Here is a 56,812-nt window from a genome sequence, read left to right on the forward strand (position 1 = left end):
CCGAAGATGGATTTTGAATGACACATCCCGAGTGTTCTACAAAAAGGTTGTTTTAAAAGTTTTTCAAAAGGGTTTTCCTTCATCCAAGAGGGTTTCTCACCATTTGGGAAGGCTTTTCTTGAAATTCAATTCTGCTCATAGAAAACCTAACCTTGAGGTTTCGGGATCATTCGAGATGCATACAATCTGACTAATCAGAAAAGGCATTTTAACGGGGACCGTAATTCGGGCCAGGTCAAAGGCTTATCAAAGGATATTCGTTTTGAGGTTTAGAAATGAACCTTGATCAGAAATAGCTTCTTCGGGTTTACAAGTCAAGAACCCTAAAGACATGATAAGACAGAATTGTACTTACCTCTTTAAGTGGTAGTTTCCTGTATAATTTCTTGCATCAACCTGAAACACCTCTTAGATCGGAAGAGTTTTGGTGACAGGTTGTATCTTGGCTTAAGGTGGGCTCTTTAAGAAAAGGCCATATTTTCAAAAGAGGGGTGAACTTTGGTGATCACCTTGACATTTTTCCAGCATTCGTTTGCTTCTGCAATAGATTCATAATCATTCTTTCTTCAATTGATTTTGAGGATTTTCCTCTTTTCATCTTGATGATTTTTCTTTAGGATTTGCCCCTTTTCGGGGTGCTCTTTTCATGGGCCTTGGCCTTGCTTTTACCAGGCACTTTGCTTTTTCTAGCCCTTTCATTCTTCATCATTTTTTGCATTGAGTGGCTCTTTTGAGACCAGTATCAAGAATTCTTCCAAATTATGCATTTTGACTTATTGCTGGTAATTCCTTTTGCTTTGCCCCAATGTAGGGAGGTGATCACCAACAAGGGTTTAGAAATGAATATTTAAAGGCTCAAATCAGCTCTTCAAAAGATAAGTGTTTAGGGATATAGAAATGAAGTGCTTTTCTTCACTTTGAGGTGTTCCAAGCCTCTGCCGTAAATCACCCGAAACTATCACAAAAAGATTGATGCAGGTTAGTACAATAAAGTCTTACACGATCCTTTCTCCAAGGAATCATCCAATGAACCTCCAAATATGCCCCGGTGTGGGGTGATTCTTGACAGGGTTATATTCATAAAATTCTCCCTTTTGGCTTAGAATGGTTGTCAAGGGATATAAATGTGTATGGATAATTTGAAATGGAAATGCCTTTCATCATTTCAATCCATGTAATTACCGCGAATGATCCCTACATCCCAAAATTAAGCTTTTTCACTCTGCCACTCTCACTCATCACTCGAGTGTATCGGGGACGTGTTTAAGGACAAGGCTTGCCTCTTTTCATCTGAAGGATCATTCTTTTGAAAAACTTTCAAAACATGCCCTTTTATAGAAAGCCAGGGCGTTTTCATCAAAATTCATCATTCGCAAAAAGTTCTCATCAAAAGATGTATTCAAACGATGTTTTTGAAATTTGTAATGAATGTTCCTTTGAAAGGGTCTTATGGCTTTACAAATCCAAGTTTTTCGACTTTTAAGCACAACAGGGTATAAAAATACTTTGTAAAATAGGAGAACCTCAAACCTGTCTTCTTCAAATATTGACTTCTGTCCCCTGTAAAAAAACAAAAGGAATCAATCAGTTCAAGATATTCAAAATTTCAAATTCCAAAGCGATTTCTTCTTGTCTCCTTCGGATGTTGACTCCCGTCTCCTGTAAAAACAAAAGGAATCAATCAGTTAAAGATGTTCAAAATTTCAAATCCCGATGCAATTTCTTCTCATCTCCTTCGGATGTTGACTCCCGTTTCCTGTAAAAACAAAAGGAAACGATTAGTTAAAGATATTCAAAATCAGTAATCCAAAATAACAGATAACTTCCCTGTTTTGATCAATTGCTCTGCAAAGTTCTTCATGATTCCCAGTCCACCTACAAAATACGGACATATGCAAATGTATGTATGCAAATGTCATGCGAATGCAAAACTTTATGTGACTCAGATCTGCTCATCAATCGCTCCGAAGCTCAATTTTATTTCAAGGATAATATCTCTTCACGGCGTCTGCATTTCTTGGACTTGCCAATTCTTCTCCATCCATGTTTACAAGTATAAGAGCTCCCCCGGATAAGACTTTCTGAACCACGTAGGGGCCTTCATAATTTGGCATAAATTTGCCTCCTGGGTGTTGGGCATTTGAGAGCATTTTCTTCACAATCAGCATCCCCGCTTCAAAATTTCTAGGCTTAACCTTCTTGTTAAAAGCTCTGGCCACTTTCTTCCGGTAACTTTGACCATGGCAGATAGCCTTCAATCGTTTTTCATCAATCAAATTTAATTGTTCATGTCTCTGCCGGTTCCACTCATCTTCCGTGAGCTCAACTTGAGACAGAATCCTTAAAGAGGAGATTTCCACCTCTATTGGTAGGACTGCTTCCATACCGTATACTAAAGAGTAGGGAGTTGCCCCGGTGGAAGTACGAATCGAAGTTCGATAGGCCATGAGGGCGTATGGCAATCTCTCATGCCAGTCTCAATATTTCTCAGCAGTTTTGGCCAATATCTTCTTGATGTTCTTGTTTGCCGCCTCCACAGCTCCATTCATTTGTGGGCGGTAAGGTGAAGAATTAAGGTGTCGTATCTTAAATTGTTCCAATAAGTGATCGACTACCTTGTTGTTCAGATTGGAGCCATTGTCTGTAATGATGGCTCTGGGCACTCCGTATCTTGAGATGATATCCCTCTTGATGAATTTAGCCACGCTGTTCGCAGTGACATTGGCATATGAGCTGGCCTCAATCCATTTGGTGAAGTAGTCAATAGCCACCAAAATAAAACGATGTCCGTTTGAGGCCTTTGGGTTGATAGGGCCAATCATATCAATTCCCCACATGCAGAATGGCCAGGGTTCTGACATTTGATGTAGCTCGGTTGGTGGTGCATTTATCGTGTCGCCGTATACCCGACATTGATGACAGGATCTAACATGCTGGTTGCAATCCGACTCGATAGTCATCCAAGAATACCCGAATCTCATGATCTTCTTGGCGAAGAGATGACCATTCATATACGGCCCGCATTCTCCTTCATGAATTTCTTTCATAATGAGATTTGCTTCTTTGGAATTCACACACCTCAGTAGGACCGAGTCAAAGGACCTCTTGTATAAAATCTGTCCGCCGAGGAAAAATTTAGAAGCCATCTTGCTTATCTACTTCTTATCTTCTGGTTGACCGTCCCGTGGGAATTCGTCCTTCAGCAGATAATTCTTGATGTCATGATACCATGGTTCTTCATCGGGTTCTTCTTCAACGACCATGCAATACGCAGGTTGCTCAAGGATGTCAATCCTTAACGGCTCTATCTCGAGACCATCTTGCACTTGTAACATGGCCGATAATGTGGCTAGAGCATCAGCAAAATGATTTTGAGTCCTTGGTAGATACTCGAAGGCGATCTCTTCGAAATGGCCAGGGTTCTGACATTTGATGTAGCTCAGTTGGTGGTGCATTTATCCTGTTGCCGTATACCCGACATTGATGACAGGATCTAACATGCTGGTTGCAATCCGACTCGATAGTCATCCAAGAATACCCGAATCTCATGATCTTCTTGGCGAAGATGTGACCATTCATATACGGCCCGCATTCTCCTTCATGAATTTCTTTCATAATGAGATTTGCTTCTTTGGAATTCACACACCTCGGTAGGGATCGAGTCAAAGGACCTCTTGTATAAAATCTGTCCGCCGAGGAAAAATTTAGAAGCCATCTTGCTTATGTACTTCTTATCTTCCGGTTGGTATCCTGTGGGAATTCGTCCTTCAGCAGATAATTCTTGATGTCATGATACCATGGTTCTTCATCGGGTTCTTCTTCAACGACCATGCAATACGCAGGTTGCTCAAGGATGTCAATCCTTAACGGCTCTATCTCGAGGCCATCTTGCACTTGTAACATGGCCGATAATGTGGCTAGAGCATCGGCAAAATGATTTTGAGTCCTTGGTAGATACTCGAAGGCGATCTCTTCGAAATGGCTAGGGTTCTGACATTTGATGTAGCTCGGTTGGTGGTGCATTTATCCTGTCGCCGTATACCCGACATTGATGACAGGATCTAACATGTTGGTTGCAATCCGACTCGATAGTCATCCAGTAATACCCGAATCTCATGATCTTCTTGGCGAAGAGGTGACCATTCATATACGGCCCGCATTCTCCTTCATGAATTTCTTTCATAATGAGATTTGCTTCTTTGGAATTCACACACCTCGGTAGGACTGAGTCAAAGGACCTCTTGTATAAAATCTGTCCGCTGAGGAAAAATTTAGAAGCCATCTTGCTTATCTACTTCTTATCTTCTGGTTGACTGTCCTGTGGGAATTCGTCCTTCAGCAGATAATTCTTGATGTCATGATACCATGGTTCTTCATCGGGTTCTTCTTCAACGACCATGCAATACGCGGGTTGCTCAAGGATGTCAATCCTTAACGGCTCTATCTCGAGGCCATCTTGCACTTGTAACATGGCCGATAATGTGGCTAGAGCATCGGCAAAATGATTTTGAGTCCTTGGTAGATACTCGAAGGCGATCTCTTCGAAATGTTGGACCAGTTCTTCAAGGAATTTATGATAGGGAATAAGCTTGGGATCCTTTGTCTTCCACTCTCCTTGAGTTTGTAAAATGATTAGCATGGAATCTCCATATACCAGTAGCTTCTTCACCTTTAATGATATGGCCAATTGTAATCCCAAGATGCGGGCTTCATATTCAGAAATGTTGTTGGTGCATGGGAATACCAATTTGGCCGAGACTGGATAATGTTGATCTTCGGGGGATATTAAGACCGCCCCGGTACACGATCCAAGAAGGTTCACTGCGCCGTCAAAGTACATTGTCCATTTGTCTTCAAATATGTTCAGGATTTGACCTCCCCTGTTTTGCTCTAAAACGTCCTTAGGAGGATTCTCGGCTAGCATGTCAGCAATTGCTCTTCCCTTGACAGACTTTTGGGGAGAAGTTTTGATATCGAACTCTGAAAGCAATATTTGCCATTTAGCCATCTTTCCTAGCAATGTTGGTTTCTCCAAAAGGTACTTGATAGGGTCATTCTCAGTAACTAGTTCTATATGATAATGCGGCGTATACTGCCTTAATCTGTGGAGGACCCAAACCAATGCTACGCAAGTCCTTTCCACCTTTGGGTACTTGGCTTCGGATGTTGTGAATTTTTTGCTCAAATAATATATGGCCCGCTCTTTACGATCCTTGGGATTGGTTTGGGCAAGTAAAGCTCCCAAGGATTCATCATTAACTGTCATATATAGAGTTAAAGGAACTTTAGGGATAGGAGGTACCAGATCTTGGGGTTGTACCAAATATTCCTTGATCTTCTCAAATGCTTGTTGACATTCTGCATCCCATTTTACTTTTGCGCCTTTCTTCGGGAGCTTGAAAAAGGGTTTCGCCGTTTCTGATAGTTGAGATATAAATCTGGATATATAATTCAATCTTCCAAGTAGGCCCCTTACTTCTTTAACAGTGGAGGGAGTCCCTATTTCCCATATGGCTTTGATCTTGGAGGGGTCGATTTCGATTCCACGATTGCTCACCACAAATCCTAGCAACTTTCCGGATCTTGCGCCAAATACGCATTTCGCAGGATTCAACTTGAGCTTATACTTTCTCAATCGATCAAATAATTTCTTTAGCACTTTAACATGGTCCTCTCCAGGTCTGGACTTGGCAATCATATCGTCCACATAGACCTCAATCTCCTTATGTATCATGTCATGAAAAAGGGTCACCATGGCCTTTCGATATGTTGCCCCTACATTTTTCAATCCAAAGGGCATTACCTTGTAAATGAAGGTTCCCCATTGTGTAGTGAATGAAGTCTTGATCTTATCTTCTTCCTTCAACATGATCTGATTATATCCCGAGAATCCATCCATAAAGGAGAATAATTCAAAGCCCGCGATCTTGTCGACGAGTACATCAATGTGCGGTAGGGGAAAATCATCCTTCAAACTAGCTTTGTTTAAGTCCCGATAATCCACGCATATTCTAATTCTCCCATCCTTCTTCTTAAGCGGTACGATGTTGGCGACCCAATCAGCATATGGGACAGCCTCGATAAATCCAACTTTAAGGAGCTTCATCACCTTTTCCTTTATCTTATCTGCCGATTCGGGATTCATTCTTCTAGGCGATTGATTTACTGGTGTGCAAGAAGGATTTGTGGGCAAAGCATGCTCCACAATTTCACGATCTAAACCTGGCATGTCAGCATATGACCAGGCGAAAATATCTTGATATTCTTTGAGCAATGCAGTCATTCTTAAAACATCTACCTGAGACAAGTGTCCTCCTATTTTCACTTCCTTGACACGATCAGAATCTTCCAAATTAATAGTAATAGGTTCTTCAAAGATAGGGGGCTCAGATTCTTCAAAACAATCCTATTCTTTCTTGATATCGCTCACATCCATCTCGTCTATATCAACCTCGCATGCATAGTCATCGAGCTGATCCGAGTCACATATTAACCTGTTATGTATGGGTGGGATGACATGCCTAAAATGCACCATGAAAGGTTAATATTCAAAGATGATAAAATCGAAGAATGCATGATTTTTATCATGAAAACATTTTTCAAATTCCAATTTTTAGACAAAGAAAGGAGAACTAGTCCCACAATCTTCCGGACATCCCGGTTCTCAAAAGCTATTTAAAACCCAAGATCATATGGCGGATCGGGCCTCAAGTTTCATGGTAGAATCAATTGTCATCATCGGACCAATCCGTTGCTCCATATATCTGTAATCAAATTTGAAATGATTTTCATTAATAGATGCAACTAAGGGCAATACAATACCGCACTTCTTGGATCACAGCGTGCGACCCAAAGGGTGCTAAAACAGCGAAGAGCTTCAAAAACAAATGCAGTAATCAAAATGCATTAAAAGGTAAAGTTCCGAAAGAGCCTTTTACTCGGGGGTGGGGAAATCATCCTCCAGCCACTCAATGATCACATTCACCCGATTATCCAGGAACGGGTTGAATAAGTCCGGCTCTGCATCCTCGGAGATATCCTCATCTTCCAGCCATTTGCCTCTTTTAGAGAATACCTCGAATAAGGGGTTTAGGAACATCTTCCCTCTAGCTTTCCATGCATCGGTGCCTACAAAACGGCCACCTTGGTGTCCACGGCCTCCTTGGTCTCCATAACGATTGTTTCGACCTCGGCCTCGACCTGTATTATTCTTCACTATTCCATTATAACCCAGACCAACCTTGTGGTCATTTGAGCTCAAATTCGGAGGGTTAAGGATTCCCTGACCGTACTTCCCTAATCCGGCACCTGGAATAAATCCATTAAAAGAGTAGCACTCTTCCCGCCATGGTCGCAAGCTTCGAAAGCTCCGGTGCGGCTATTTTTGCATCCGGCGATACATGCATGACGGATACAATGTCGAAGGTATGATAACTCAGCTCCTCCTCCTTTGAGGGTTCAATGTATGGGACCATCCCTTTTAAAGCAGCTCGATGTCCCGTCTCGCCATGGACGGTGATCAACCGACCCTTAACCACGAATTTTAACTTTTGATGCGGGGAGGAAGGTACCGCTCCGGACACATGGATCCATGGTCTTCCAAGAAGCAAGGTGAAGGCGCTAGGGATGTCCAGCACTTGGAAGGGTATAGAGAAAGTTACCGGTCCAATGACAATGTCCAGTTCGATCTCTCCCACCACATTCTTAGAGATTCCATCAAACGACCGGATAGTGGCCTTGGATGTCTTCACGAAATCTTCGTTAATCCCCAAGCTTTTCAAAGTGCTCGGAGGACATAGGTTAAAAGCAGAACCGTTATCAATCGGGACGTGAGGAACCTTTTTTCCATGGCACCTCACGGCGATGTAGAGGGCTCTATTATGCACACGCCCTTCTCTTGGGAAATCTTCATCCGAGAAGGATATCTGGTCCTTCAAGAGGATAGCTCCTACGAAGTCCCCTAGTTGAACTTCGTTAATTGTTTCCGGAACATGCACCTCATCCAGCACTTTCAAGAGGGCATTCTTATGCTTTTCAGAATTTTTGAAGAGATCCAGTAAGGAAATTTGTGCCGGCATTTTCCTCGGTTGATCAACGACCTCATATTCACTGGTCCTCACGACCGATTGCAACTTCTCGACCTCTTCCGTAATCGGGGCTTTCTTTTCAGAATCCGCCTCTCTTGGTGGATAGCATCTTCCCGATCTCATTATGGCGTCAATCTCGCCCGTTCCATAATCCCAATGAACCGCCCTTGAATTATACTCCTCAACAAGCGGCAACTTAATCTTTACTGGTCTGATCTCTTCCCGAAGTGATTCAGAGGTTAATGGTTTTTTTGAAGTGGATGCTTCCCAATTATCCACCTTATTCGGATCGATAATGAAGCGAATCGGAGTATCTACCATTCCGATCATTTCGTCTTCATGGACATCATCGGGGTTATGTCCTGGACCCGACCTTACCATTGTGGCATTTTCTTCATCCAGTTCCCTTTGCCTTTCCCTTCTGACTCTCAAGATAATTCCTTCAATCCTCATGCTGATTTCCACCAGATGTTGGAATGAGGAGTATGTGTACGCATACATGCGGTCAAAGTATTCTGCCGGAAGTGACTTCAGATCGAACTCCAGCATTTCCCTTTCTGACAGTGGCGATTGCACCATCGCAGCATGTTTCTTCCATCTCCTAGCGAAGAGTTCAAAACTCTCATCTTCACTTTTCCCGATGTTTAACAAATTAGCTTTAGTGAAATAACCTCCGATTCCAGCTTCAAAGTGTCATATAAAGTGTTCCGATAACTCCTCCCAGCTTGGGACCCAGTCCAGATCGATCGATTGAAACCACACCGGTGCGGGGCCCGTCGGACTATGTCCGAAATTCCGGATCGGTGTTTCATCATCTTCATGATGGCCAACCATTTGGCGAAGATAATATGAGATATGCGCCAGAGGACACCCAGCGCCATTATATTTTGTGCGGAAAACCACTCTCGGGTTCGCGCCTTGAGGCGGAACATTTCTTGCCCGAGTAAGTGGCGTAATCGGCTCTTTCAACTCATCCATCTTTCTTGACACGTCATCTCCTTGCTCTTGTAGTAGAGCGATCTTTCGATTTTGTGTCTCTATAGCCCGCCGTATCTCCAGAATCTGCATGTTCTCTTCTACCGCAGTGGCGTTCCTTTTGGTCACCAATTGTGATAAATCTGCTACCATGTTTGTCAAATGACGCACGTGAGTTTCTATATTAGAAACCCGCATATTTACTTCCCGATTCTCTTGTTCATTCCGAGGGGCCTCTTGATTCTTAGCTTCATCAACCGTTCTCACAAATTCTTCACTTTCGGGATCATCCATTCCACCCCATCTATCGGGAATAACTTCTCCCGAGTCCACAAAGAAGCTCGGGGGAGCAGAATACAACACTTTAAAGTTGTAACCGCCACTATCTTCTCCGAGGTTATCCACTATCTCGCCCCTCTCTAGGGCTCTTTGCAAAAATCTTCTATCGCCTCGGCGGGCCTTATCTAGACGGATTTCATATTCGTCTATCTCTTCGATTTCCTGGCCATCTTTGATATTCATCAAATATCCAGAGGGTATTTTCCAAGCAGCTCCCCTCGTAGGTTTCACCGCAAATTCTTGAGACAGCATGTCCACAATCACATAAGTACCCTTAAAGGTAACATCTTCCATTCTTCCTATAACGCCCAAGTTAATCAGCTTTTCTAAACACGCCTCCTTTTGCTCCCGGGAAGTACTCTCTCCTTCCGGGTATTGTGTGGCCAATGTCAAGACATCCTGCATTTTACCCATATCCACTATGAACTCCAGAATCTCTTCATCTTCGCCTCCAAAAATTGCGCTCACCTCACGATGCTCGGGTAGAGGGTTCTGTTGCACATTTGGTTCAGCCTTATCAAACTCTAGAACTTTTCCATCGATCAATGCTTGCACCCTGAACTTGAGAGCGAGACAGTTGTCCACGTTATGTCCCCTTTCTCCCATATGGTATATACACGTCTGGGTCTCATCAAACCCAGGAAATCTTGGCGGGTGAGCTCTAGGTGGCTCTTTTGCAACTAGGCGGTTCTCCAGCAGCATGGGTAATAATTTGGATAAGGGCCGGGGTAGAGGGGTGAAAACAATTTGGTTCTTTCTTCTAAATTCTGGTGGTTTGGAAGCGGTCCAGGAGGACGTTCCTTGGGTAGGGATAGAAGGTGAGAAATTTTTAGGCTTTAGTGGGTTAGGGACAAAGGCTACTTCTCCAGTTTGCTCCCTATTATCCCTTCTCAAAGGGTATTGGCGTCCGAAAGGCGTTTCAGGTATCTTCTTTTCTCTCGGTGCCCACTCATGGCGCTCCGCCACCTTGATCGGGTGCGCAAACGTCCGACACCCGGAGGTGTTCAATTTGTCGAAAAACTCAAAGGGAAGGGCCTTGAGAAACAGGTCTATTAGTTCTTCTTCCGGGACATGCGGTTTTATCTGCACAGCCAATGCTCTCCATCTTTGGGCGTAGGCGCGAACGGCCTCATTTTTTCCCTTTGCGGTTCTTAGAAGGTCCTCTCTAGTGAGAGCGGTTAGAGTGTTAAACTTGTATTGCTGAAGGAACTCGTCCGCTAATTTGTCCCAATCGGCGAGCCTCTCTGGCTCCAATTCAATGAACCACGCCAGGGCTGCCCCAGATAGGCTTTCCTAGAAGGTGTTGACCAAGAACGGAATGTTGTCCGAGAATTGCGACATTCGGCGCAAATAAACTTCAAGTGCGCCTTGGGACACCCGGTCCCATTATATTTCCTCACGAAATCCGGTTCCTTATAATCAGCGGGAACCTCTATCTTCTCGAACGGTGCAACCTTGTCGAACATTGAAAGTTCATAGCCCCGACTTGCCGGGCACTCTTCGATCTTAGCAAGCCTTTTGATTTCCTCTTCCATTTTGAGGACTTGCTTCTCCTTTCTCTCCAGGTCAATCACAACAGGAGGATCCTTAGGCGGTCTCTCCGGATTCGGGGTGGGATTAGCGGCGGGCGCCGGATTAGCGTTTGTTCCATCAGACGAACCCGCAGGTGCTTGAGGTCGACAAGGTATCTCCCCCGACTAGCGATCATCGCCTTCATCTCTGCCACCATTGTGGCGATCATATTCATCTGGTTCTCCAGATTACCCACACGAGGTGCGAGCTCTTCTTGTTCCATCCTTAATTTGCGCGTTTTGCTACGAGTCCTCGTATTTATCACTCACCTGTTTTCAGAACATCAAATTAGTATGGAAAATATTAAAGGATTGGAGACATTGATCCGTGGTAATTGACTTTTCTATATGTATGCATGGAGTGCTCATAAAAGAAATAATATGTATTTATTACAAACCAAATTGTTCAAAAGTATCTAAAAGATAACAAATATGCGAAAATCTAAATGGGGGAATGAATCTATCCAAGTCTAGGACGCTTCCACTCTTCTTATTCTTCTGATCCATCGGAATCCCACTGGTATGGGTCTTCTCCCTCTTCTGACATCCACTGCTCCGGGTCTTCGGGAATGTACGGCTCTACTCCCGGTACGTATGGTACTATGTACTCTGGCTCGTAGGACTCCACTTCTTCAATCCGAGGAGATACGTACTCGGGTACATATGGCTCGACCATTGATTGGCGATACTCCTTAAACTTCTGGATATACTCCTTGGAGGCTCTATGAATGTTCATCTCGTCGTCCAAATAATCCGGCCATTCAACTTGTTGCAGTGGGGAGTTCTTCAAAGCATGTAGAATGAGCTTAATCCGAGATCGATATAACTTCTTCGCCTCCTTGGTGAGCTTCCCTCGTGTCATGTCAAACGAGAAAATCCCGGGACAAACATCCGGTGGTATCTCTTGTAGAACTCCAAATTGCATCACCACTCGAATGGGGTAATACGCCACAGCGCCAGTACATCCCAATAAGGGAATAGGGCTATCTTCCACACCCATAATGCCAGCCTCCACAATCTTAGGCCAAGTCAGACGCCATCTAATATACTCGGGTTTCAAATTGTCCAATAGCTCAACCCATTTTTTAAACGAGTGTTTAGGTACAAGGGATTGACACTTGAAGAAGGATCTAAGAGGGTGGATGTGCTCATTGATCTCATAACACCCCACTCGGAGTTGGAAAGTCTTTATATGAGAGGTGAACCACATATGGAGTAGTCCACTAGACGCTTGGAAAACAGTCTTTTTTGAAGCTTTGGAACGGTTTAAGGAGAGAAAGGTCTCAGCTAAGATCATGTACGAATAATCCCAGCGACAACATGCTTGTCCGGCTATATGGGTTATGGAAGGGTCAAAAGTGGTCCTTGAGGTTGGGAATAGGACGAATGCAAAGAAAGCCAAGATGAACACCTTTCCCGATTTATGACCGGTTTCGGTGGGTAAAGAGGAATAATTGTCGAAAAGGAACGAGAAGGTGAACTTGTTAGAATTGGACTTGTAAACTTTTTCAATCTCGGAAGTTTTAAGGCGAAGGAAACTCGATAAAGAACGAGTAGAGTCCATGTCTAGAGGGGGTTGAGCTATATGTTCTTCAAACTTGGCTCCGATAATAGCGGTGTATTCCTCAAGCGTAGGGGTCAATTCTAACCCTCGGAAGTTAAATGTCATTGTGCGCGTGTCCCATGCCTTGGCTAGTGCTTGAATGAGGGCCGGTTGATATTCCACCTTGATCAAATCTACAAGTCGTCCCAAACGTCCTTCTACGTAGGCTTTGTTGATGATGTCGAGGCGATCCCACCATATAGAAAGCTCTTTGCGCAGTACCGGGATGACTTTGATGTCTCCATTCCCCATGATCTAAAAATGCAAAAAATGATGATCCTAAAGTCGATTACCACAGATTTAATATGCATATGCATGAAATGTGATGAGAATGTGCTAACCAAATTCCATGTCATCTTTTGGTAACATGAGGGTCAACTACTCCTACTTGACTCAAATAAGCCAAATAGGGTAGTTATGGACCTAATCTCACCCAAAGATGGCATGTAATTGATTAGGATCGTTTAAGCGTAATCGGGGTAGAAAGTCGCTTTTACAACTCCAAATTTGTCCACTCATAAAATTCACGAGTCTAGTACAATAAAGTCAAAAGAAATAGGAGATGATAGTTCCTAAAGATATTCAGACGACAAATGTAAATGAGAGTACATAACCGACTCAAAATGTGTTGAACCCTAGAAAATGCCCCAAAGTCGTACTAAACTAGATAGTTGAAGTAGTATCTTCATCGGATGAAATCTTCACTATCTCGGGAATCTTGATCTCTTCTTCATCGTCGGAGGATATGATGATGACTTCCTTCTTCTTAATCGGGGAATGTCTTGGAACCGTCTTGGTCGCACGAGGCTTCTTTGCCAATTTCATGTACACTTCCCAAATTCTTTCTTTTTCGCGCTTGAGTTCCAAATGTCGTCCACAACGGGTATAATCCCAACTCTCGCTACGAATGCGGTTCCGTCCATTGAGCTCCCGTCCATGGACAAATCTAAAAACTCGAAATGTAGCGGGTACTCGGTCCTTGCGTCGAACGGTCCTCTGCTCCCATGTGAATACGTCGGGTACATCAACATGACTTTGGGGCGCCATCAATCCTAAAAAGGAAAATTGACTCTCAACCCCGACCACTTAAACGATCTTACAAATTGTGATGATATGTCGTGAAAATGCATGATATGCAAAATTTAAATTTACAAGTTCAAAATAAAGAGGGTAGAAAGCCTTACCAACCGATGTTACTCTTTTTTTTTTATTTTTGGTTTTAGGTATACCAACCGTCCATTTAACATGCGCATGAGACAAGTGAGGTTCAACTCTAAAGAAATCAAAAGGGCTCGGATATGGACCTAAAAAGGATCCCGCTATACAAATCGATGGGCCGCCCACAAGCGCAATCAAACAACAAGTGGGTAGGACCATCAATCTTGCATAGCGAGCGGGATCAAATATGGTCAACCCAAGTGCAATCAAACACAAGAGCTTTGCATACCGATCCCTATCTATGGCGACCTAAAAGGTGATTTCGCGGCTCAGGTTTAGGCGCTTGTGTGTGCAGTGTCGTGATCCTCAAAATATGCAAGACATACACAACAATTTATATTCAAAACACCGCTTCAATATGTGCATAAATAAACACACAACCCGAAACTCCATATCTGCATCAAAAATGGTTAGCACAGACGTCACCCCTTATAACTCCCATCTGCATCAACATTTAACACTTTTGTTAGCGGACGTACCTCATCTTCAAGAGCATTTGCAGAAAAATGGGGTTAAAAAGCACTCAACATTTTTATCGGCTTAAGTCCTCTTATGTTCGTTCCCCAACGGAGTCGCCGGTCTGTCGCGACCCTTCCTCCGTCGTCGGAATGCGCGTGGGAGGTGAGTGAGGGTTAACGAGCCGATCCTTAATTTTTTATTGGTGAGGACCCCGGTTGTCGGCGGGATCTTTTCAGGATCGCGGGTCTCTCCCAAGACCCATTACTCGAATCGCGATGTCGGATAAAATTTATCAAATATCGATATCGACCTTAGTGTGGTCGGGTGGCATGTGCAGTATGTACATGCAATTTGGAGTCGCCACCGATCGGTTTATTGGAAGGTACGATCGGAAAACCTTACCGAGCGGTCGGGAGAAACTGTTCGGTTCTACGAAAACCAGAGATTTTTGTGGGTCCGGGGACTTGGTTACGCCAAATTTCATATTGACGCCCTTTCGGTTACCGACGTCGAGTGTTTTTCTAACCTAGGAATTCATGCAGATAGACTTTTGGGTGAGGTAGGCCCTAACAATCCTAAGTATTCATGCAGATATGAATCTTCTATCCTAACATTCACAATCAGAAAATTCAATGCGCAATCAAAATCATCACAAGCAATCAAATCAATCAATCAAGGTTCGATATGTCTAAAAATGGCCCTATCGGCAAACACAAAAGTCGAATTTGGGTTTCGGGGTGGTTTGACGAAAGTTTGGAGTGGAAGGCCCAAAAGGGTAGAACGGTCATTTTTGGAGTTCGGGACTCGAAAATCACAAAATCGGGATCGAACTAGTTGAATGTGGTCATTTCCCATTTTTTGTGATTTTCTAGAATTTTTCTAATTTTTCTAATTTTTGAATTTTTTATTTATTTTCTAAAAATATTGGAAATTTTCCGGATCAATACAGATCGACCCTCGAAGTCTCGAAAAATTTCGATCCAGACTTTATGAGTCCCGAATCGATCTAGAAATTTTTAGAAATTTTTTGTGAAAATCTGGGAATTTTTATGAATTTTCTAAGTATTTTTGCAATTTTTTTGGATTTTTGGAAATTTCTTTTTTATTTTTTATTATTTTTTATTAATATTTTGGACCGGGTCAAACCGGTCAACGACCGGTCAACCCGGTCCGACCGCCCACTGTCCCGCTCAAAACACCATACGGTGCCGTATTCTAATTTCTAATATATATTTTTTTGATTTTCTAATACTAATTCCTAATATCCGAATATACTAAAAATAAACGGACGGCCAGGATCAAACCTAAGATTGATCTCAGCCGTCGAACCCATACTAAATGAAACGATGACGTATCTAACCATTTAACGGACGGTCACGATTAAAATTGGAACCAATCTGGACCGTCTAATCAACCTATGCCTAAACGACGCCGGATTCATTAAAAGCGTGGACGGTCACGATCTAACCTAGACCTAATCCTAGCCATCTATTCCTTCTATGACTAAAACGACGACACACTCGGCCTTAATGCATGAAACGACGTCGCACCAATTAAGATTTTCAACAGTCACGATCTATTCTAGAGCTAATCTGGGCCGTTCGTCTTGTCTAATACCAAAACGACGCCGCATCATCTACCTTAAACGACGCAGTTTTACATTTTCTATTTTTCTGCCTAATATACTAATAACTAAAAATACAAAAATCAGATCCGACTGTTCTAAATCAAACTCATCTATTTTTCTTAGCCGTCGGATCAGGGCCGACTCAGCCTATTCGCGCCAACGACTAGGCCGAGTCGGCGATGACATGGACCAATCACCGATCGCCACCTAGGATCTTTGACCTGTTGACTATGCCACGTCTGCGTCTTCTTCAACCTCTCGACGACACCTAATGAACGGCTGAGAACGTTCCGGCGAGATCCGATGGTGAGATCTCGCCGGAATGACACCAAACCAACGCCATATTACTCGTCTCACTTTCTAGATTAACATATCTCAAGATCAAACCATTTCATTTGCGGAATCGCGAGAATCGGATCACGCATAGTCGCGATATCCAAAACTTCAATCACGTAATATAGAGCATAACAATCAAATTCTATCACACGGAAGCCGGAAGAGGAGGTAAGGAAACTTACCTCGAGCTCGCATCGAGCTCGCAAGGGCTGGAATAGCTTGGCCGAAGTCCGACCGGACCGGCGTAAGTTGGAGGCTCGACTCGGGTGGTTTAAGCAAAGTCAATGCAGAAACGAGTTGCGATCGTGATTAGCGATGTCCAAGTAGTAAAAGACACATCAATTTAAGAAATCGAACATGAGGTGGTGATATGCCATGATCGAACGGAGAGACAATCGAAGAGATGACTCACCAATCCAGGAGGTTTCTGGCGGCTTGAGCTGATGCGATGGATTCCTCTAAGCTCGGGCGAGCTTCCGGTGAAGATCCGCGGCCTCTGTTTGGTACGAATCGCCTGGGACGAAGTTATGAAGCTTCGGTCCGAAGCTTCGTCTATGGCGTCCCCGAGAGCTTCTCTCTCTATCTCTCTCGCTTTCTCTCTCTATTCGGTTGGTGAGCGAGCCAGAATGAACCTCCCCTTAGTCCGGAATCTTCTCGTTCCTTTTATACTCCCCTTTTGAATTTTGGGCGCGCACGGTGATGGTTCACCGACTCACTTCGCACGTGCCCAAGCGTGCGAAGTGAGTTGGACGGAGACCGGAACGGAATAGAATTCCGTCCGGCTCCGTTTGGCACTCCGGCGATGTCAATTACACGCGAATTGCACTTAACTTGCTGAATGTTGACTTTCTGCGTTGCCGTAGGTTTGATTGCTCCACCGGCGCTCCTCCGGCGACCATTGTCCTCGGAGTCGGGCTCAATCGACGCGTAATCGCCCGAGGAACAAAACACCCAGGTTAATTGACTCGATTATCACCGATTGCCTTGCCAATTTGTTCGTCAAAATTCGTCCAAGAACTGTTCATTCGCGCGAGTCATTCTGTGAGGAAGAAGACACAGTCTTGGACCGGTTCGACCTGCCCGACCGGCGGTCAGACCGGCCTGAACCGATTTAGACAGTGAACTTTCCCAAATTTTCAAAATTAACCAAAATTGACTGGGAATTTTTGAAATTAAACCTCAAAATTGGACTTAAGGGCCTGAATTCTATATAAAAATGTGATTTCGCCCAAAAGTTCTCATCAATTTGCACCAAAACCCCAAATTTTTCTATTTGTCCAAATTGGGGAAAAGTTCAATTGGATGCCAATTCGATTAAATTGGACTATGAGACCTATGCCAATCGGTTTTAAATGCATGAAAACATAGGGTGACAGTCCAATTTTACCACGATAGTCTCTCAATTTAAAGTAATTTCAAAAATTGGCAAATTGAGGGACTAAATTGCAAGGAATTTGGGGATTTTGTCTAATTCGCGCAATTCGTGCAATTGAGGGTGCAATTGATCAAATTGAAGTTCAAAGGGACTGCAATTGAATGTCTAGACCTAAAATGTGCAAAAGTTGCAAATAAAAAGACTCAATTGGCATTTTTTATGCAAATTCAACCTTAGGCGTTGTGAAGGAACACCCAAAATTGAATTCAATTTTCAATTTTTCTTGAACTCAATATTAAAAAGGGAATTAAAAGAAAAATATTGGACATTTTTGTGTATTTTTACGACCTCGAAAAGTATTCTTTATGAATTTTCTAATATTTTCCTATTTTTCGAAAATATAAAAAAATGTGAAAAATATGAAAAATTGTTTTTTGTTCCAAATTGGTTTCTTATGCTTGGCCAAGGCTTCCAATGTTGATTTTTTTAATTTTTTTTGATTTTTTATGAATTTTCAAGAATTTTTTTAGAAAATAAAACTAAAAGAAATTGATTAAAAATCAAGTGTCAACAGGAAATAAGGAAAAAAAAGAAAAAGGGAAGAAAATAATAATAATAATCAATAGAAAATTTAAAAAAAAAAAAGATTGTGAAAATTGTCCAATGTTAGCCGGCCTTGGCATGTAGGTTGGCCGACGTCCACGTCGGTAATTTCTAGTGAAAATTGGCCAAAAATACTATATTAGCAAAATTGTCAAAAGGTTAATACTAAATTAGCCAAATTAAAAAGGTTAGGACCGAATTGATCATCATGCAGTAGTTTTATAACTTTTTGGACAATTTTCCGTTACCCCGCATGCCATGGATATATATATTGCCAACAAATAACTTGCTAAACCTAGAAGCATTAGTCAAAGACCTATACCCAAAGAGTTTAAGTGAGCATGCCCCATGTAAGATGAACTAAGTAGATTTTGACAACGACAACGGGAACCATATTAGCTTCCAACAATAACCATGTGTTGCATGACTGCACTGGGCAATTATTCGGCTAATATGCTTCAATGTTGATTGATTATCCTTGCCCGAGAAGAGGGTAAATTCAGGTGTCTTGAAGCCTCTCTAACGTACTGTATCTAACTAGTCTGGACATTGGCATATACTAAATCACACCCATATTGCCGCATCGCTTGATTGAACATTAACCAGGGATTCTGCTGGTTTTGTCCATGAACTATTGTAAAAGGTACCGCAGCGGGTTGTGCTCCAGGACCCTAAATAGCATCTACACCGTCACGCGACACGGTACGACACGTCGATACACGTGAATGTCGGAATGACGTGTCGGAATGCTCAACTTGAGTGTCGATGGCGTGTCTGGCGTTTTGACTATGTGTCGATCTCATGTCAAAGAGTGTCGGGAGAGTGTTAGAGTATCAGACATGACATGAAAACCCTTGGAGAGTGTCCGTGTTTCCTAACTAGGAACAAGTGATTGTAATATCTGTGAGATTTGTCATGGTAATAGTTGTAGCAAGTACTGGGGTAGTTGTGGCGGAACATCGTGCCTCCTAGGCGAAGTCGGTGGTCCGCCTTGGTTGTAGATGATGGCATTAGGCTATATGGCATAGGTGCTACATTGGGTTGGAGCATTATACAATCGGCTGTACATTCTCCACATACGATAATAGCATGTTTTTTTTTTTTAAGGCAATGACATGTTTTGTTGAGTGTTTTGATTCACCACATTGTTGCTATTGTTGCCCCCTAAATTAACTTGAGTAGGATTAGGCAAATTGTTTCCATTGGTAGATGTTGGCCTCTCTGGGTGTGCCACCATTCTTAACCTTTTGCAAAATTCAGGGAAAGTGTCAAAAAAGTCATAAACCTATTACATTGATGTCAATTCAGTCCTAAACCTTTTACTTTGGTGCAAATTCAGTCCCAATTCTATTACATTTTTTTTATTTTTTTCTTCTTTTTCTTTTGTCTCACTTTTTTTTTATTGTGGGTTGGCAAGGGTTGTTGGCCGACCCCAACCCCTTGCCAGCCCCCAAAAAAAAAAGACGCGCAAGAAAAGTAAAAGAAGGAAAAATTTAAAAAAATCATTAAAATTATTAAAAAAAATATTCACATCAATACCAGCCATGCCACATAGGACAACTAATATTCACTTCAGCGATTTCTAGCCAAAATTGACTGAATTAACTTAATCGGCACAAATACAAAAGTTTTAGGATCAATGCAAAAAGTTGAGAACTGAATTGACACAAAAAAAAAAGGTTTAGAATGGAATTGACATCAATACAATAGATTTATGATACTTTTCGACACTTTTCGAGCAAAATTCTGAGTGGTGGTGGAGGTGGTATGTCTTGTCCTGCTGTACCAAAAGTGATTTGAGCAGCAGTAGACCAAGGAACATACCTAGAAGGTGCAGAGTTGGAATGATTTGCTTGCACTTGAATCGAATTCCTTGACGTTTCCGTGTATAACCTCGTTGAAAAGTGTTAGCTATCATCGGCTTGACTATGACTGATGTCGTTTCATCAAGTGGTTAGCCAACTCATTCTGGTGTTCACCGAGGTGTTTCCTCATAGCAACCATCACTACTGGACTTGGTTTTAACTACCTCCTGTTTTCACCAGCGAATTGTCTTGGGATGTCAACATCTCCACCTTGAGTTTCATCGGCTACCGGAGGTGTCGTGGACGACGCAGAACATCCTGCCTATTTGCTAGTAGATGGTGGTGATGAATTATTACCACCAGCATTGTAAGGATCAGGTTGGGTGCTCGTATGCATGTACCTCCTCAAATCAGCCACACTAGTCCTGTTGGGTGGGCCAAAAAGATATTCTGCAGGAATTTTTCCCATCATGAAATATCTTTCATCGAAAGTTGTTCTTCGAATTTTAATCAAAAGGGAACATGTTCCATGGCGACTCCAGACAGGAAATGTATGGGCAAACAAGGAAATCAACAAGTTGAACTTAGATTAGATTGTACAGACACAAACCGAGCTAGAATTTAATCGACGGCAAGGCCTTGCACATACAAACTTTGCATCACTAACATGAACAAACTATATTGGAATTTAATCGACAACAAAGCCTGAAAATGCTAAAATATTGCGCTGGAATTTAATTGACGACACGAGTCTAGAAAATAAAAGTACAGTGCAGGAAAATAAAGATATTGATAGATAGTAAATTGTTTGATTTGTGTAGGGGAGTTTCTTAGTAGACGACTAGTGATATAATAATGGTTGGGAAGAGTGTCCAAAAAGTTTTAAATCTATTGCATTGATGCCGATTTAGTCATAAACCTTTTTCTGATACCAATTCAGTCTTAAATCTTTTACATTTGTGCCAATTCAGTCCTAATACTTTTTGCATTTGTACAAATTGAGTTAATATGGTCAATTTTGACCCAAAATCACTAACGTTGATGTCATTTGTCCTACGGGGCACAGCCAGTACCGATGTGGACATTTTTTAAATATTATTTAAATTAAGTTTAATAATTTTTAATGATTTTTTTAAAAATTATGTAAAATATTTAAAAATATTAAAATAATATTAAAAATATCCACATTAGCACCGGCTGTTCCACTTAGAACAACCGATGTCCATGTCAACGATTTTCAACCAAAATTGACCGAATTGACTTAATTTGTGCAAATACAAAAAGTCTTAGGACTGAATTGGCACCAACCCAAAAAGTTTAGGACTGAATTGGTACAAATATAAAAATTTTAGGACTGAATTGGCACCAAAAAAAGGTTTATGACTGAATTGGCACCAATGCAATATGTTTAGGACTTTTTTTTGACATTTTTCCCAATAACGGTTGCATGGTAACTTCTTCCTTGGGGTTTCCGGCAGTTGAATTCTTCTTGAATGGTTCCCAGCGATTGTCTCCATGTTCCTCCACTTCCGAAAGTCTCGTACCCACATTCTCACGATCTTTTGATGTTGTCTTCGAACGGTTGCTCCAAACGGTTGTCTATTTGTTCTTCCATTTTGAAAATTTTGTGCTTTACGACCCCATGATCTTGCTTCTGGTGGTGACTGTTCCCTCAAATGCCAGTTGTTTTATTGATTTCAACTGCTTTGGTGGTCTTGAACTTGTAGTAAATACTTGCCAGTTGCTTCATTGTCCCAATTGCTTTGTTCCTTTATAATCATGTGCTTGCGACTATATCTTTATGTTCCTCATGCTTTCAATTGTCCTTATTCATAGGCATTCATCATCATGTATCAACAACTAATTGGTAATTTCTGTCATCATGTGTCATCGATGTCAACATGTGTCAAATATGTGTGCTCAAAAACCACAAAAAAATGGCACATCTATGACAAATTTATCCTCAGTTAGTTTTTGTTAATTTTAGTTAATACCACGAGAAATCCAAACCGGTACGGTTGTGAGACGGGAGGTTAAAAATCCAAAACCGACACATCCGTCAACTGTTACATGTCATCCAATTAAGCAATTTAATGGTAAAACTTAACAGAAACTAACGAATGGTACATTTGTCACAAGTGTATGAATTTGGGATTTTTGGTAATAAAAAAATTATGTTTGGAGTAAATTTGTCACATGTGTACCACTTCGGAATTTCTCATAATATTAACTTTTTGTCTAACATTACTCATTATTTTGTGGAGAAAAACCCTTCATAATCTAAAATCAAGGCATTGATTTGGCCCAGCTTTACGAGGAATCAGATTCCCATTTGCTGGCAGTACACTCGCAAATTAGCAAAGCACACAAATCGTCGGTACACTTCTGTAACCCTTCATGACAAGCGTCGGAGCTTTTGGATAACTTACATGAACAGACAACATGTATGCCTATGTAGCTCCTCTTATTCATTGCACTACATATCATTTATTTAGTTTACCACACTAACTGCTGGTTCATTCATTTCGAACCTTCATTTGTAGTCTCTCTTTTGACAGTTCTTTTGCGATGCAAACGAAAGTGGGCTCAAGGGCCTCAATTGAGAGGAGGTCGGCCTTTGCGAGGTGGACCAGCAGTAAGCTTCCCCACCGCGTGTGGTGACTTTCCCTTGTGGCTTGGCGGTTCTTTTCTCTGCCGTGGCTTTCGGTGGTGGCCACCATGTTCGCGTGGACCCTTGTTCCAACCATCCTCGAGGGCATGAAGATGAGGAGCGTGGTCATGGTCACCGCCGTGGTCGTGGTCGTGGTCGTGGTCGTGATGTGATGGTACTTTCTCCTCCGAAGGCTTTCGCTCATCACCCCCATGTTCGCCAGGACATTCACGATGATCGTCTTCTAGGACATGACGATGAGGAGGATGGCCATGATCATCACCATGGTCGTGCTGCAATGGTCCTTTCTCCCCTGGTGGCTTTCGCTTATCGCCCCTATGTTCGCCAGGACGTTCACAACGATCATCCTCTAGGAGATGACAATAAGGAGGATGGTCATGATCGCTACCGTGGTTGTGGTCGTGGGGTCCTTTCTCCTCCGGAGTCTTTCGCTCATCACTCCCATGTTCGCCAGGATGTTCACAATGATCGTCTTCAAGGACATGATGATGAGGAGGATGGCCATGATCATCACTGTGGTCGTGGTCATGGTCGTGGTCGTGTTGCGATGATTCTTTCTCCTCTAGTGGCTTTCGCTCATCACTCCTATGTTCGCCAGGACGTTCACGATGATCATCCTCTAGGAGATGATGATGAGGAGGATGGTCATGATCGCCACTGTGGTCGTGGTCATGGGGCTCTTTCTCCTCTGGAGGCTTTCGCTCATCACCACCATGTTCACCAGGCCATTCACGATGATCATCTTCTAGGACATGACGATGAGGAGGATGGTCATGATCGCCCCCGTGGTCGTGGTCATGGCGTCCTTTCTCCTCTAGAGGCTTTCGCTCATCACCCCCATGTTCGCCAGGACGTTCACGATGATCATCTTCTAGGACATGACGATGAGGAGGATGGCCATGATCATCACCGTGGTCGTGGTCGTGGTCGTGGTCGTGGTCGTGGTCGTGCTGCGATGGTCCTTTCTCCTCCGGAGGCTTTCGCTCATCACTCCAATGTTCGCCAGGACATTCATGATGATCATCCTTTAGGAGATGACGATAAGGAGGATGGTCATGATCGCCACCGTGGTCATGGTCGTGGGGTCCTTTCTCCTCCAGAGGCTTTCGCTCATCACCCCCCTGTTCACTAGGACGTTCATGATGATCATCTTCTAGGGCATGACGATGAGGAGGATGGCCATGATCATCACCGTGGTCATGGTCGTGGTCGTGGTCGTGCTGCAATGGTCCTTTTTCCTCTGGTGGCTTTCACTCATCGCCCCTATGTTCGCTAGGACGTTCATGATGATCATCCTCTAGGAGATGACGATAAGGAGGATGGTCATGATCGCCACCGTGGTCGTGGTCGTGGTCGTGGTCGTGGGGTCCTTTCTCCTCTGGAGGCTTTCGCTCATCACCCCCATGTTCACCGAGACGTTCACGATGATTATCTTCTAGGGCATGACGATGAGGAGGATGGCCATGATTGTCACCGTGGTCATGGTCGTGGTCGTGATGTGATGGTCCTTTCTCCTCTAGAGGCTTTCGCTCTCCGCCTTCGATGGCGTGGCCATGATCACCTGGCGAGGAACAAGATTCAAATGAAATACATATTAATAGATCATTATTCATATTTCTCCAAACTTTTAGTACCTATTCAATCCTTTATTTGTCAATCTACAGACAACACCGTGATAGTAACTCATCTAGAATTTGACGATAAAAAATTTTTAGTATTCTAAAACACCAAGTCAAATAATATGACTTGTCACAATTTACCTAGGTGGGTACGCAGTTGTTCTAATACAATCAGCACAATTACATGGATTCTACATATCTTATTCGTGATAAATTGTCACTGGCATGGCAATTGATGCACTCAAGACACATGACGCTGCATTTCACGAGAGCAGCTATTACATTAAGAAAACTATAATATTCCCTTCCATAGTTGCTTAACAAGTGTCCCGAGAAAATTTCAAACAGTTTTTTTTAATTATACGAAATATCAAAAATTTTGTTTTAAATGTTCGACAAATGTATGCAAACTGCTCCAACACGTTTATCGAGTAAACTTTTACCATCGTATGATGTGAATTGCCTTGTCACTTTAAGTGAAGGACCTGTGATTGATTAATTGACGACATAATATTGCAAGTTAGTTATCTTCTATGTATTTACCTAGCTGTTATATACGAAAGCAAACATCCAGCATTATTATCATTAGTACCGTTAGAATTCGGTGGATCGGGGCCACCATGGCCATCGTGGCCGCCACGCCCCGGACTGTGACCATGCTGATAATCCTCCATGGCATGACGATGACGAATGCAATCGTGGCTGTTGTCGTCATGGTCGTGATTATGTTCACTCAGGGGTCTCCCACACGGAGGTTGCTTCTTTTCTGGTTCCGGCCTTTGCTCGTGCTCATTGTTCGGACCTTCCTCGAGAACGTGGCAATCGGGGTGGCCGTGTCCCGAAGGATGTTTAGGGTCTAGCCGTGGCCTTGGCATCAATAACTCAGACGGGCTTTCCTTATCTAGCAAGTTACGACCGGCATCCGTGGTGGTGGTGGCGGCCAAAGCCGCCACTCCGGGGAGAACTAGGAAGTATGTGAGGTGAGACATGTCTTGGGTTAGGAGCGAAGGCTAGGGGTTAAGGCATGGTCTTATTTATAAGGTCATAAAGCTCCCGATGGCGTGATAAAACGAAATGCTATAAGGTTAATGGCCCAAATATTTTATAGGAACTAACATTATCACATCATAAATTAAGGAATATCATCCTAATCCGAGGCCCGCAACTTGGATTCTTCTTTACTTTGGACCACCAGATTGAAATAAATACTTTAGTAAGCTAACGAGGAATTCTTTATCCTTACATTATACGACTCAACATTCATGTGGGGGATTTTGGGATATAGAATGGCTACAGCAAGTCGGGACTGTATCTCGCACGATAGCCCGTGTCAACATCATGCGAACGTGGTGTGTTTTCTAACTTTACCGAATGAGTTTATCGGATCGCCTGGGCTGCCCTTTCTTTCCCATCCAAAAGGCCAAAGGAATGAAATACTAGGAGAGCAAGAACATTGCACGTCACGTCATCAGTCGAAACAAATTGATTCTAACGTGTGGATCTCCTATTTTTCTCTTAGTTTGCTACACTTTACTAGAGTCAAAATAGAAGCAGATTAGGGTTGTATTATTTAGGGTTAAATCTCGAATTAGTACACATAAAACAAATATATTTCAAACTATTTTTTTGACCATCAAAAATTCAAAATCAGTATATTTGTGACAAATTTACTCCAAGCTTTTTTTTTTTTTTTTTACCACCAAAAACTCCAAACTGATACATTTATGTCAAATTTATACCAAACTAATTTTTTGACCATCAAAAATCCCAAACTGGTAACTTAGTGACAAATTTACCCTCCAATAGTTTTCGCTAAATTTTACCATCAAATTACTGAATTAGATGACACGTGGTAGTTGACGAATGTACCAATTTGAGGTTTTTACATTTTATTTGTCACGGGTATATTAGCTTGGGGTTTTTCATGGTATTTACTTAATTTAATGGAAAATAACATAATTCGGGATAAATTTGTCGTGGCTGTATCAATTTGAAACTTTTGGTGATAAAAAAAAATAGTTTGGATTAAATTTGTCACGGATGTATTAGTTTAGAATTTTTTATGTTTAGAAAAATAGTTTAGAATAAATTTATTACAAGTATAACAGTTTAGGGTTTATTGTGGTTGAAAAAATGGGTGTATCGGTCTAGGTTTCTTGTGGTAAAAAAAATAGTTTGTAATAAATTTGTCACGAGTAATCCTTTCGACCAATTTTAGCCGGTAATTGTTGATATGGATGTCGGCTATTTTATATGACATTGTTGGTGCCGACGTGATTGATCTGGTCAAAAGGATTATATTGGCGAACCGTAAAAAGGTTTATGAAAAAATTGATCAAATTGAAAAGTTGAAGATTGAATTGACCGCCATATAATAGATTAAGGACTTTTTGCATTAATTTCTCATGTCTCACGCGATCGGTGGTTTTTGTGTGTAGAAAAGAAATTTTCTACATCTCCGTCAGCATATGTCTTAGCCGGAGATTTGCTTTTAAAGTACTAGTGAGTGCGCCTTTTGTGTAGTAGATTAAAGCGACGCAAGCACACACACATTAGTGCTTAGTGAATGTTTTACCATCTCCTCTTCTCATTTCTTTTTGTTAATCTTTTGGTTGTGGATCACTATCACGGAGGATCCATAGAGAGAATCCGGATCCGCTCTCTTTCTCGTTTGCCCTCCTTAAAGAACCCGTGGCGTTCTTTCTTTCCTATTAGGATAGTAATCTTGCTTGTTCTTACTTAGCTTGCACTTAAAGTTTCACCTCGTGGGAGTTTAAATTAAGCTTTTGGTACCAAGCATCGTTAGTGCACTTGTTTCCCCAGCATGCAAAAGTTGTCATTTGCAATGAACTGTCGCTCTCGTGCTGTGTATAATTAGTGCTTTCTAATGGAAATATTTTCATATGGAGCATGGCTAATGAGTGCTCGGGAGCTGCTCGTTAGCAAGATCCTTAAGTTAAAATAATTCACTGATTAGAGGAGGAATTGTCTTCGGAGCGGATCACGGAATTCAACAAGTGGAAATCAAGACAGTTCAACATAAGATGAACGAGTTTAATTGTAAATGTTGTTTATACATTCAAATTCTTTTGTTTCTCTGCGGAAACAGATTGTCCAAAATGTTGTATGCTTATTATACGGTAGCCAATTAAGTGCTTACTTTTTTAATTTGGCCAATTTAGTCCTAAACCTTTTGACAATTTTTCAATATAGTCATTCAAGTCAATTTTGAAAGGAAATCATTGACGTGAATGCGATTCGTATTGCATAGCACAGCCAGTTGGCATATATGATTTTTGCAATTTTTTAATTTTCTTGATTTTGTTTTATTTCTTTCTTTTACTTATTTCCCTATTTCCTTCTTTTGGTCCAAAGCCTCTGCAAGAACTGGCGGAGGTCACCGGCTACAGCAAGTCCTCACCTTGCCCGGATCTAGTGAGGGCCCACAAGACCTCATTGTGGTCGGTGACGCAACGTGGCCGACGACCTCTGCAAGCTATCGCCAAGGCTCCAATTTGGCGGAGGGAAATAGGAAAAAAAGGGAAAAAAAAAGTGTAAGAAGAATTGCAAAAACCGATGTGGTGCCCACATAAAATACTCCGCATTCACATCTATAATTTCCTATGAGAATTGGGTAGAAAGACTAAATTGAAAATTGTCAAAAGATTTAAAATTAAATTAAAAAATGTTTAAAAATTTAAGACTAAATTAACTTAAAAATTTATGACTTTATTTGCCGTCGTACGATAATCTTAGGACTCTTTTAGTCAGAGCTCTCGTGAGCCTAATCCGTGTAATATGAACTAAGCAGGTTGCTGGCGCCACGGTGCAAGGTGGTGGTATAGATATCGAGGGACTGCCAAATATGCTACTTGCATGTCTTGGGATACAAGACTCTCTCTCTCTCTCTCTCTCTCTCTCTCTCTCTCTCTCTCTCAGACGCTTCTTCTGTTCTCTTCAGAATTCTTCAGAAGGCAACTTGCATCAAAATGATAGTGAATTTCCGTTTGCCCCTTTCAGAGACAGAGAGTCCGGAATCCTTGTAAAGCATCCAAGAAAAACGAGAGGCATTATTCACAACCATCCGGAGGGGAAAAATGCTAACAAAAGGAGAAGAATTGAAAACACACGGTCTATCATGACATATATTATATGTCAATTCAGGAGGGACTGGGATAATCATAATAATTTACATGTGATCCAACCGTCGTCATAGAAATTCAAATGCAGCTTGCCCTTGTCTCTGTATTTCATTCCACATGTGAAAAACCGCCACCACTTTCAGCCTTCGTCCTGCACACAGTGAGGCTCGGTTGATGGTGAAAATAGCGAATGAAATGTGATGCATGTCTGCCTTTGCCAGTCTACAATAATGTCAAACCTAATCAGCTAGGAGCACATCAGTCGCATTGCGCACCAGAGGATGCACATCCCCAAATGCGTACGGTCCTTAAAATGCAATCAGCCCTAGAATTGGTACATTATGGCACATGCATTATGATTTTCGAGGGAAGGTTACCAAACAAATTTGCAAAACTCTGATTAACTTATAAAACACCTCTTAGTTTCGATTAATTAAAGCTCCATGCCATCAGAGATGCTCAACACCATGTTCGTGCTTTCTAGAAGCACGATAACTAACAGGTACTTTCAGCAGTGAAGATACTCACAAGTTATGACCTCACTCCAAATAAAGTAAAGAATAAAATTTCTTTTATTCAGCAAGATCTCATTTTAAACCAAGTAGCTGGAGAATTATTTTGTGGAGATGAGCTAGGAAGAGGAAGACTTACTTATGGTCAGAAGGATTCGGCATTAATTCATATACGATGGTAGCAACAACGTCCCTCTTCAACTGGTCAATCACAGTTCAGCACATATGTCAGTTAAGAGCACCAAGGTAATTCATGAAATCAATCTGCTATGATATTACCTGAGTAGCTTCGCCTTTAAAGCCAATGTAATGTATCTGGCTCGTGTCACCCCCAAAGTTGTCAGGAAAATGCAACGTAATGTTGCCCACACTTTGAAATTTTGAGTACCTAAAAATGAGATCAAAAGGTGTAAGAAGACTAATGTATTTTCAGTGTCTTTCTTACGTGATTCCTCCCTCTCAAAATGGGCATCTCCCAACAGAACTCTCTTCTTTTTCCCTTATTAATTACGTTCACGTTTCATGAAAGTTGGTGACGTGCAAAGTAGAAACGAACATTGAGCAATTACCGAGTTTGATATTCCAACATTCCTTGCATGTTTTCAGCCAAATCCCATTCCTTCAAGTAAAAACAAAAGATTATTATATGATCGCTGTATACACAATCAATGACCGCACAGATTAGCTATGAAAAGTACCTGGACAGCTTGCATACTCTGGGCATCTGAAAAGTCAATGCCCTCTCTATTGATAAACCTGATTGAGACCACATTTACTTAGCCTAGAAATCAACAAGAATATAAACATATGCAAGAAAACCATAAGAAATGAATATCACTGAAATGAAAGTGGAAAATACTAGTACAACAATGTGCAAGTAGCCACTTGACATTAAAATTCTAGCATTGACAAAAATTGACTCGCACCAAAGACAAAATTGGGGAATCAAACTTACACCCTCATCTTTGACGGACTTGTTCCATCAGCACCACCGACAATTGAAATACTCTTGATCTTGACATCCGAAGTAAATCTATTTACAAGCGATTAAATGATTAGAAAGACATAAGTATGAACCTTTCAACCCAGAAGAAAAGCACATTTGTACCAAGCAAAGAACACATGCACACTCATGGAGAGAGAGAGAGAGAGAGAGAGTGTATCACCAGCACAGAGAGAAAAACAGCCAGCTCTTTATTTATTTTCTTCTATATTATGAACTTCCAAAAATAGAGTAGTTAAAGTAACTATTTAATCCAGAAAAAGTTGAAGACGTCCACGAAAATGCAAAAAGGAAAAAGAGAAAAAAGGCAAGTTCTGCATGTATTTTCTTCTAAATTTTGAACTTCCAACGATAGAGTAGTTGAAGACATCCAAGAAAATGCAAAAAGGAAATGACAGGGAGGCTAGCTGAATTTTAAGTAAGCATTGCAAGTCTATAAGATGTACTCAGCACTTGCAAACAGTGACAAAGATTTAGAAAAATTGGTGCATCAGGAATCAGTTATTCGCCTCCGTATATCTAAATAAACTCATAATTACAAGTATGATTTGGGCAAGGATCTACGTGGCCCTGAGAATCTACATTAGAAGGCAAAGAAGAAAAGGAAAGGGCCAGCTCTGCAACAGATCCTGGTGGTAATGACACCATAAGTCAGCTCTTCAAGCATACAATGGAAATTCCGGAAAGGATCTATGGAGATTCTAACAGATTGACTAATCCACATACTTTCCACATAAGAGGTTTAATAAAACATCTGCAAAGCCCCATGAAAGAAAAAGACCAGGGACTATTTGCATATTTGATGTTTTATCCCACAAAGTTGATGAACAAAGACATTACATTTAAAGCATAACGCAATCAGCAACTCAGAGCAGAACTGCTAATACACAATTCAACATACAGATTTGGGCCCTCATTAACTTACGGAATGAAAACAAGTAACTCAGGATCACCATCATTGCTTTCCAAGTAGCCCTGTTACAGTGTCCACACATAAATAATGAAAAACATAATAACAAACATGAAACAGTTATACTGAAACGTAAATACCAAGTCATAGAGAAGTGGCAGGGAGAGGAGGTTGTTCGAAGGATAAGACCCGATAACTCTAAACAATAACCCTGAAACATATTCCACATACAGACATGACTCATTAATCACCAGCTATTTTGAGATTAGCACCACCTCCAGTTGAACAAGGACACATAAGTGCCAACCAAGAACGTGGAAGATCACTACCCAAATAGTAATGATCAAGCAGGTCGACCTGATATAAGTACAGGTACAGGCTTAAACCGATCAATGATGAAAAGGAGAGAGGTTCGAATGTCAATGGTTCATTCAGAACTTGATGAAAGAAATATGCCTAGAAAGTAGACAGGAAATTGATTTTGAAGCCGATTTAGCAACATCTCATGTACAAAACAGTTTCACTACAACCAACTAAACCATGATACGTTACATATTTTTTATGCCGCCAGATACATCTTCAACCACTATCCGGATTTATCAGAAAGACTGACCAGCAATTCCCACAGAACCATTATCATGAACCCATTGCTTAAAGTACTTTACCTTGCCCAACATAACCTGGTACAAGTAATGTCTAATAGAGTCGACATTTATTTTAACAAAACATAGCATAGTCATCCAATTACCACCAGGGATCAAAAATTAAATAGAATGGGCATCCTTAGTTTGTTGATATCTGTTCCAAAATTTTTATGAAGGTCTTGGAGTTAGACACTTAATGCATGAGGAGCAACTGCCAAGTTGCAAAATACACACAGTAAGATGGTAAAAGTTGTCTGATTAAATATGTTCTGGTTTCAGGTTGCACTGTAACAAAACCTGTTCATAACATTGTCCAAGTACGAAACTAAAAAAACTATACCTAGAAGTGTGCATCAAATAATTGAGGAAACACAGTGGTAGAACAACAATTTACCTCAGAAGAATTCAAGCGATGCTCCCAAGCTTTAAACACTGACTTCACGCTTCCTGGAACAGCCTCGTTGAGTGCTGATACCTAAGACAATCGACAACCATTACAAGCAGAGAACACCACAACATGGAGGCCTCCATCTTATTCCCATCACATCTCCAACAAGCTTTTAATAGTTACCAATTAGCAAACAACCATTCCACCAGGATACACAGGGTTCAGAGACCGCATCATTGGTGCAGAATATTGGCAACGATCTTCTCTCCCTCTTAAACTACTCAACTTTAGTTAACAAGGAAGCTTGCAAACAAAAACAAGATATTCATTCTTAGACTGTCTTTATCATCAACTCACAAAGCACTCCCCGCAACGAAGAGAACATAGCTGCAAAGTGGACATGGTCTGGCACAACGATGTGCCCAAAGCCAGACAGCAGACACAGGCAATAAGCTAAGAAAGGTTCCAACAGCAATTAAAGGCGACATCTACACAGAGCATATCTATAACCCCAATCTATCAAACTATGTTACCAGACCAAAAACGGCCCAATTCTTAAGCGCAAGCTGAACAAGCTAGCTCATAGACAAAATACAAGACGTGCAGGCCAATCTGGGACTTTGAGATAACAACGCACGTCGGAGGCTAACAATCTGCAACTCCAATCGTCGGCAATTGCTACAAGCACGACACGCCACAGCAAAGCAATCAAACAGAAGAACAAAGTGAGAAACCTAGTCCCGACTCGAAATCAAACAAGCGGAAGAAAACCGACGTGACCCTGGAGAGAGAGAGAGAGAGAGAGAGAGAGAGACCTTGGCGAGGTCGATGTGCTTGAAGAGGGACCAATTGGAGGAACAGTCGTGGTCTTCGCAGCTGTGATCGTGCATACACGCCATTCTCCCACGTCTCCACCCTGATCTCTCTCTGTCTCTTCAAATTTTAGCGATAGCTCGCAGAATTTGCTTCGGCTTTAGAACGGACCCTCGGTCGGAGGAAGACGCACGCTCTGATTTTCAAGCGTTCCTTCGTGGGTCGCCATTGGCTATAAAACTTCCGGGCGCGGCTCACCACCGATTCGCCGCGCTGGCTGGGCCTCTCTCTCTTGGGCTTATGGCGAAAAGTAAAATTATGCATCTTTAACGGGATAACTGACCTTCGTTTGCTTTTCAAGTTTTTAACTCCTAAAAACTTATTTAATAATAATTAAATAAAAACTCCTAAAATCCATGTGACTCTTTTTTTTTTTTTTCAATGCAAGGAGCGCTACATAAGATGCTAAGCATTTAGAAAAGAAAATAGACAATACACATAAAAAGCAATCAAAAGGCAAGGACAAGACAACGGTCACCCTCACCACAACCGAGCGATCGGTGGCCACGGCACCCTCCCCCCCAAGGCAAGGGTTGCCTAGCCCTCACAACAATCCATGCTAGAGCTAGGGGCGATTCTTGCTCGATCGTGGCTAAAGCCATTGCAGACAACGACCAAATCAGGACCCGCTCGTGGCGAGGGCCATCCTTGCTGATGGCGTAATAAGGGCCCATTGCCCTCACCGGCAAGAAAGGGGATGGCGCCATCCTCGTCTTATTAAACTCCCCCCTTGAATTTTTTTTCTTATGTGTCAATTTAATAGAAAAATGATAGTGTTTAGTGTTAACGAAAATTAATATCGACGGGTCCTTTCGTTCGGGAACGACGGAGGTAGCCATTAGCTGCAGCCATAGAAATGAGCCTCTCCCTTTTAATCGGTTATCAAAGCCCACCGGAACCCCCGTGGGTCTTACTTTCTTTCCATTCCTTGTCTCTCCTTCTCAAACTCTTTGAGTTAGTTAATGAAATCTTGTTCCAACCAAAAAGAAAAAACGTGAAAAAATTTGAAAATGTTGAATCGAAACAAGTTTTAAGGCTCTTCCCCTAATTATCCATGTTGGAAATGATACAAGACAACAAGAACAAGAACCAGAATTTAATCAACGTCGCTAAACAGACGAGAAAGTCAAAGCAGAGATCCCATTTGAAACAAAGGATTCACAATCAGCGGTAAGGAAGGGGTGTGTACACAGCACATAAAAGTATGACAAAAGGGGTCGGAGTTCATCTCGCACCCGTATTCGTACGTAATACACACGTCTACTTTACCGATTACACCTCTACCGCTTTCTTTTCTTGTGTCCTCCTCCCTTTTGAGAATGATTATTCGCTTCCTGTATTTCTAAACGAATTCTTTTTGGAGGTGGTCCGATGGATCCTCTATAGTGATGGAGTTTCAAACCACATCGTGCCGACATGTCAACCTCTCCAAACTGCGAATCTTATTTTCGCGCGATAAATGGAATCCTCTGATCGATGCGGCCTGTGAAAATTATTATCCACATCGTATGACATCGCGGTGTTTCGAGTAAATATGTCGAGACGGTTTTTTGTCGGGCAGGAGTGGATGGTAACATCCGAAAAGCGTAAGATGACACCCGATAATCTACATCAGTCGTCCAAGGTCTACTCAATGCACCAAGCGTAAAACCGATACAAAGCGAAAGAACCGACTCCTAGACAGAACATAGCCAAAAGACAAGCTATAGAACGAGAGCGTAGCGATACAGGGCTGTCCGCCCGGTAAGACTCGAGAGATGGCACTGAATAGCGTACGTATGTTCAAGCACAGCTCTTATTCCTAATGCATAACGAGCACATGCAGGGACACATCGCCTACGACGGCGCTCAGTTCTCGGTGGGAGGCTTGTGCGGCGGCTTGTCTCCTTTCCCCTTCTTCGGCTCCTCCCCTTTCTTTGGTGGCTTGTGCTCGGGGAACGGCTTCTTTGCATCCTCTTCCACCTCTTCTACCAGAATGTGCCCCTGGTGCGGTGGCTTGCCTCCCTTCCCCTTCTTTGGCTCCTCGCCTTTCTTCGGTGGCTTGTGCTCGGGGACGGGCTTCTTCGAGTCCTCTTCCACTTCCTCTACCAGAATGTGGCCCTCGTGGGGTGGCTTGTGCTCCGGTGGTGGCTTCTCTCCCTTCCCCTTCTTCGGTTCCTCGCCCTTCTTCGGTGGCTTGTCCTCGGGGTATGGCTTCTTCGAGTCCTCTTCCACCTCCTCTACGAGAATGTGGCCCTCGTGGGGTGGCTTGTGCTTCGGAGGCGGCTTCTCTCCCTTCCCCTTCTTCGGTTCCTCCCCCTTCTTCGGTGGCCTGTCCTCCGGGAATGGCTTCTTCGAGTCCTCTTCCACCTCCTCTACGAGAATGTGGCCCTCGTGTGGTGGCTTGTGCTCCGGTGGTGGCTTCTCTCCCCTCCCTTTCTTCGGCTCCTCCCCTTTCTTCGGCGGCTTGTCCTCGGGGAATGGCTTCTTTGAGTCCTCTTCCACCTCCTCTACGAGAATGTGTCCCTCGTGTGGTGGCTTGTGCTTTGGTGGCGGCTTCTCGCCTTTCTTTGGGGGCTTGTTCTCAGGGAATGGCTTTTTCGTCTCCTCGGCTTCCACCTCCTCCGCGAGCATGTGGCCCGGGTGGTGGTGGTGGGGCGGTTTCTTGCCGGGGAACGGCTTTTTGTGGGAATCCTCCTTTCCGGCCTCCTCGATGAGGATGTGCCCAGGAGGGCGGTGCGGGGGCTTGGGTTTGGGGAACGGCTTTTGGGAGTCCTCGACGTCGAGGTTCTCTAGGAGGCGGCGGCCCCCGACAGGGTATTGCTTGTGGGGTGGCTTGTGATCTTTCGGCGGCTTAGGGTGGTGGCCGTCGCAGAAGACGGTGGTGGTGAAGAGCACCACTCCCAGGAGCAACACTAGCAAGTGCTTGGAAGACATGGCTTGCTTCATTTTAGCTAGAGAAGAGAATGGAGGAGGTGGTTGTGTTTGCTGAGGAAGCCGGGGAGTGTCTCAATTTATAGAGGCTTTCGGACCTATTTCGCCGTCAGCAAGCATGTCACTCGGATCCTAGGACTTGCTGTTGCCTTTGTCATGATATGAAACGGCGCGTCGTCTACTCGTCTAGGTTGGTACTCATTTTTGTTGCTCGAGAATGTGGTAGGGTGGGGTCCATCTTTTGGATGTCGAGATATGCTTTAGGGTTGAAAAGTTTGACAATCAGGCCGTAAATTAACTGCTCTGTCTGGACAGATTTGCACCGCCAGATGGCAAATAGGTTGGGTCCATCTTTGGACATTGGGTTTCTTGATCTCTTAATTTTTAGTAGGCCTAATTTACTGAAAAAATCTCATCACTTTAGATATAATCCCAATTCTACATCGAACATCTTTTTATTTACAGAAAAGTTTCAAAGTTTTACTCTAGCCTAAATTTGCTCACGCGTAAAAAATCAGTCACCGATCAAGATTATCAACGTCGGGATACTATTGTTGTTCCATATAAAGGTGAGAGTATTGATGAAGACATGGATTCTGATAATGAATCTCTAACTAATCATGATGTTGATAGTGGCAATTTTTGGATGTGTAGGTAGATTTTGGACTAGAATGAAAGTTGGGGAGTATTCTTAGACAAAAGAAACCGAGGATGTAATTGGAATTTGACCTTAGTTGAGGCTTTTTTTAGAAAGTTAGGCCATTTTTAGTGTGAATTGTCTTTCTTGAGAAATAAGTAAAGTCATTTGGATGCGCAATTGGTCAAGCCGGACACGAGAGTTGTAGATTACATGCGTAGTAGAGTAGAGAGTAAAGTAGGAGAGGTTCGTCGATGATGTTCTGTATTACGTAGGAAAAAGCTTCTATAATGCAACCAAAGACTTGTTTATGAGTAGAATCGGCATATAAAACCATGTCTCAAAACAGAAGAATACTAGATATATTAAGACCGACAAGCGGGGGCATACCGATGATAAATTTTGGAGATGGTGTTTGTTTTTCTTTTTTCTTTTTTTTTTTCTTTCTAAATAACGCGGACTCAGCCATTTGAAGGCACATCAAACATCTCGCAAGTCCTATAAGAGCCGGTTAAGTTCATAGGATTAGAACAGAAAATTTAAGAAGAAATGAGGCAATAACAGCTTAGCTATTGCATGGACTAAATTAGAGCAAGAGAATGACATATTTGTTGGGGTGTGGTTCATACTCTTCATTGATAATAAGGCATGAGGGCTCGCTTTTGCTTTTTACTTCGTTGTGATTGGAGGAACCTTCCTCCAGTTATGTCTTTAACTGGTGATTTGCCAAATAATGGGCATTGTCCACTTCCAAACTTAAATACGAACAAATATGGGTCATCTCCATATTCTTACTATCACACAATTGGTTGAAGAAAGCTTCTTCCAATCAAAGACGGAGGAAGACATGGCCCTTCTTTACAGGTGATTAACATGATCCGTTAATCAAAGCCCATTAATTAAAATATTCATTAATTAGTATGTTAATCTTGCGGATTGTCCTCTATATAGAGGTGATTAAGGGCATTCATCTTCTTCACATTAATGATCGAAATACTATAATGACACGAAAACCCAAATCATAGATTGAAATAGCGATGCATGGAAGCAAGTGTCAATGCTGCATATTGCTACTTGAACTTTTTTATCCCTCCCTTTTGTACTTCACCTCCTAATTATAACCTTGATCTTTCATGGGGAGTTTACAAGTTAACATAGAACTCTCCCATCGTACCGTGGATTCGTTCAGTCCGACCGCGATTTACTGAAGTACCTTCATGAAACCACAGTGTTTTCTGCCTATACTTAACTATAAAGGATAATCTGAGATAGTTTTATTCGTGGTTAGTGTAGTGCATGTTGTCGGTGAATACTTTATCCTCGTAAAACCTACGTGACTAACCGGACCAGCTTGTCATTTCAATGGACTTAATGGTTATATGTGAAATGAAGCGATAGCATGGGAAACTTGAGAAACGCGAGAAGGAGATGCGTCCTAATCATGCCAAATATGATTGCTTAAATAACGAAGCACCACCACATGCAACCGAGTGAACCTTCGTGATATTACGCAGGCTAGTGTTCATATTACTGCACGAAGAATGGAATCATGTGAGCCTAGAGAGAGAGAGAGAGATTTTGCGGCGTCTTTTCTCAGTTTCGCATTTCGGATGGTGACGCCTTTGACTTTGATACCTTCCTAGAACGCGGAGGCGTTAAGAGACGGATGAGAAAAAGGGACCTCTAGTCATTGTCTTCATCTATTGTTTTCCTATCTCGTTAAGCAACATTTTGCACGAAAATAGGGGGTGGAACATTGAAACATTGTTGGCACAAGCTCGTGACATGTGCACTTTAGATGTATAGAATCCTCGAGCCTTTCGATTTATGTGATCTCCATCGATTCATGCAGTGTTTTCTTGTCCACCGGGATTGGGAGGCGAGCGTGGCTCACGAGTCATTACATATATTTTGGGAGATGCTGTAAAATTTTTGTGGGGCCATTGCTTAAATCTAAGTTATTAAATGAATGCGTGACATAACATGTAGATGCTCTAACCCCTCTCCCTCACGCGTAAACTAGACTTTGATATAAGATTTAACATGTAAGCACCGATCTAATACATTTATCTTCCAACATTCCATTTTTCACATATATCTGTTCCATTTTAACCGATAGTCAAAGGGTGGGTTCTTGATTTTAAGTCTGAAACTAATCATCCATAGTAACATTAAAGTGTGTGATTAAGAATCGACTCAACTTGAAACCATTAATATCTCAAGTGTGGCATTCACACTAAATCTCACTAAACAACCTGAAAAATCTCCAACACCTCCTGTTCTCTTTGCACACGGATTTCTTCCTTTGACTTTCTTCTCTCCTTAGAGCAACCTGCAACTACTTTACTACGAACAGTGGCATACCATGATGTCACCGCGCATGTCAGCCACGACAGCGACCTCGCTGGATCCGGTCACCGGAATGAATGAAGAACCGAGAGCGAGAGAGAAACAGGGCAGACCAGATCGGAAAGCTGCGAGATTCGTTTAACGTTGATTGCGACTGGGGTGGCAAAAGCCAATGTGAAATCCTCGGAAAGGTTGACATTTCGCCACGTGCGATTAGTTACGACAAAATCCTCTTCTGACTGGAACAACCGCCGACATCGGTTGCGTGGGGGAATCGTCGGCACGTATTTTACCGTTATTTCAGTCTCGGTTCTGCTTTGGAAAAGTAGGCTAGACCAAGGTTCTTGACGTCTCATCCCTCATCCTTGGTTTCAAGGGGTTCTACGTGATTATCTCGAACTTTCAAGAAAACCCACATAAATAATCTTTGAAATTTTGATTCAAGACATGACGTGAGCCTTTTATATTTTCAATTTATTCAATATGATATATGAATTTTAACCTAATGTACCATTTGGTCTCTTAAACTTTTAGCTTATGTTCAATTTAGATGATGGATCATATGAAAATGTAAGACATTATCCTGCCATTTATTCAACTTTAGAGACAATATTGAACATTTTTATATAGTCCCAAGGATTAAATTGAATATGATTACATTGGAAAAATTAAAAGTTTAGAAACCACAATACGTATTGGACTAAAGTTCGGAAATCACATTACATTGCATAAATGGTCAAAATTTAGGAACTATATGAAAGCCATGGTTTCAGTGAGACTTAAGAAGGTAGAGCTAAATTGGATGAAAGCATTAAAGTTCGGATGACCTTGTTTTCGTTCAATTGAGTGTACCCATTGAGTTGCTTACTATGTTCTTTTTTATCTTTGTTTACTGTCACCTAGTCTAGGACTCCTATCCAAGATTTAAAAAACAAAAAGTGAAAAAAAAAAAAACAATAAAAAGTATCTTAAAGATGACTCAAAGTTTCGCAATGTAGATTTTTTTTTTACTATTTATTAATAATGCAGGTCATTGAAACTTTTGGCCACGAACACTCTTCACAGATGTGCGCAAATCGCCCTATCTAAACATCCACGTCCATCATAAAAAGCCAACATGGCCTCTAAGTTACTATGCAAAATAATCCATAGAATTATCACACTCGTACACGCCAACACAAAAATACTACATATCTTCATATATCAAAACCTTCATTACTCATCCACTCACAGAAGAAGATAAAGTTAATCGGTTCAAATCGAATCTAAGGCTTCACTAAAGGAGTTGCTATATCTTTATATATCAGAACGCGCTATTTCTAACAAATGTACAGAAACAATTCGAGCATGGCACGTCCAAACCTCTTCTATATCATTTAACGAGTTGCTAGTTTCCCTTATCAACCAACATGAGGTCGAGAAGTATCAGGTCGTCTCATATTAGTAAACTCAAGCCCCAATGATTACTGAAACGCGAACTTGTCGGGTCAAGCACATTTCTACGATCATGAAATTCCCGACTCGAGCCCACCAATTGAGCCCCCTAAGATTAGGTAACAAATTTGGAGGCCGATGTGTTCCTAGAACGATGATGCCATGGCAATCCATGGGAGCCACAAAGGTGGTCGGCACTGTTTCTCTCTTCCCCAATTGCCACACGTGCATGGATTGTCAAAGGGTCATCATCAACCAGTAGCTGTGCATTCTTGTCGCGATCCGCCACGTGGCACATGGAACTACACAACGAAGTCGCAAGAAGTCTCCGCTAATTAAATAGTAAGAACCCAACCCGAGTCTCATTCGCCCGGTTATCACTCAATGCAGCTTGTCTCTTCAAATCGAAGGTCACCGTTCCTAATTGACATGGGCAGTGACGCCATATTAGGAAATAAACTAGTAATACCACAATAATATATTTATTAAATACAAGTTTTTGAATCTGAAGCCTCGAGATAATTAATGGTTGCGCTTGTATGTTTCTCGAACCCGTGTTGAGTCTTGCCAACTTCGGGATAGAAAATCTAGAAATCGGTCAGTTTCTAATACTAGAGGGGTAACGTGTGTAGGTGATGTAGAGTTTTGTCGTGCCATGTGATGCGCTTACTTGTAAAATGAGAATCATTAGTCATGTAATAGTCTTGTGTTCACAAACACGTTTGACAATTCCCCTATGCTCAAGTATGCAAATGGTGTAAAACTCAGAATATGAAATTCGGTGTTTGGATTGGATGACGAAAAACTAATCGATTTACATTAAGTATTTTTTATGGTCCGAAAATAACAAGCTTAAATTGGAAGAAATGGCTTCCCCTTCCGATAAGCTTCCGATAAGAAGGGAGTCACTTTCCCTAACATACCAAACAAATGAAAGCTAACCCTTTATTTTTTTTTCAAGAAACGATTTTCATGGAAATATTTTCTCTCTCATAAAGTTTCTAGTGAAACGAACATGCCAAATTTCTACCAGGTTGATTACTAGTGAAGAATATTCATTTCCCAAACACCACATTGACGTGGCATTACAAAAAATTAATCAAAGAACCATCGACATTTGTGGGCACTCGTGTCCGATCCATGCATTGGTGTAAAGTTGATACGAACCCTTAATATGATGCATGGATCCTGTCTTATGGAAAACAATTAGAACCGACGTGCCGTTGATTATAGCTTGTGAAGCCTTCGACTTGAATCCGAACAATAAGGATTTTTCTTAGATCGTTGATTATTGTGATCCAAATTTACAAACACTTTTGGGTTGGCACTATCCGTGACAATTTCACACCCACGAAAAATCGTTGAGTGTAACCACCAACCAAAGTTCTTCATGAACATTTATCTACTCAAAGACGGATTCCAACGATGCAAAATTGGACGAAACATTCTATTAGAGAGAGGTATGGCCGGTGGAAAGGACCTCCCTTTCTTATTCAATGTGCTGTCTCATATTCCCTGTCCGATTTGTTCAATCTCAGTGGATGGGAAAGCGCATGTGAGGCCCCATCAAATTCACTCAAGGGAAAATCCAAAGACCGAGTGACGTACTCGCTTACAACGACAATAGTACCAAAAACACTATAAATTGAGACACTCCCTTAACTCCACTCCCACACCATCAGCTCACTTGCCAGACAAATCATACAATGTCTTCCAAGTACTTGCTAGTTTTGCTCCTGGGAGCGGTGCTTTTCGCAGCCGCCGTCCTCTCCGATGGCCACAACCCTTTCGAAAAAGAGAAGCCACCGAAAGGGCACAAACCACCCCACAAGCACCACCACCGAGGACTCGCACAAGCCATTCCCCAAACACAAGCCCCCCACACCACCACCACCACCACCCTCACGAGCACATTCTCATCGAGGAGGTCGACATAGAAGACTCCCACAAAAAGCCGTTCCCCGGCAAGAAACCGCCCCACCACCCCGGCCACATGCTTGCCGAGGAAGTGGAAGCCGATGAGAAAAAGAAGCCTTTCCCCGAGCACAAACCCCCGAAGAAAGGGGATAAGCCGCCACCGAAGCACAAGCCACCCCACGAGGGACACATTCTCGTAGAGGAGGTGGAAGACGACTCAAAGAAGCCGTTCCCTGAGCACAAGCCCCCGAAGAAGGGAAAGGGAGAGAAGCCGCCACCAGAGCACAAGCCGCCACATGAGGGACACATTCTCGTAGAGGAGGTTGAAGAGTACTCGAAGAAGCCATTCCCTGAGCACAAGCCACCCAAGAAAGGCGAGGAGCCGAAGAAGGGCAAGGGAGAGAAGCCACCACCAAAGCACAAGCCGCCACACGAGGGACACATTCTTGTAGAAGAGGTGGAAGAGGACTCGAAGAAGCCGTTCCCTGAGCACAAGCCGCCGAAGAAAGGCGAGGAGCCCAGGAAGGGCAAGGGAGAGAAGCCGCCGCACCACAAGCCACCGCACAAGCCTCCTACTGAGAACTGAGTGGGCGTTCTTCCATGAATGTACACGTCACGTGCCTGTCGCGCGTTCAAATAAGAGCTGTTCCTTAGAGTTTCTGAGGTCCCATGTTAGCTGGTTGGTGATTTGTATTCCATGCAAAATAGGATGTCTGTACTTCGCTTGGGTATTTCCGTCGACTTTGCTTCCGTTGAATATATGCTGAGTACTTGCTAGCTGAGAGCTTTCCTTTGATAAAACTCTTCTTGAATGTCATCTTGTGCAATCCAACTTTTAGAGATAACTAGGATTTATCTAGATAATTGCCTAATCATCTGTAACACTAACCTTGCCATTTCCCGCAGTCACGAAGGATTTGTTCATAGACATAAACCCTCATGCAACATAGAAGCGCGACTAGAATATGATTAGTAGTTAATGAGCGACGTAAGATACGAAGTTGATTTGCACTATTCATTTGAAAAAGCCATGCGGCAAATGTTCGTCGGAGTGCTTAGATAGGACTTGCTTATTTAGAAAAGACCCAGCAGATCATCTTCTAAACACGTGTAAGAAGTAAACTTGAATCCTAAAAGCTTGGTTTGATTATCTGGATCTAAAGATTGTGACCAACTTCTTTTTGACTCACTCGTGAAGTATAATGAAAGAAGGAATAATGAATTCTTTTGCGTACTGATAGCAGTACATACATGAGATGATAACAATGAATGTATTAGAAACATTAGTTTTTTTTTTTTTTTGTCTATTTGGGGTAGTTTAACTAGTTAAAACTATGTTAATAGAATCATATTATTCTAAATAGATATTTGTACTTACCCACAGCTAATAGCTACGGGGAAATTATTCAAAACGTGCTAAATTCTATTGCACTTTTGTCAATTCAGTCATAAACATTTTAATTTTGCCGCTTGAGTCCTAAACATTTTCGTGTTTTTCCAATTGAGTGTATCCAGCCAATTTTGGTTGGAAATCACCAACGTGGATAATTTTTAATGATATTTAATATTTTAAAAAAATTTCTTTCCTTTTTTTTTTATGTGGCCAGCAAGGGTCACCAGGCCCTCGCCACCTAATGGGAGACGGTTGTCGGGCCCTCGCTGTCCACATAAAAGAAAAGAAAAAAAGGAAAAATAAAATAAAGTAAAAATTAATAATACTAATTCGAAAATATCTCGAAAAAATAAATAAAAAAAATCCACATCAGCATTGACCGTGCCACGTAGGACGACCAACATCCACGCTAGCGATTTCATATCAAAATTGGACAAATGGACTCAATTGGCAAAAAGGCAATAGATTTGAAACTTTTTCGACAATATTAGAACGGAGCCTCGGTCGGAAGTAGACACACGCTCCGATTTTCAAGCGTTCCTTCGTGGGTTGGCATTGGCTATAAACTCCCATGCATGGCTCACCGCCGATTCGCCGCACGGGCCGGGCCTCTCTCTTGGGCTTATGGCGAAAAGTAAGGGTGTGCATGACAACACTTCTGCTTCGGAAATAACTTCAGAAGCAAATGTTGATTTTTCAACTTCCGGTTCAGAAGCAAAAGTTAATTTTTCTACTTCTGCTTTAGAAGTTGATTTCTGATCAAAGAAAAGTGTTTGATAACAGGACAAAATTTCTACGAAAAATTATTAATTCTAACCTAAAATGCATTTTATCAAGAAAAGTTAAATGCAAATACCGACGGGTTTTCATGCAAGTCGGAAGACTAATCCTACCAATCACATTCAATAAAATAAATATGTAATCAAGTGGACAGATAAAGCATATCAATACAAATTAAGGCTTCCCTAATATAGTCCTAAGGGCTTAGAGAATGTGTGATTAGAGTTCATGAGTGATTTGGGAGAAATTGGAGACAATTTGCCAAGAAGGGCAAAATCTTCAATTTGGAAAGATCGGGGGTCAAAAAATCCAAAATAGGTCTTGGCCAGTTGATTGTGGCCATTTCCTATCTTTTTGGATTTTTTTGAAATTTTCAAAATTTTCAAAAATTTTAATATTTTTAATATTTTTATGAATTTTTTTATTTTATTATGATTTTTTTAAGAGCTCACAAATTTTTTCTGAATTTTGTTATTACTTTTGGAAATTTTTATGAAATTTTTTTATACTTTTTAATGATTTTTTTTCAAAATTTCCTTTTTTTTATTTAAATTTTATTATTATTAAAATATTTGCATTTTTAAAATATTTTTCAAATCGGGTCAACCCGGCCCACACCTCTCGAGAATGAGTACATAGTGAGCGAAGAGAGAGAGTGAGAGCCCTCGTAAACGGAAGAAAATATGAAGAGGAAGGAGTGAAAAGGAAAAAAATAGCTTCTGATGTTGAGAAGTAAGTTTTTTTTACTTCTGCAAAGTGCTGCAAAAATCTCTTCCGAAGTAAAAAGTTGTTTTAGAAGTATAAATTTAAAGTTGTGAACCAAATGGATTTCTGCTTCAGAAGTTGTGTTACTAAATTGATTTCTGCTCCGGAAGTGTTATCATGCGCACCCTAAAATTATGCATCCTCACTGGGATAACCGACTTTCGTTTGCTTTTCAAGTTTTTAACTCCTAAAACTTATTTAATAATAAATAAATAAAAACTCCTAAAATCCATGTGACCCTTTTTTTTATTATTATTTTTCCCTTTTTTTTTTTCCAATGCAAGGAGCGCTACATAAGATGCTAAGCATTTAGAAAAGAAAATAGACAATACACATAAAAAGCAATCAAAAGGCAAGGACAAGACGACGGTTGCCCTCACCACAACCAAGCGATCGGTGGCCACGGCGCCCCGCCAACCCCCCCTAGGCAACGGTTGTCTAGCCCTCGCAACAATCCATGCTAGAGCCAGGGGTGATTCTTGCTCAATTGTGGCTAAAGCCACTGTAGACAACCACCAAATTAGGACCCGCTCGTGGCGAGGGCCATCCTTGCCGATGGCCTAGTAAGGGCCCATTGCCCTCACCGGCAATAAAGGGGATGGCGCCATCCTCGTCTTATTAAACTCCCCCCTTGTGTTTTTTTTTTTATGTCAATTTAATAGAAAAATGATGGTGTTAAGTGTTAATGAAAATTAATATCGACGGGTCCTTTCGTTCGGGAACGACGGAGGTAGCCATCAGCTGCGGCTGTAGAAATGAGTCTCTCCCTTTTAATCGGTTATCAAAGCCCACCGGAAGCCCCATGGATCTTACTTTGTTTTCATTCCTTGTCTCTCCTTCTCAAACTCTTTTGAGTTAGTTAATGAAATCTAGTTAATGAAATCTCGTTCCAACGACCCAAAAAAAAAAAACGTAAAAAAAATTGAAAATGTTGAATGGACACGAGTTTTAAGGCTCTTCCCCTAATTATCCATGTTGGAAATGATATAAGACAATAAGAAAAAGAACCAGAATTTAATCAACGTTGCTAAACAGACGAGAAAGTCAAAGCAGAGATCCCATTTGAAACAAAGTATTCACAATCAGCGGTGAAGAAGGGGTGTGTACACAGCACATAAAAGTATGACAAAAGGGGTCGGAGTTCATCTCACGAATCGCACCCGTTTTCGTACGTAATACACATGTCTACTTTACCGATTACACCTCTATCGCTTTCTTTTCTTATGTCCTCCTCCATTTTGAGAATGATTATTCGCTTCCTGTGTTTCTAAACCAATTCTTTTTGGAGGTGGTCCGATGGATCCTCTATAGTGATGGAGTATCAAACCACATCGTGCCGACGTATCAACCTCTCCAACCTGCGAATCTTCTTTTCGCACGATAAATCGGAATCCTCCGATCGATGCCGCCTGTGAAAATTATTATCCACATCGTACAACACCGCGGTGTTTCAAGCAAATATGTCGAGACGCTTTTTTGTCGGGGAAGAGTGTATGGTAACATTCGAAAAGCGTAAGATGACACCCGACAATCTACATCAGTCGTCCAAGGTCTACTCAATGCACCAAGCGTAAAACCGATACAAAGCGAAAGAACCGACTCCTAGACAGAACATAGCCAAAAGACAAGCTATAGAACGAGAGCGTAGCGATGCAGGGCTGTCCGCTCGGTAAGACTCGAGAGATCGGACAGAATAGCGTACGTATGATCAAGTACAGCTCTTATTCCTAATGCATAACGAGCACATGCAGGGACACATCGTCTACGGCGGCGCTCAGTTCTCGGTGGGAGGCTTGTGCGGTGGCTTGTGGTGCGGTGGCTTCTCTCCCTTACCCTTCTTCGGCTCCTCCCCTTTCTTTGGTGGCTTGTGCTCGGGGACCGGCTTCTTCGCATCCTCTTCCACCTCCTCTACCAGAATGTGCCCCTCATGCGGTGGCTTGCCTCCCTTCCCCTTCTTTGGCTCCTCGCCTTTCTTCGGCGGCTTGTGCTCGGGAACGGGCTTCTTCGAGTCCTCTTCCACCTCCTCTACGAGAATGTGCCCCTCGTGCGGTGGCTTGCCTCCCTTCCCCTTCTTTGGCTCCTCGCCCTTCTTCGGCGGCTTGTGCTCGGGGACGGGCTTCTTTGAGTCCTCTTCCACCTCCTCTGCCAGAATGTGGCCCTCGTGGGGTGGCTTGTGCTCCGGTGGTGGCTTCTCTCCCTTCCCCTTCTTCGGTTCCTCGCCCTTCTTCGGTGGCTTGTCCTCGGGGTATGGCTTCTTTGAGTCCTCTTCCACCTCCTCTACCAGAATGTGGCCCTCGTGGGGTGGCTTGTGCTCCGGTGGTGGCTTCTCTCCCTTCCCCTTCTTCGGTTCCTCACCCTTCTTCGGCGGCTTGTCCCCGGGGAATGGCTTCTTCGAGTCCTCTTCCACCTCCTCTACGAGAACGTGGCCCTCGTGTGGTGGCTTGTGCTCCGGTGGTGGCTTCTCTCCCTTCCCCTTCTTCGGCTCCTCCCCTTTCTTCGGCGGCTTGTCCTCTGGGAATGGCTTCTTCGAGTCCTCTTCCACCTCCTCTACGAGAATGTGTCCCTCGTGGGGAGGCTTGTGCTTTGGTGGCGGCTTCTCGCCTTTCTTCGGGGGCTTGTTCTCAGGGAATGGCTTTTTCATCTCCTCGGCTTCCACCTCCTCAGCGAGCATGTGGCCCGGGTGGTGGTGGTGGGGCGGTTTCTTGCCAGGGAACGGCTTTTTGTGGGAGTCCTCCTTTTCGGCCTCCTCGATGAGGATGTGCCCAGGAGGGCGGTGCGGGGGCTTGGGTTTGGGGAACGGCTTTTGGGAGTCCTTGACGTCGAGGTTCTCTAGGAGGCGGCGGCCCCCGACAGGGTATTGCTTGTGGGGTGGCTTGTGATCTCTCGGCGGCTTAGGGTGGTGGCCGTCGCAGAAGACGGTGGTGGTGAAGAGCACCACTCCCAGGAGCAACACTAGCAGATGCTTGGAAGACATGGTTTGCTTCATTTTAGCTAGAGAAGAGAATGTTGGAGGTGATGGTGTTTGTTGACGGAGCTGGGGAGTGTCTCAATTTATAGAGGCTTTCGGACCTATTTCGTCGTCAGCAAGCATGTCACTCGGATCCTAGGATTTTTGTTTTTGCCTTTGTCATGATATGAAACGGCGCGTCGTCTACTCGTCTAGGTTGTTACTCGTTTTTGCTGCTCGAGAATGTGGCAGGGTGGGATCCATCTTTTGGACATCGAGATATGCTTTAGGGTTGAAAAGTTTGACAATCAGGCCCTAATATTTTGTCTTAATTAACTGCTCCGTCTGGACAGATTTGCACCGCCAGATGGCAAATAGGTTGGGTCCATCTTTGGACATTGGGTTTCTTGATCTCTTAATTTTTAGTAGGCCTAATTTACTGAAAAAATCTCATCACTTTATATCTAATCCCAATTCTACATCAAACATCTTTTCATTTACAGAAAAGTTTCAAAGTTTTACTCTAGTTCAAAATCTGCTCACGCGTAAAAAGATCGTCATTAATCAAGATTATCAATATCGGGATATTACTATTATTCCATATAAAGGTGAGGCTATTGATGAAGATATGGGTTTTGATAATGAACCTCTAATTAATCATGATGTTGATAGTGGCAATTTTTGGATGTGTAGGTAGATTTTGGACTAGAATAAAAGTTGGGGAGTATTTTTAGACAGAAAAAGCCGAGGATATAATTGGAATTTGACCTTAGTTGAGGCTTTTTTGGAAAGTTAGGCCATTTTCGGTGTGAATTCTCTTTCTTGAAAAAGAAGTAAAGTCATTGGGATGCGCAATTGGTCAAGCCGGACACGAGAGTTGTAGATTGCATGCATAGTAGAGTAGAGAGTAAAGTAGGAGAGGTTCATCGATGATGGTCTGCAATGCATAGCAAGTTTTATGAGAGCCGGTTAAGTTCATGGGATTAGAACAGAAAAATTAAAAAGAAATGAGGCAATAATAGCTTAGTTATTGCATGAACTAAATTAGAGCAAGAGAATAATATATTCGTTGGGGTGTGGTTCATACTCCCCATCGATAATAAGGCACAGGATCTGCTTTTGCACTTTACTTCGTTGTAATTGAAGAAACCTTCCACTAGTCATGCCTTTAACTGGTGATTTGCGAATTATGGACATTGCCCACTTGCAAACTTAAGTGAAAAAAAATATGGGTTATCTCCATATTCTTACGATCATAAAATTGGTTGAAGAACGCTTCTTCCAATCAAAGATGGAGGAAGACATAGCCCTTCTTTATAGGAGATTAATATGATCCGTCTATCTAAGCTCATTAATTAAAATCTTCTTCATCAACCAGCATGTCGATTCTGCAGATTGCCCTTAATATACAGGTGATTAAGGGCATTAATCTTCTTCACATTAGTGACCCCAATACTACCATGACACAATAGTGGAGGTATTTATCAAGACGATCTACACAAATAGGTCGGATCATAAATGATCATCATCCCCCATACACGGGTGGAAAACTCGAATCATAGATTGAAAGAGTGATGCATGGAAGCGTGGGTCGATGCTGCATACTGCTACCTGGACTTTTTACCCTACCTTTTGTACTTCACCTCCTAATTATATTCATGATCTTTCATGGGGAGTTTACAAGTTAACATAGAACTCTCTCGTCTTAACGCGGATTCGCTCAGTCCGACCGCAATTTACTCTAGCACCTTCATGAAACCACAGGTTTCTTACCGTACTTAACTATAGAGGATAATATGAGACAGTTTTATTTGTGGTTAGTGGAGCGTATGTCGTCGGCGAATTGATTATCCTCGTAAAACCTACGTGCCTAACCGGACCAGCTTGTCATTTCAGTAGACCGAATGGTCATATGTGAAAGGAAGCGATCGCATGGGAAACTTGAGAGACGCGAGAAGGAGATGCGTCCTAATCATGCCGAATATGATTGCTTCACTAACGAAGGACCGCCACATGCAGCCGAGTGAACCTTCGTGATACTGCGCAGGTTGCTGTTCAAATTGTCGCACGAAGGATGGAAGCATGAGAGTCTAGAGAGAGAGAGAGAGAGATTTTGCGGCGTCTTTTCTCTGTTTCCCATTTCGGATGGTGGGCCTTTTGATTTTGATACCTACCTAGAACGCGGAGGAGTTAAGAGACGGTGAGAAAAAGGGACCTCCAGTCATTGTCTTTATCTATTGTTTTCCTATCTCGTTAAGCAACATTTTGCGCGAAAATAGGGGGGCAGGAACATTGAAACATTGTTTTACTACGAGCTCGTGATATGTGTATTTTAGATGTATAGCATGCTCGAGCCTTTCGACTTGTGTAACCCCCATCGATGCATGCAAGGTTTTCTCGTTCGCAGGGATTGGGAGGCGATCGTGGCTCACGAGTCTGCAAAATTTTTGGGCAGCCATTGCCTAAATCTAAGTTGTTAAATGAATGTGCGACATAATATGTACATATTCTAACCCCTCTCCCTCACTCATAAACTGGACTTTGATATAAGATGTAATAGGTGAGCGCTGACCTAATATATACATCTTCCAACATTCCCTTTTTCACACATATCCGACCCATTTTAGGCTTATGACTGGCTCAATAGTTTCAAATCCAATCAGTTCAGTTCTCGGTTCTAATTATTTTTAATAGGTAATCAAAGGGCCGGCTCTCAACTCTAGATCTAAAATCCATCATCCATACTAACATTAAAGTGTGCGATTGAGAATCGACTCAATTTGAAACCAATCACCTCTGCTAAAGCTGGAGCATGCAAATTTAATATCTCTAAGTGTGGCATTCACACTAAATCTCACTAAACAATCTGAAAAATCTCCGACACCTTTTGCTCTCTTTGCACACGGATATCTTCTTTTCACTTTCTCCTCTCCTTAGAGCAACCTGCAATTACTTTATTACGAACAGTGGCATAACGTGATGTCACCGCACATGTCAGCCACGACAGCGACGTCGCTGGATCGGGCCACCGGAATTAATAAAGAACCGACCGAGAGACAGAGAGCAGATCGGAAAGGTTGATTACGAATTTGGTCGCAAAAGCCAATGTGAAATCGTCGGAAAGGTTGACATTTCGCCACGTTGGATTAGTTACGACAACATCCTCTTCTGACTCGAGCCAATGTGAAATCATCGGAAAGGTTGACATTTCGCAATGTCGGATTACTTGCATGGCGGGGATCGATGCGACGGAGGCTAGACCAAGGTTCTTGACGCCTCATCCCTCATCCTTGGTTTTATGTGGTTTATGTGATCATCTCGAACTTTCAGGAAAAATCACATAAATAATCTTTTAATTTTGACTCAATATATAACATGATCTTGACGTTTTCAATTTGTTTAATATGGTATCTGAATTTTAGCCTAATAGATCATGTGATCCCTTAAACTTTTAGCACATGTTTAATTTAGTTCATGGATCATATGAAAATGTAAAATGTGGTCCTACCATTTGTTTAAGTTCGGGGACAATATTATCCCAACTTTAATCCCTCTAATCCTTCCACTACGCCTAGCATACGAATTTTTTTTTTATATTTAATCAAAGTCCACTTCATGCCCTTATTTGATAAAATAAGGGCAGTTGGGGATCTTTTTTGGAATTTTCCCAATAATTTCACTATTCAACATGCTTGAAAGGTATTTCCGAATGCTTATTAGATATTGCAAGTGATAACGAATGGTCACGTCTCAAGTGGTAATTTCAATGAAAGACGTGGTTTCAGTGAGACTTAAAACGGTAGAGCTAAATTGGACGGAAGCACTAAAGTTCGGGTGACCTTGTTTTCGTTTCAATTAAGTGTGCCCATTGAGTTGCTTACTATATTCTTTTTTTATCTTTGTTTACTATCACTTAGTCTAGGACTCCTACCCAAAATTTAAAAAACAAAAAAAATGAAGAAAAAACCAATAAAAAGTATCGCAAAGATGACTCAAAGTTTGGCAATGTAGATTTTTCTATTCATTAATAAAACAGGTCATTGAAACTTTTGGCCCAAGATACTCTTCACAGATTTGCGCAGATCGCCCCGTCTAGACGTCCACATCTAGCATAAAAAGACGACATGTCCTCTAAGTTACCATGCAAAATAATCCATAGAATTATCACACTCGTACACGGCACCCACAAAAATACTGCATATCATTGTATATCAGAACCTTCATTATTCAACCACTCGTAGAAGAAGATCAAGTTAATTTGCTCGAAACGAACCTAATACTCCACTAAACAAATGTATAGAAATAGTTCGAGCATGGTACGTCGCGAATCTCCTCTACATCATTCAACGAGTTGCTAGTTTCCTCATCATCCAAAATGAGGTCGAGAAGTATCAGGGTCCTCTGACATTACTAAGCTCAAGCCGCAATGATAACTGAAACACAAACTTATCGGGTCAAGCACGGTGTTTCGGATCAAGTTGGATATCATGAAATCCCGACTCGAGCCAAACAGTTGACGCCCCTAAGATTAGGTACAAATTCGGAGGCCGATGTGGTCCTCGAACGATGATTCCATGCCAACCTATGGGAGCCGCAAAGGTGGTCGGCACTATTCTCTCTTCCCCAATTGCCACACGTGCATGGATTGTCAAAGGGTCATCATCAACCAGTAGCCGTGCATTCTTGTCGCGATTCGCCACGTGGCACATGGAACTACACAACGAAGTCGCAAGAAGTCCCCACTAATTAAGTAGTAAGAACCCAACCCGAGTCCCGTTCGCCCGGTTATCACTCAATGTGGCTTGTCTCTACAAATCGAAGGTCGCCGGCCTAACTGATATGGGCAGTGACGTCATATTAGGAAATAAACTAGTAATACCACAATAATACATTTATTAAATATAATTTTTTAAATCTAAACCCTCGAGATAATTAATGGTTGCGCTTGTACGTTTCTCGACCCCATGTGAGTCTTGCCAACTTCGGAATGGAAAACCTAGAAATTGGTCAGTTTCTAATACTGGGGGTGTAACGTGTGTAGGTATTGTAGGGTTCTATCGTGCCATGTGATGCGCTTACTCGTAAAATGAGAATCATTAGTCATGTAATAGTCTTGTGCTCACAAACACGTTTGACAATTCCCTATGCTCGAGTATGCAAATGGTGCAAAACTCAGAATATGAAGGAATACCGTTTCTTTTGACTTCCCGATGTTTGGATTGGATGACGGAAAACTAAACGGCAGAAAATATCTTTTTAATAACCGAAAACAACAAGTTTAAGTTGGAAGAAATGGCTTCCCCTTCTGACAAGCTTATGATAAGAAGGAAGTCACTTTCCCTAAAAATGCCAAACAAATGAAAGCTACCCGTTTTTTTTTTTTTCAAGAAATGATTTTCATGGAAACATTTTCTCTCTCACGAAGTTTTTAGCGAAACAAACGTGCCAAATTTTTGCTAGCTCGATTACTAGCGAAGAATATTCATTTCCCAAACACCACATTGACGTGACATGACAAAAATTAACCGAAGAACCATCGACATTTGTGGGTGACCGTGTCCAATCCAAGCATCGGTATGAAGTTGATATGAACCCTTAGTATGATGCATGGGTCCTGTCTTATGGAAAACAATCAGAATTGACATGCTGTTGGTTATAGCTTGTGAAGCCTTCGACTTGAATCCAAACAATAAGGATTTTGCTTAGACCGGCGATTCTATGTGATTCAAATTTACGCCAGCACTTTTGGATTGGCACTATCCGTGACAATTTCACAGCCACGAAAAATCGTTGAGTATAACCACCAAGCGAAGTTCTTCATGAACATTTATCTACTCAAAGATGGATTCCCACAATGCAAAATTGGACTAAACATTCGATAAGGGAGTGATATGGCCGGTAGAAAGGACCTCCCTTTCTTGTTCAATGTGCTGTCTCAAATTCCCTGTCGGATTTGTTCAATCTCAGTGGATGGGAAAGCGCATGTGAGGCCCCATCAAATTCACTCAAGGAAAAATCCAAAGACCGAGTGACGTGCTCGCTTACGACGACAATAGTACCAAAAACACTATAAATTGAGACACTCCCTTAACTCCACTCCCACACCATCAGCTCACTTGCCAGACAAATCATACAATGTCTTCCAAGTACTTGCTAGTTTTGCTCCTGGGAGCGGTGCTTTTCGCCGCCGCCATCCTTTCCGACGGCCACCACCCTTTCAAAAAAGAGAAGCCACCGAAAGGGCACAAACCACCCCACAAGCACCACCACGGTGGTCGCCGTCTCTTGGAGACGGTCGAAGCCGAGGACTCGCACAAGCCATACCCCAAACACAAGCCCCCACACCACCACCACCACCACCACCCTCACGAGCACATTCTCGTTGAGGAGGTCGACATAGAAGACTCCCACAAAAAGCCGTTCCCCGGCAAGAAACCGCCCCACCACCCCGGCCACATGCTTGCCGAGGAAGTGGAAGCCGATGAGAAAAGGAAGCCATTCCCCGAGCACAGACCCCCGAAGAAAGGGGACAGGCCGCCACCGAAGCACAAGCCGCCCCACGAGGGACACATTCTCGTAGAGGAGGTGGAAGACGACTCGAAGAAGCCGTTCCCTGAGCACAAGCCCCCTAAGAAGGGTGAGGAGCCGAAGAAGGGAAAGGGAGAGAAGCCGCCACCAGAGCACAATCCGCCACATGAGGGACACATTCTCGTAGAGGAGGTTGAAGAGGACTCGAAGAAGCCGTTCCCTGAGCACAAGCCACCCAAGAAAGGCGAGGAGCCGAAGAAGGGCAAGGGAGAGAAGCCGCCACCAAAGCACAAGCCGCGTCACGAGGGACACATTCTCGTAGAGGAGGTGGAAGAGGACTCGAAGAAGCCGTTCCCTGAGCACAAGCCGCCCAAGAAAGGCGAGGAGCCGAAGAAGGGCAAGGGAGAGAAGCCACCACCAAAGCACAAGCCGCCACACGAGGGACACATTCTCGTAGAAGAGGTGGAAGAGGACTCGAAGAAGCCGTTCCCTGAGCACAAGCCGCCGAAGAAAGGCGAGGAGCCCAGGAAGGGCAAGGGAGAGAAGCCGCCGCACCACAAGCCACCGCACAAGCCTCCTACTGAGAACTGAGTGGGCGTTCTTCCATGAATGTACACGTCACGTGCCTGTCGCGCGTTCAAATAAGAGCTGTTCCTTAGAGTTTCTGAGGTCCCATGTTAGCTGGTTGGTGATTTGTAGTCCATGCAAAATAGGATGTCTGTACTTTGCTTGGGTATTTCCTTCGACTTTCCTTTACGTTTAATATATGCTGAGTACTTGCTAGCTGAGAGCTTTCCTTTGATAAAACTCTTCTTAATTGTCATCTTGTGCAATCCAACTGTTACAGATATCTAGGATTTATCTAGATAATTTCCCAATCATCTGTCACACTAACCTTGCCATTTCCCGCAGGCACGAAGGATTTGTTCATGCACATAAACCCTCATGCAACATCGATGCGCGACTGGAATATGATTAATAGTTAATGAACGACGTAAAACACGAAGTTGAGTTGCACTATTCATTTGAAAAAGCCATGCGGCAAAGTGTTTATCGGAGTGCTTAGATAGGACCTGCTTATTTAGAAAAGACCCAGCAGATCATCTAAACAGGTGTAGCAAGTAAACTTGAATCCTAAAAAGCTTGGTTTGATTATCTGGGATCTAAAGCTTGTGTTCAACTTTCTTTTTTACTCACTTGTGAAATATAATAAAGGAAGGAATAATGAATTTTTAGCGTACTGACAGCAATACGTACATGAGATGATAACAATGAATGTATTAGAAACATTAATTTTTCGTCTATTGGGGACAGTTTAACTACTTAATACTATTCAACCGGAAAAAAAAATAAATACTGAAGACTATATTAACACATTCATATTATTCTAAATAGATAGTTTTACGTACCCACGACTAATAGCTATATGGAAATTATTCAAAAAGTGCTAAACCTATTGCACTTTTACCAATTCAATCATAATTATTTTAATTTTGCCACTTGAGTCCAAAATATTTTCGTGTTTTTTCAATTAGATCCAACCAATTTTGGCCGAAAATCATAGACGTAGATAATTTCTAATAATATTTAAACATTTTTTTGAATTTTTGAATTTTTTCTTTTCTTTGTTTTTTTTAATGTGGTCGGTAAGGGTCACTAGGCCCTTGTCGGCCACTAGGAGAGGGTCTTCGAGACCTCGCCAACAATAGAAAAGAAAAGAAAAAAAAGGAGAAATAAAATGAAGTAGAAATTAATAATGTTAATTAGAAAAATTTTCAAAAAAATATATAAAAAGAAATTTCCACATCAGTATCGGTCGTGTCACGCAAGATGACCGGAGTCTACATTAGAGATTTCTAATCAAAAGTAACCGGATGAACTGAATTGGCAAAAATGCAATGAATTTGGATTTTTTGGACAATATTCCTAAAAGCTACACTACGTGTATGTCCCAATGGATTGATCCGATTTTACTTTTTATAGATCTGTTTCGGTTGAAGTTTGACAATTTGGCCTAACTGCTTTTGGAAAGATTGACCAAATTGCAAATGGTCGACTGATTCCTTTGTTTAGCATTAATCCTAGCCAAAACATGGATTCATATAACATAATCTAGACTGGGTCGAGCTTTTCATATGCACCTATAGAGTTAAAATGTGCTATAATTTATTTCGGTAGTTCTAACAAAGATGGTCTATCTTTCACATTTGGAATAGTATTTATTATATGACCAAAAAAATATTATTAATTGCGGCTTTTTTTTTTCTTCTCTCAAAAGCCATTTTCATGACTTTACAAGAACCCTTGGAATGAAAAGACAAAACTTCCTTCCTTTACGAAAACCCAAGCCAGCAAACTCTCACACGAACCCTAGCCTTCATCGCCAACA

At 42.2% G+C, this 56,812-nt stretch overlaps 4 protein-coding genes across 17 annotated transcripts; 1 reads left to right on the forward strand and 3 right to left on the reverse strand.

The window, feature by feature from the left end:
• Positions 1-23,919: 23,919 nt before the first annotated feature.
• LOC115727333 (uncharacterized histidine-rich protein DDB_G0274557-like) lies at positions 23,920-25,277 on the reverse strand. Its single transcript, XM_030657530.1, has 2 exons — positions 24,881-25,277; positions 23,920-24,230 (listed from the first exon to the last, which is right to left on the reverse strand). Exons 1-2 carry the CDS (start codon positions 25,275-25,277, stop codon positions 23,920-23,922), a joined length of 708 nt encoding a protein of 235 aa, XP_030513390.1.
• Positions 25,278-28,398: 3,121 nt separating this feature from the next.
• On the reverse strand, positions 28,399-33,037 carry LOC115727341 (PITH domain-containing protein 1). Its single transcript, XM_030657549.2, has 10 exons — positions 32,872-33,037; positions 32,703-32,839; positions 31,894-31,974; positions 30,871-30,920; positions 29,898-29,975; positions 29,641-29,698; positions 29,512-29,561; positions 29,222-29,330; positions 29,082-29,143; positions 28,399-28,581 (listed from the first exon to the last, which is right to left on the reverse strand). The coding sequence occupies exons 2-10, from the start codon at positions 32,784-32,786 to the stop codon at positions 28,539-28,541; spliced, it is 615 nt and encodes a 204-aa protein (XP_030513409.1). The 5' UTR covers positions 32,787-32,839; positions 32,872-33,037; the 3' UTR covers positions 28,399-28,538.
• A 1,302-nt stretch (positions 33,038-34,339) lies between these two features.
• On the reverse strand, positions 34,340-47,984 carry LOC115727335 (early nodulin-75-like). 12 transcript variants are annotated; one of them, XR_007197658.1, is made up of 3 exons: positions 46,852-47,981; positions 34,538-35,244; positions 34,340-34,489 (listed from the first exon to the last, which is right to left on the reverse strand). XR_007197658.1 is itself a non-coding variant. In XM_048275311.1 (3 exons), the coding sequence occupies exons 1-3, from the start codon at positions 47,932-47,934 to the stop codon at positions 34,609-34,611; spliced, it is 1,584 nt and encodes a 527-aa protein (XP_048131268.1). In that variant the 5' UTR covers positions 47,935-47,984; the 3' UTR covers positions 34,340-34,608. The 12 variants fall into 12 exon arrangements, 11 of the variants coding, with proteins under 11 accessions (XP_048131268.1, XP_030513396.2, XP_030513394.2 ...); XM_048275311.1 differs by having other exon boundaries at positions 34,340-34,848; positions 34,984-35,244; positions 46,852-47,984; XM_030657536.2 differs by having other exon boundaries at positions 34,340-35,244; positions 46,852-47,085; positions 47,221-47,982.
• On the forward strand, positions 41,784-55,098 carry LOC115727338 (early nodulin-75-like). Of its 3 annotated transcripts, XM_048275354.1 has the most exons (3): positions 41,784-42,049; positions 42,123-42,299; positions 54,535-55,098. In XM_048275354.1, the coding sequence occupies exons 1-3, from the start codon at positions 41,867-41,869 to the stop codon at positions 55,012-55,014; spliced, it is 840 nt and encodes a 279-aa protein (XP_048131311.1). In that variant the 5' UTR covers positions 41,784-41,866; the 3' UTR covers positions 55,015-55,098. The 3 variants fall into 3 exon arrangements, with proteins under 3 accessions (XP_048131311.1, XP_030513400.1, XP_048131316.1); XM_030657540.2 differs by lacking the exons at positions 41,784-42,049; positions 42,123-42,299 and adding an exon at positions 53,993-54,480 and having other exon boundaries at positions 54,616-55,098; XM_048275359.1 differs by lacking the exons at positions 41,784-42,049; positions 42,123-42,299 and adding an exon at positions 53,993-54,480 and having other exon boundaries at positions 54,751-55,098.
• Positions 55,099-56,812: the final 1,714 nt, after the last annotated feature.

This window comes from Rhodamnia argentea, chromosome 1 (genome assembly GCF_020921035.1).
Source record: "Rhodamnia argentea isolate NSW1041297 chromosome 1, ASM2092103v1, whole genome shotgun sequence".
Classification (NCBI taxonomy): Eukaryota; Viridiplantae; Streptophyta; class Magnoliopsida; order Myrtales; family Myrtaceae; genus Rhodamnia; species Rhodamnia argentea.

Bases quoted from the DNA above. Each gene is read 5' to 3' on its own strand.
- LOC115727333 (XM_030657530.1), bottom strand. From the start codon at position 25,277: ATGTCTCACCTCACATACTTCCTAGTTCTCCCCGGAGTGGCGGCTTTG. The intron at 24,231-24,880 runs GTACTAATGATA...GTTCCTCGCCAG, and splicing joins CGATCCACCGAATTCTAACG to GTGATCATGGCCACGCCATC.
- LOC115727341 (XM_030657549.2), bottom strand. From the start codon at position 32,786: ATGGCGTGTATGCACGATCACAGCTGCGAAGACCACGACTGTTCCTCC. The intron at 29,976-30,870 runs GTAAGTTAATGA...GCTTGTAAATAG, and splicing joins GAGTTACTTGTTTTCATTCC to ATTTACTTCGGATGTCAAGA. The intron at 29,699-29,897 runs GTAAGTTTGATT...GGTCTCAATCAG, and splicing joins AGTCCGTCAAAGATGAGGGT to GTTTATCAATAGAGAGGGCA.
- LOC115727335 (XM_048275297.1), bottom strand. From the start codon at position 47,934: ATGAAGCAAACCATGTCTTCCAAGCATCTGCTAGTGTTGCTCCTGGGA. The intron at 35,245-46,851 runs GTGGAAGAGGAT...CTCGTAGAGGAG, and splicing joins GGCACATTCTGGTAGAGGAG to GTGGAAGAGGACTCAAAGAA.
- LOC115727338 (XM_030657540.2), top strand. From the start codon at position 54,031: ATGTCTTCCAAGTACTTGCTAGTTTTGCTCCTGGGAGCGGTGCTTTTC. The intron at 54,481-54,615 runs GTGGAAGACGAC...CTCGTAGAGGAG, and splicing joins GACACATTCTCGTAGAGGAG to GTTGAAGAGGACTCGAAGAA.